The sequence below is a fragment of the Corapipo altera genome, unplaced genomic scaffold (genome assembly GCF_003945725.1).
Source record: "Corapipo altera isolate COAL_440 unplaced genomic scaffold, ASM394572v1 48b, whole genome shotgun sequence".
NCBI classification, from domain to species: domain Eukaryota; kingdom Metazoa; phylum Chordata; class Aves; order Passeriformes; family Pipridae; genus Corapipo; species Corapipo altera.
Genome location: NW_020884884.1, coordinates 4,853,768 through 4,925,856, shown reverse-complemented (window position 1 = coordinate 4,925,856; position 72,089 = coordinate 4,853,768). Strand labels below are relative to the sequence as shown.

The following is a 72,089-nucleotide window of genomic DNA, read 5'->3' as shown; positions in this document are numbered from 1 at the left end:
ATAAAATAAGCTAGCAACATCAGTGGAAAGTCCACAGCTGACAGCACCAATGTAACATGAAGAATTTAAAAAACACCCAAACTTATCAAGACTACAATATCCTCAGCAGTTACAGAAACCTATTGCCAGATAGAAAGGATAAAACTTCTAATAGTGATGCAGAAGAGACAGACATTTTTAGAAATATTTTGATTCCATATTTGGACAGCTGTTCTTATGTCACATGATGATGTTGAACTATTTCCCAGACCCTTGGTAATGAAGCAGGATGTTATACAACATGCACTAAAAAGCAACATTTTAAAATCAGCCAATTCATTTGCCTCACAACTAAGAACTAAGACTGGGAAGACCTGAGAGCTAATCATGTTTATTTTAATAAATTAAGGCATTCCAGGGAAATCCCACTTGACTGGAAAAGCATTCATGTTGTGCCAATAATAACAAAGGCCAGCAGGATGACTAGGAGAGCTAATGGACAGTTAGTCTGACCTTGCTTCCAGGTAATAAAGTTGTTATAAATTTAATAAATAATTAAAGTGAGACAGACATTTGGATGATGAAATCAATTGTATATTTGCAATATATTTGTGGAGAGCAGTGAACTTAATAGTGTGTGATGTTCTTCTTAAGAAAACTAGCACAATACTATCAATAAAACTTATTAAATGAACTGAAAACTGGAAGATCGAACAAAGTAATAATGAATGGAGACTTGCAGCAAACTTTTGGGCTTTCATGATATGAAAATAAACATATACATCCATGAAAAGATTTGTGAGATCAATAAAACTGTGAGGATGAAAGCTAAAGATAGTAATGTAGGACAATTTGAATCACCTAATAAACTCAGCCAGTTCTAATTAAACATGTCTTAATACAGCCAACTGTACGGGGATTAGAACTAAAAGCTCCACTACCAGCCAAGTCTCCTCCCTGGAAAACACGTGGTCTGAAAAGTACCAAGAATTACAGGTGACAAACAGCTGACATTGTAGCAAAAAAACCCCCAAACACCAAAAACACACACCAAAAAGCCGGTCCTAATCTGTTCCTTGTATGTATAGATGGAAAGCAAATCCAGCTTTTTCACTGGTGAAACATGCAGTGAATCACAACACCAAGTTTCACACTTTAGAAAGAATGTTTTCAAAATAGAACTAAAAAAAAAAGGCAAACAAAATTATTTGATGAGGAAAATGCCTTACAGTGACATGTTCGAAGGAAAGACTTACTTTTTAACATTATTAACTACCTTGACTTAATATACAGAAAATACTGGTTCCTAATGGTTATTTAGTGTAAGCACAAAGTTCATGTAGAAACATGGCATATTAAACAACAAGTTATTTATAGCTGAAATTACCATGGGAATTCTCAATGGCATCTTTAGTTCTTAAGGTCTTCAAGTCTGGATACCTTTTTGAGTGTTGTAGCTCGGCATGTATTTGCCTGCTTACTACTGCAGTTGAACATAAAGTACTCTATACAGAGGTAACTGGGTAATAATGACCTATGATACAGTCAGCAAAGTAATTGTTGGACTTAGTAGTTCCTTCTGGCTTTTTTCCCCCCATGTGGATACTGTAAATACATTTTTCTCTCTCTCTCTCTTCTGAAGAAGTGAGCTGACACCACTTCACTAATGCCTAATCCCGTTGACATTAATATGTGATTTATCATTGATTTGCAGAGGCAAGACCTGGAGCAAAGAGTTCATAACCCTATGGAAATAGTTCTAATTTTCCAATTTGGGGGTTCTTACTGCCATTCACAATTTCTTCAGGAGCAACTGCTTGGTTCTCTACATGGTATAACAATAACAGTCAGACCTTCCACTTTTCCACAAATAACCATGTCATAAGCTGCTGCTTCCTTGTTTTATGCATTTACAGATATCAACAAGCCTATATAAAGCCTCTCCATGATTTGTTCATATACAGTAGTCTTCCTTTTGGTATATTTTTAGATCAATTGCACTTAAACAATACTTCCTCAACCTACTGAACTTTGCTCTGGGACAGATGATCAAGGGAAATGCAGATACTGTGCTGTTTAAAGGATGGCAGCCAACATTTTCCACAGCACTTGTTGAAAGGGTAGAGTATTATGAAGGACAAAGAGTTCAGCATGACTCCAAAGTGGTGCAGCACCCATTCATGCTTACAAACTCTGCATCTGTCCTTTGAGCAGTCTCCAAAACAAGGTAAGTAAGAATTTATCAATGTGCAAGAAGGAGAAGCTTACACAACCTTTCATGTAAGATGTACATGTACAAGACAATACATGATCTTTCCGTTTTCTAACAAACGGTGCCACTTTGAAGAAAACAAGAGCTTTAAGCCTCTTTGAAAATAACTGTATCAAAGGGAGAATTGTAATAAATAAGATGACTCATCAAGGAAAAGCTGTGTCTGTGTGTTCCGCTCCTTCTTTACTACACGGTACAATAAAGCTGTAAAACATTTGGAGAGGGAATTTTCCTACTGCTAGGTTGCTGTGTGCCTTCAAGTATATTACCTTAGAATCTCAGGAATGTCAAACCTACTCTTTTCCGAATTTTCCAGTGTAGAGGATATAAGCAGGCCCAACTTCTGGTTACTGACTCCAGTACAAGAAACCTTTCTATCAGATTCTGCCATTCCCCACAGAAAAAGAGGTGTGGGTGGTTAAGTACAGCCCTACCTGCAAGATTATTCATGGTCTAAAAAGCTTGATTGCTAAAGAAGCAGAGTGGGCAAAAGTCACAGAAAAATGTGCAGACATCAGGACTTTTTTATATGGTTAAAGTACAAACTAAATGAGTCCCCATTACAGTACTGGGCACTGTTGCATGAAGATTTCCCTTCACAGGGTGTAAAGTACACCACAAAAAATTTATAGTGGTTTTGAAAAACAATTTTCAGCTGCCTTGTATGCTGTGAAAACTCTCCTGTTCTGATTCTGTTTTGATCCACACAGCTGATGAATGTCTTACTGTGCAGAGCACTGGTATAGGGAGAGGACCTGTTAGCTTGTCCTAATGATTAATACTTTATGTGCAAATTTTGTTTTAAAATGGAGATTAGCTACATAACTAACAATCAGAATATCGAGGAGAAAAGCACTTGGGACAACTGCAGTTTGCAAGGATGATACCTGAGATGAGAATCCACTGTTCAACAGAATTTACACACATGTTGCTACATACTAGTGAGAAAAAACCACAGCAATTGGATCAGGTACAGGACTACATCCCAGCAGGTAAACAAAAACACTTTAAAATGTTGAAAAAAACATTACAATGTTAATTTGTGTGCTTTCTAAGTGGAAATGGTTGAGATATTTGACAAGAAATTGAGATATTTGTTTTTCAACGAAGTCTTAAATTACCAAACCATCTTGACTGGTGAATTTTAAAAGATACTCACAAACTAAATACAGTTATAGAAGGATATACCCTAGATAGGAGACCCCTAAAGAACTAAGACATTACTTCAAATTGTATTAGTGGTTCAAACCAGTTTTCCCTATGACTGAGTACTGGGTTAAATCCCCCCATATCATTTGGGAAGTACCACAGCAGGTAGGAAGTCACACATCTGATTGCATCTTCCAAGAGGGAAAAGAGTGACAGAGGTCATGATAAATATAACTTTGGGCAAGTATTCTACCAATTTTAATTTCTCTCTCAAGACTGAACTAAAGGTGCTATTCTCCACCCACAGATACACAGTTTCTAAGTGCTGATTACACATAGAGACATCTCATAGCAGCTGAATGTCATCCCTTCTATATAACTACCCAGGCAGATTCAGAATGCCTCTGTGGACAACAAAGAAAGCCAAAGTGCAAGCATCAATGCAAAACATAATCAAGTAATGTCTGCTCTGTAGGAACAAGACATTCTCGTAGAACTGATTATACTGCAACTGCTTTTCTGCTGGCAGAACCAGAGATACATGGAGGTGGCATATTCTGCAGCTGGAAATCCAAAGGAGACTACCAAAAATGCATCAGGCAATAAATAACAGTGAGAATGGAGACAAGACACAAATGGGCTTTGAGATGGAGACTGGTACATAACGTGAAATGAGATGGAAAATGATTGATGCAGAGACAGGCAGGACAAGCACATAAACACTACAAGAAAAGGCATGGAAGGCTGAAAAGGGTGGAAGCGTATGGCTACATCATGGGTAACTAAAGCCAGGAAGAGCTGACTCAAACTGGCAAAAAGTAAAAGATATATGTAAAGGTAAAAGAATGGTGATGCACAGGTTGTGTGCTGGTTCAGATTTTACAAGAATCTGAAGCTAAGTAAGTTGAGGCTTATAGTCTGAACTTGATGGAAGGTGAAAAGCTGGTACAGGCAACATTTTTTCAGCTTTTAAACCCGTATTAGGTGAAATTCACTCCATAACAACTGAAATGCAGACCTACTGTGAATGCCTCAAGCCACTACAAATTGTCTTTCAGGACCCTGCAGAGCCCTATCCTGCATGTGGTCTGGCTCTTAAAAGAAATAAATTGAAGAGGGTTGTGTCCTGTAAAGCTGAAGCAACGAACTCAGAAACAAATGTCTGGAAGCCTCTGCCGGAAAAAATGCCCATTTCCCCACTGTTACCTATTCTGACTGCCCCTTCAGAACCTTCACAAATGAGTAGGGCAGTTTTTCCACAGTTGCTCACAAGGAATAGGTCCCATTCCATGTCAGCTTGCTGAAACCCAGCAGCATGGCCTGCATGAGGTAGGCTGACAGAAATCAAGCCTACAGACACAAAGAGACAGGCTGTTGCTATCCAGTAATCTAAAACTATTTGCTGTCCTCCAGCCTCATTTTTCATGTTCTCCCCTGACTCAGGCTACTTTTCAGCCCTGGATCCTAATGAATCTCTATCCATCCCTCTGTGCTGTTCATCTCTACTTAGTCTTCCCTGTCTCTCTTGTCACAGTGCCATGCTTTAAGAAAACTGAAGAATGCGGCTTTTGTGGCAGCACTGAGTGAACACCAATTTTAAGGAGCATATCCCAAATCTCATTAAAAAGAGATAAAGCCATCTGGATCCTAAGACAGTCAGTTTGAAAAAAACCCACAAAACTATTCTGAAACCAATTCGCGAAGAAAAACAGAAAAGAAAACAAGTTTCCTGCCAACAAACGTCATAGCCCTTGCCATCTATTACCACATGAACAAAGCACTAAATGACTGACTCCAATACCATTGCCAATTATTATGACAACATACAGTATAACCATATTATGTTTACAATATAATACATGTGAGTATTCGATAGAGCCTGGCAGGACTTCAGTCACTGCCTCTTTTATGCTTTAAAAATCCATTTTTCAAACTGAGTTTGCTGTATAACTTGTTCCCTAATTACATACTTTACTGTATAGACAACAAGAAAGGATACTGAAAGTGATTTCAGGCAAACATCTGAACATTTAGTGAGATAAACCATTTTTATTCACATGCATTGCACCACTAAGAGCCAACATAATGTCTTTATTCTATAAACGTGCCCCACCTTATTCCCATTGACATCGGTGGCAAGTTTTCCAAAAGTTTCAACTGCAATTGAAACTCAAGAACAAAATGTTCAGGGCCTAGTTTTAAAGAAGTTCCTGCTTCACCTTTTATTTTACAATTTCAAATAACTATAAAGGTAAACAGGATAATTTAAATATCTACTTAATTTGAGAACGACATCAGAAAACAAGTTTACCAAATGATTTAATTTCTATTTGCCAAATCGTGTGCCAAATAGAAGCAGGAGGTTGCCTTGGAAAATATGAACTAAAGATGTGCTCAGGCTCAACTATCGAGTTACTAAGAGACTCCACTGTCGGTCCACATCCAATAACTCAGTCAAATTTCTGAGTTGGCTACCTATTTTGCATATAAATCAGGACAGAAGGCAGAGATAATTAAAATAGCGATGTGCATGCTAGCTTAAGTGCATCATGCCTAAGCAACAGCACACAGATGATTCTCGGGCAAGCCTGAGTTCAGAATTAACATAGTTCACACAGCTCTTCATCTGAGATAGGGAACCTCACTAGATTCAAGTTATCATTACAAATTATTATAATGCACCAGTCTGGGCAACTCTACACTGAAGAGCCAGTTCAGAGACTTCCTCACTCAGGATCAGCTAAGAATAAATTAAATCAATTTAGGATTAAAAGTTTAGCTTTAAAAGCAGTAGTATTATCCACAGCTTGCTTTGCTCTAGATTATCCTGGTCCCTCATTATCAAGACTTAAGCATATTTCTAAAATAACTGAATTATATATATAAAAAAAGTGTCATTGATGACTTGATGTAAGGGGTAAAAAAATGCTTTAGCTGGTTTCATGAGGTAGTGGTTAACAGGTTGTTCTCAACCTGGAGGCTTGTAGCAAGAGGAGTACTACACAGGTCTGTACCAGGACCTGTTCTGTTTTACACCTATCAGTGATCTTGAGAAGGCAATGAAGTGTGTTCTCACCAAGTTCCCAGATGACACCAAACTGGGCAGACCAGTCAAATAAGGCCAAGACCGGGGCCACCAGCCAAAAGAACCTAGATGGGTTAGAGGGTCCCTAGATGGGATATGAAATGATGAAATTTAAAAAGAACAAACGAATGTCTGGAAGTTGTGAAGGATAAACCCCATGCAGGTTTTTTCATACAGGCATTGAGAATACTGCATCAAGAGTACTGCACCCACTTTGGGGCCTCCCAGTATGGGAAAGATATTGATAAACCAGAGTAAGTTCACTGAAGGCCACTAAAATCGCCAGGAAGCTGGAGCAGAGGCTGGGTGAAGACATGCTGAGGGAAGAGGGCTTCTTCAGACTGGCTTTGGGAAGAGCTGGTGGCAGCTTTTCAACACCTGTGAGGAGGTTACCAAGAAGATGAAGCCAGGCTCTTCTCAGCACTGCATGGCCGAAGGATGAGACACAAAATGACAAATTGTAACAAGAAAGGCTGCAACTTGACATGAGAATAAACTTTTTCACCAGCCAAACTTTGGAGCAGGTTGTCCAAAGAAATTACATATGCTTTAACCTTGGCAGTATTCATGGTTATTCATGGTTACATGGGGAGCAGAGTCAGAGCAATTGCAGCAATGCTTTTTTTAAATGTGGAAATCTTGGCTTGGAAATCTTTGTGCTGGCACAGCAGACTGAGTGAAGCTGCTTTGCAAATGCCTGAAGAACGTCTGAAACTTCCTAAGAAACTTCTCTGACCACTGTTGGAGGATCCATTTTCATACTTCAGTATGATTTTTACAATCTAAGATACATATATACACTTAAAGGGAAAATTTTGAATATATGCCCTTGTATTTCTACAGCACTGGTTAAAAAGAAAACAATTCAAACAACTCTAATATCAGGATAGAGAGAAACTGTTAGGGTAATTCCTCAAGTATCTGTCTTGGGACATATTTAATCATTTCCCTCATGACCTTGGCAGAGAAACTAGGTCTGTGACAAGCTGTTAATACAAAGACAGACTGTATTCCACACCAAAGGAGAGCACACAACTGTGCAATAACAGAAACAGAATGAAATTACATAAAGTGCATGGTCATACACACAGGAGTAAGAATTCCTGTGACAAGCTGGAAATTACAAATGAGAAAGAAGAGGGTGTTCTAGTGCATCAGAGGATGACTATGAGCAATCACTATGATGTGGCACACATAACACTAAGATATTCTGTGTGAGATGTCAGGAAAGACAGAGAAGTATTAATGTCAGGATACAAAGTGCTAATCAGAATGAAACATATGACATGCAAGATCTTGTCACTCACACTCAAGAAAAATTAAATCACAATAGAGCAATTACAGAGCAGTTTGACATTAATAAAAATAAGATAAATGCTAAAGATGTAGATAAAACAGGTCATATGAAACAAAAGTCTGATCTAACTAATTAATAAGCTGACAAAATTTACTACTTTGAATATTTCCTTTACAATACCCTTTACATGTAAACAATCACAAATTAAAATGACCAGCATTATGTACTACTTTGTTTCTGTAGACATCAGCTTTGGCATATTTTTCTTCTACATGTCCCTTTTTTTCCCCCTATCTTCTGTTCCAGGACTTTGGATAGCAACAAGTTTGAAATTCATTTCAACATGGATCCTCATGAAGACAGAAAAACTTATATTTTTCTCTAAGAGCTACAGGAAATTTCAGCAGGAATATTGATTACCAAGGAGAAACAAAATGACAGTGTTTTCCTCAAGTCTGTGCAACTATGAATTTGTACTGCTGGAGTCAAGAATCTTATTGCCATTCTTCAGGCAAGATCACTAAAAAACCCATCATTTCCCCCATTAACATCACTGGGTTTGTTTTCAAGGCTGGCAGTAAATGCACAGTATTTTTCAGGTCAGACAATGTTAAGCATTACATGGCAGTTTGCCTGTTCAATTAATCCTCATGTCTCTCCTGGCAGGTAGTTTAGAGACCTGCTTAAGACCATGAAAGTAAATCAACTAGGATAAGAACACAGCAACGTCCATCTTTCAGCTTGTTGTCCATTAGACCATGCTCCTCTTCTAAGAAGGGATCCTGGCAAATTCCAGACTTTATGGGAAAGAGGTTCTATTTAAACATTTAAAACTTTAAAGCACTTACTGGAAAAAGAAAAAAAAAGGAAATGGAAATAGAAAGGATGAGAAATCCAAGTTAATCCAAGAAATGCGATAGCAATTGATCACAGTGCAGTCTGGAAGGAAAATGTAATCAATACAAAGGGAAAGAAATCAAATCAAACAGATACTGCTTCAGTGACTGAAGCAAAGATCCTCAAATTGCAGCTAGGGGTGACTTATTTGTTCTCACCCCTATTGTATGATGAAAACTAGAAAGCTAAACATTAAGAACTGTCATCTAATGACAATATACATCTTTCTTTCTACTGTGTAAAAGTGGCAAAATACAAGTCTGAAGTTGCTATTAGAATTTCTATTCAGTGCTTTAGAAGTGGTTTACTCACCAAACACTGCTTACTCACTGCAAGGGAGCACTTTGGTGCACCTGTGCTCCTGGAAAATGATGTTAGCATGAAAATTTGCTTTGCTTTTAATATATTTTTCTAGTATTGTTATTTTGATGACAACTTGATATTTTTGGTGACAGCTTCAATTTGTTCCACGTAATAGGAATGTAACTTGTTAATGAAAATAATGCTAACATTTACAAAGTTTATGTTGTTACTGACCTAGAAAGAAAGTAGCAGACAGGCAAGTATCCTAAATACTACTCAAACACTATTTTCATCTAGGAAATAAATGATCATGATTTTTTAGAATATTATACCTACGAAGTAACTGGAGCAAGGTCAGTATGGTCCTATATATACACCTAGAGAACAGCAATACTATTTTGCTATGAAAATCAGAATATTTCATTAGCGAATTTGAACTTGAGTTTGGGGCTTTTTTTGGGTTTGCTTTGTTTTTTTAAAAGAAAAGTAGGGAGTTCCCACTCTGCATCTTGGAACACTGAAGTCTCATAATCAAGAGCTCAAAAGACAAGCTCCATTATCCATATTTTACAGTATTTTATTCCATGTGTAGCTACAGTAACTGCCAACACTTTCACACAGCAGAATATTACTCAGATAAAAGTAAGAATGCAAAATCTAGCTCAAAGGTTTTAGTGAGAAGTTCAGAAGAAAAGATTGCTTTTGGGTTTACTCATTCTGCTCTCTAACCCTAAGATTGTTCAGTCTCTCATAGGATTATCTCTGAGGGAAATACTTGAATACCTACCTTCCTGTGTGTGTCCTATACTTGCTTTCTGGAATTAATATAGCTGGTATAATTTTTTTAAAAAGACTCACTATGTTACATCAGCAACTTATCTGGCCCTGAAGGAGAAATGATGGTCCAATTTCTTTCCTTTTCTCATCAGATGGGTTAATATGACATAGGTGGGTACTTGACCCCCTGCTTTTCATGGACAAGTGAGTCATGCCATGGATTAAGAACACACACACATTAATGTACATCTGATCTTTAAACCCCAAGGTCAAATCAAACTCTTTTTTTTTCTTTCAGATATTATTAACTCTGAGAATATGAGACTTTTTGCCTTCCAACTTACGTTTGAGTTTTAATTCTACTTTTAATATAGGAATTCCTTTAGTTCAGTTGTCTTGAGTTTCATTTTTATAAAAAAAGTTTTCTTAACATATTCCCTCAGAATTTAAGCTCTTCTTTCTTCATAAGGTTTAGATGACATTATAAAATGAATACTGTTTCTTTAAAGCTGACACAGTAAGAATGAGCAGGCTATCTTAGATAGCAGGCCATTTCATTTCTCATAAGCATGCTATCATTAGCTACCTTTAGAAGAATGAATGATATTGATTGGTTCAAATCAAACTTGTGACCTGGTGGCAGTATTAGATGTTTTTTACAAAGCATCATCTCCTCATTAATCTTTCATTAGACAGCATGATCCGAGAAGCCAGCAGCAGTCACACCACGCTTACTCTCTCGAGTGATGCCACCACAGAGCACTCCCTTATTGGATCACAGCAATTACTGGCCTTACAACGCAGACTCTGAAAGCCTTATCGAATTTCCTTCTGGAGATGGCAAGCTTACAAAGAGTCATGTGCTGTTTCTTGGGTGAGGACATCACAAAATTACAACAAAATGCAGTAAACTCAAGTCATTTGCAATCAATCATGTGACTCTCGTTTCTGAGACGATACATCTTCATTTACAGCATATGAAGTATTTTACAGAAAGCCCAAATACTTAAAATTAAGGTGCCTTAAAAAGTTCCAGTCAAAGAACAGGTAACTGCTAAATCACATTTCTGCCTGAGAAAAACAAAGCAGAATCTCTGGTATCTGGATTGCTGGCATCTCAGTGCTGTGATTTAAAGGAACTGGGAAACAACTGCAGGCAAAAAGCAGACAGTATGAGAAAGAAGCATCTGTTTCCAAGGACATAAACACTGTTGGAACAGAGCCCAAGAGGGGGAGATTGGTTCTTATTTTCAGCTCAACAGCACATCATAACAAGGCCTGGGGTGGGTGGGGGTGGCAGGGAATTGGAAATTGTGCAACTCTAACAGTACATGATTATTCACATGCAAACATTAAAAAGGTTAAAATTTTAGTGCCTCTGAGTGAAGAAGAGCCCTTAAATACTGCAACTGCCTATACTTCCAGGGATCCTATACTTCCTCAGGTTTACAAGTATAAGGATTGTATCACCAAGCTATTTTTTGCAGCCATATAAAAGTAGCATTACAATCTGAACACAAGACATCTCGTTAACCTCTGCAACCACTAAAATAAAAAGGCCTAGCAAAGAGCAAAATAACTTTCTATTAGAAGATAACTTAAAGATGTATACTGCAGAAATGTTCTTACTCATGCAGTTAAATTATCCTGGATAAATCACAAAGTTTTGGTCAGGGATATGGAAAAGTGACATGCACAGTGCACAAAGACATAATGCAACCACCTCACTATTGGCTCAGGCAAGGTGGAGAACACCTTCTAGTACCACAGATGTTACACCTCCTAGAAACATCATCCATGGCCTCTCCCCCAGCAAGCCCAAGAGTTATCCACCATGACTGTGAAAGGACAGACAGCCTATCTAGAGCATCAAAATTAAGACTGACGTAATTTTTAAGACATTTCCAAGGCAGGTAGATTTAGGTAAAATACAGGACAAATAGGTGTGGCTAATGCTGCAAGTTGTGGGTTCATCTCATTAAGGGTAGCATAAAATGTCAGTGTGATACTTAATACACAAACTACAGTGGTTCAGAGTTTTTGCTCTTAAAAGTTAATTTGAACTTTTGGAAACTGAAATGCCTCCTTTTTTATTATGCTGTTGGCTTGGGCACTTAATTATCTCCCCTTGTGTTCAATGAGAGCAGGGAACAGCTATCATTGTTATATAAAGTCCCTCCACCCAAGCACACATATTTAGAGAAGCAAGATGATACTACCCTAATTCATATGACATATGCCATAACATCTTGCATGATAAAAATCAGTCCCTTGTCTCTTATGCCTGGACTGTGATAACAGTAAACACTGACAACATGAACTGACACAGCTTTAAGAGGCAGATTCACTGTATAGACCTGGACCTGGTATTCATCACAAAAACCACTCTTCAGGTTTCACACTAACCTCAAAATACTTTGCCATGTCATGGTTCCTAAGTGAGGAACACGAACCTTGGAAAGATTTAAACTGTAAGGGGCTGTTTTAGCTCACACACTCCTACTCTCTGTACCCACCTGCCAAATTTTGAGTAAGATACTAGTATTCTTAAAATAAGATGTAAGCTCTGCTGAAAAATTTCTCAAATGCAAACATTCCATTCTGATGCAAAAACTGTGACTGCTAAGAGAGGAGGAAAATATATGAGTACTTTAAAGAGAAAATCAAATAGAACAAGATATGTTTATATATCTTTAGTTGAACATAACGTATTAATTTAAAAAAAATACTGAAATTTAATTATATCCAATAGAAAACAATGCATCTTTCATAGTCCTCCAGTGCATTTACGTTACAGATTTAAACATTTTAACAACAACAGTTGATTACAACAGATACACTCCAAATTCTAAGAACAAAACATTTGTCAACCCTCAGGCAAGATTGTAAACCGACAGATAGAGACTTCTTGGATGACAGCCCTGTATCTTGACAAAATGCAGTAATAACAACATTAATAAGCCTAAAACCCTAATTAATATTCAAACACATGAGTATGAAAAACTTTAACCAGTGCAACTATATTAGAAATTAGCCAGAGCTTACTTCCGCTGTAACTGAAAGGTAAGCATCCACAGGGCAAATGGTAAAAGCTGTGTTACACAACTGTTTTGGTTAGGGAATATATTCCAACTGAAACTGCAGAAATAATTCAGGCAGCTATATAAACATAATTTAAGGATATAGAGGTTAACAACCTTGAAAAGAATCTTTACTGAACCACAAATGGCTTCTTTCCAAGACACCTCTGTATCACAGCTTTCCACTGCACCTTCCTTGAAGAGTGATTTTCAAATACCAAATTTTTAATACCAATTCCTAAAACACAGAAAGTGTCGGTGAATGTTTCTTGTCCAAGTTTTTATTGAAGCTAATCAACCCTAACTCACAAAATGTGATAAAAATCAGAGCACAGTAATCAAAACTCTGTGAGTCGTATCACTTAATCATATCCACCATGAACCTATTTTAAGCATGAGGCTGATGCACTGTTATTTGTCCTTTTTAACTCCTTGAAACACACCCATTAGGGAATCACTGTACTGTTAACTTATTATAACTTTTCCATGAATAGTCTGTATATTACTACCATTCTGTGAAATGTTGAAACAGGAAGGAACTATATAATGCTCTGACTTTTCAACCCCATATAATTAATAAGTCATCCTTAAGAAGTAGAAGATGTGTGAAAGACAAATGGGTTACATTCTAGAAGGACCAAGAAAGGCATAATTTCATTTTCCAACTTACCAAGCCTCACAATTCCTTGCTCAAATTGCTGGAGACTGACAAACTCTAGGTGTCATCATGATCATGGTCATACAAGCTTATTACAATCAAGCCAGGGGCAGCTTACATTTTTCAACAACGCTATTAATTTAACCTAAAAAGTCAGAAGTGGATTAATTCCAGCAATAAAGCACAATGTGACATATGAAACATGTCTGACATAACTGACTTCAAAGTAAATCAGTCCACATAAAGCCATTTGTGCTAGCAGAAAGGACTGAACAGCAGGATGCTGCTTCACAAGGACAAAGCCCTGCAATTTTTTGACTACACTTCAAGTAGCTAGATGGATTTCTTAGCACTTTCCCAATCCAAACAGTTTGTCTAATGGCAGTAGTTCTTTCCACAGTAGAGTGGCAAAATGAAACCCTTATGTATAGGGAGAAATGCGTAAGTTGTCTCCAAGTGTCTCCCTGCAAGATGTTACAAGACATCATATGTGGAATATCTTTCAGTCTGGGACACGTGAAGCAGTGAATGTTGATCTTCAGACCCAGAAGCTTCCTGTGCAAGGAGGCCTTGAAAACAAAGATATAATAGCTGCATTTTTGTAAATGAAATAAATGTGTCTCCATACTTCCCTCAGGCTCTTGCTTGCTTGACTGGAAAACAGAATTTAAACGAAGTAGCTCATCTGCTTTTCCACAAGATGACAAGAATTCTTTTTATTGTAAGAAAACATTTTACATTTGAAAAATCATGTTTTCTGACAACAGAAAGAAATCATACCAGAATCCTCATTTCACCAATCCTAATTCCATCCATTTCAACAACTATTACTTTGCTTGCCTTTCGTTATTCCTTACCCCTAAATCACAAGTCCCTACTTTTCTGTTTTATATGAGGCCTTCTGACTTTCTCTGCTTGACCACCTAGAAATGTTCCAGGAGGCTAAGACACATGAAGTAAAATCAAATAAACTGAACAAAAACTAGATTTTTCATATATAAACACAATCAGTTGAAAATATCAAAATTATACTGAGGGTATTCCTTGAAATTTTGGAATAAATGGTATGGCTTCATTAAAAATTAAGACACCGTAGTCAGAAATGTTAATGTCTTGAGTGTTAGACCGCATTTTGCTCAGTCAGTATCACTGATATCATTCTTTTGAATTAATAAAAACAGCTGAATACATTTTCTGAATTTTGTCAGAGGCCTGGTAGCAAATTCATTGCAAAACAGAAATGTTTTGGAAAGCCTATGTAATGGTATCCTTCCTGATATATACTCAGGGCAGAAAAACAAAAAGTGTGATAAAAAAGCCACTGGATGTGGGCTTAAAGAAAGTCTTGAATCTATGCTTATATAAGGTGACAGATCCTCGCACAAAGGAGACTGCAATTTGTTTCTCATTTGATAGACTGAATTTAATCTCACAACTGTAATATAAAATCTCAACAAGTATTCTAATAAAAGTAATGTATTCGATTCTATGCAGAATTCTTATTTACAAACTTTGATCCTGCCTTCTTCATACGTTTCAGAGAACCCCTGTTCCCATTTTTTTTTTCAGAAAATTCCAAACTCTCGAAGGCTGAAACCAGATACAAAACAGAGAGGGAAAATTAACTTGTCTGAGAGAATGACCATTAACCCACAGTTCTCAGATTAATACAGAAACTGGATTCCTAGAATTATCCAGCCTGGCCACTAGCTTTCTAAATCTTATATAGGTGATGCAATACTCTTAAGTGTTGTTAAGGATTAAATTGTTAAGCACTGACATAGCAGAGCATTTAAGCAAATAAGCCTGATGAAGTAAGCAACTAAATATGAGACGTGACTTCCATGAAGAAAGTCACACTGTGAGAAGCTTAGCAAAGGTTTTCACAGATAACTTTCAAACATATAGGATTATAGGAGGAGGAGTAACCCAGATAAGGCAAAAACATATTTAAACAATTATTAAATTAGGTAAAGCAGGTTATAAAAACCTATTTATTACACCAACCTATGAAAACCTGAAAACATTCCTGTCAAGAGCAGTGGCAACTTTAAATGCTATCAACACAGCAAGGCTTGATTTAAAATACCCACATTTGTGCTGAAGTCAGAGTAACTGAGGATAACGAGACCTGATCAATCCACAGACAGAACATTTTTCCATAGACAACTCAGAGTTGAAAAGAGGAAATCTCTCACCAGTACTAAAGGATGATAAACCAGATGTTTGTAGTGCAGAGACCAACATTCATCTGGAATCTAGACTGTTTAGTTTAGAACACATGGTATAAGAATGATTGGTAGTGAGAGGAAATACTGTGAACAAGTTTACATATATCTCATTCCAAAAGCAGACTTTCTGCTTCATGAAACAAACCTAACTTCAAGTTTAATGCCAAAATCCAATCAAAATAATTCACAACCCTGCCTCTGAATAATTACATTTTTGCTGGTCTTGCCACAAAAGTATGTAATTTCATTAACTGTACTATTTCAACATCAGAAATACGTAGTCTGCATGTTTGTATATGTTAGTTAACACACATTTTCCAGACATCCACATCAGTAATAACAGTAATATCTTTTAAAGAGATTTGCAAGCATGGATGAGCCTTGTTTAACAAAAGATGAAACTAAATATATTCTGTGGGGGTTTGGGATTTTACCAAGAGCTTCTGGCACAGCATAACTCCATTCTATGCTGCCATTCCAGATCACAGATTTAAGAAAAACAAAACATGTTCTCATTTAAGCCTGTGGTATACCATTCCTAACATGGAATTTCTCTGTAAGCAAAATTCTCTTAGGTAGAGCATTATTTACTAATCAAGTGTTTGGTAATGCAATAAGCAATTCCAATATCTCCTATACAGTCAACAGTGCACTTTCCAAGGACCGTAGAATGTATATTCTTCAGAGATTAGGAATTACCTACACAGTGAGTAATCCAAAATCCCAATACTTGTTTTCTTTCCAAACAGCCTTACTGGAACACAAGACTGAAAACTAAATATTTATTGTAAATGACTGTTGTTTTTGTAATATGCTCTGCAATTCTAATAATCAATCATTTGTAAAAAAAGGTTCCATTTGCATGTGAGGCAACATCCACTACAAGGAAATAAATTAATTATCTGTTGTAAGTTTTTAATAACTTCCTTGGAATATTTTTCTTCACGATAGAACTTTCTTGATTAGAAATTCATACAGAAAATACTAAACTTGATAAATTAATTTAATTTACAACTGATAATATTAAATCCATCAGAATAGCAGTACGTTATAGATAAACCCAGCAGTTTTATGTGTATTCATACATATGCATAAAATAAATTACTTGTTACCAAACTGTATGATTGGTGCTCTCTAGAACACCAGCCTGATAAAGAACGTATATGAACATAATGGTTTGTATAGCGAGGTATATTAATACAAAGGTTCATTGAAACATAGCAATTGGAATCTGGAATTTGTATCCAACCTATCTTAAAAACAGACACTGTAGCTACCATACAGAACAGAGTATCTGATCCTATTCTAATAACTGCACTCCCACTGATATCCCCCTCATATGGAGAAGCACATCCATAAGCTCATTAAAACAATGCTTGTTACATTTTATGCATTAAAAACCCCAAATAACTTGTTATGCAAAACGCAGTGAGTATGACATTACCTGGTGAAAAACCCGGCAGATGAGATAAAGTTTTAGATTAGCATAGGCACAGATGATGCATTAGACTGGATGGTTAACCTGAACGGTTCTGTATGTATTTTGAGATATATTTGATTAAGTAACTATGCTTTGCAATTATGAATAATGTATATGGCATTGCACTAAGAAAAAATATTTTAATTCTGAACTGATGTCATCAAATAGAACAGAACTGCCTGATTTCATGTGAAAAATTAACATTATCAGGTAAAAGAGATGGCCATTTCAACAGTTACTGAAAGTGGAAATACAGAACTGTATCAAGCCCTTCCATGAACATTCCTGCTGACCTAGGAAGAAGAGTTATCTATGCAGGATTAATATTTAAATGTAACGTCTGCTCAGCATTCAGAGCAATGAAAGAACAGGCAATGCACATCCAGTACAGGAAACAAACAAGGATCCAGAAATCCTATTTTTTCCAGGGCATAGTTATATTCTGCTTATGCCAACAGAATCCCCCAGTGCATGCAGCCAAGAAGTAAACTCAGATTCATGAAGGTGGCCATAGATACAGATGTGCAGCTGTGAAGGAAAGAGAGAAAGATCACTTTTACATGGGAAACTAATGGAAATTCAGCATACTGGTGGCTCCCACAAAACATTCTCATAAAGCCAAACTACCACACGCATTAAACCATTGTTTTGGTGGTTGTTCACATTGAGTCTTAAGTTGGCTATTCACTAAACACATTGTACCTCAGTCAAGTGATTTTTGAGCATGTAGTTTTATTTAACATAAAACGCTTTCTGAGCCATTGGTAAATACATTTAGATTAAACGATAGACTAGAAAAGTTCAGGTCACTTAGTATTCCAGCAAGTAATTTTTTGCTACTATAAATTGCAGTGTTAGAATTCTTACCTGTTGAGAATAAGTGTATTTAAGAATCTTTATGAATTTAAGTTGAACACTAAAGATTAATTCAATATGGCCATTTTATACTGTTTGCTATTCTATACTGTTTGCTATGTCACTTCCCTACAACAGAAGATCTACAGATCTATACGTGGTTAAATCTGGGTACGTGTAAAAATAGTGCTGTAATTAGAATGTCCAGAATTACCCAGGATGTATGCATCATAAGGTCCTTTTTGAAGTTACTTTAAAACCTCTTGTGTACATCAGCACTTAGAATTTGAAAAGTGTGAAGTCCAACCGACACACTTTTTTTCATGTAAGATGTGTTCATACCAGCATATCATTTTTTTTTTCCATGAGAAAAAACTTTTGTTCTCCTTTAGTCTGAGTGACTTTTATCTTACACCAACAGAAACAATGAAATCAAAGAGAAAGAGAAGGTTCTCCAAGAGTTGTTCTCATAAAGGAAAAAATTATGTTAACTTACAGTAATTATAAATACAGTCATAACACTGGCTGCAGTATAATCTAGACATGCCTATTCTAGCTTTGGAATAATTTTCTGGGATATTTGCAGAGATGTAGGTGGGGCAGCACAATGCTCAGAGATGGTCTAACAAAATGGTCTATTTTTGGCAGTTGGAAGCTCAATGGAATTGAAAGCTTTACAACAGCAATACAATTTGAATCCTTACACAAGATTAGCAGATCAAATATATATCTATGCTTTGTAGTCTTTGATTCAGAGTACATCCTTGGATGATCAGTGCCCTCCCTTCCCTAGGTTTTGCCTTTATGTTTACAGGAATTAATACTTTCGTTCTTCAAAAGGTCCATACAGGAACGAGACTGGAATGTCAGATCAACCATTACTATTTGATCCAAGAGACACTCTCCTGCAGATTCCTTTGAAATTTGATATTAGATTGAGTTTAGCTATAATCTTGGTTCAAGTTGCAAGTTAAATATTGATCTCAATTTAAGTCCTATCTATACATTAAAAAACCCAACAACCCAGCTTGATATGGCACTGGAAAATTAAAGGACAGGTAAAGGTCAATTTACACAACTCACACCACCACATCCTAGTGTGGTTACTTGCTTACAATGCTTATATGCTATTAGCGTTTCACAATTGTTCACAATTACTCTCATGTCTCCAGAATAAACAATCCACTAACAACTCAGACAGTAGCAAAATCCACTGTAATAAAAGAACCCAGGAAGCATGCACCCGAGTTCACCTTGCCACACAGAAGTGAGTGCATTTCTTGAATGGACACATTATCTCAGGCATCACTTTATTTATAGTGTGGTACCTGTTTAGGCTAACGTGAGGACATGAGTCACACAGCAGAAAAAAACCCAACAACAACGACAGGAGTCAAGTTCACAGTGGTTGTTCCTGCCGTGTGGTTTCTCTCAACACCTACAGATTGTCCACACCAACTCAGATTCATTGCTGTTCTACACCAGCAGTGGTGCAACCATGTAAGGGAGGTGGCTTGCGCCTTCCTCAGCGAGGGTCAGGGTCATGTACAACCATCAGCACAACTTAGGGCAGTTCTCCAAATTCCACAATTTGTGCTCCTGATGCAGTCCTTATAAATTATTACAAGAGAGCTGGATACACAAAAGCACCCTGACTACTCCCTCCTCTCAAATGACTTTCATGCTCAGACTGTGTACAGGGGCCAGAAATGCAGAGGCAGGATGCTAGAGAGACTGCAAGGAGAAGAGACAGAGCAACAGTGTACAGAGAAGGAAGAGAACACCTTTCTGCTCTCTTACCCCCTGTGCAGATATCAGGGGAAAAGGCAGACCAAAAAAAGGCTCCTAAATGTAGAATCAATACAAGATCATGCTGACATGCTAGTAAGAAAGAAATAAAATCTGTCTGTTACAGTTATTACCTATTCCTTTTTTTCCCTCAGGTAGGAGGCAAGATTTTATGCAAGAAAAATACCAATACCCAAGAAGATTAAAGAAATTCCATCAGAAAACTTTCCTTCTAAAATCTTAATCTTTGAGTAGAGACAATATTCTAAGATGTGCTTTGTTATCTAATTGCCTCTTAATAAAGAATTAGAGCAACCTTACCGCATAGAACAAAAGACACTCTACAGTCTACTTCAATACATTTATTTTCCTAGGCTTGAAGACAACAACAACATTAACCAGAGAGACAATAAGCATTGCTACTACAGAAAAAGTAGCCCATCCTCCCTAAGAGATGCACATTTATATTTAAAAAGCTATTCAAAGGTTCCTTTATACTTACTTTTATCTGTATATAATTCTCAAAGACAGTAATAATTTCCATTGTGAAGAACATTATAGGGCCAGGGATGTCTACTATGCACACATGTAGAAGGGAAAACTGCTTACTAACCTTTTCATATCTTGTTTTCGGAGTAGATACATCTCTTCCACTCTTGGCTGAGGCATCTACTGAGCATTAGCGATAGATTTTTCTTGGCACCAAGTGGAATGAGTACTTTTTGGTGCTTTTGATCAGAGTAGATACCAATCTGACCTCTTATCCATTCCATCATGTGAAACTACTGATGGATATACATGGTGAAATGGAAAAAAGGGCAGAAGACACCTCAAAGAGCAGGAAATTCTAAAAAAGAAGACTGATACTCTGATCGTGCTTATAATTCTTCTTTATATGACTTTCAAAAGGTACTTCATCGATCCTGAGAATCACAGTCTATTTAGAAGGTATGAACATTACCAAGTCTGCATCAACCCTCAAAGTGACAGTGCTTTGCAACGATACAAAAACATGTGACTTCCCTACTATATCGTGGACGCTATTCATAAATTTTAAGGTGATTTAGGTAATGTAATAGTAAGGTAATATAAAAACCTATGACAAGCTGACACTTTATCTCCTCAGTAAGACAATACTATCCAGCAAATATTTGTTAGAAAGTTTTCGTCTTTTTCCAAAGTTTTATGACATCTACATACAAGAAGCGACAAACATTTTGCCCCTAAACTAAGAAATAACATTGTAGCATGTGTACTTCCCCCAAACTTCACAGCTAAGAAAGGAACACTATTAGTTACTGCTTTACTTTCCTGCAGTTCACTATTTCTAATAAGTTTTGAAAGTATTCTTTGAACAGGCAGTATTTCTTCGCTGCAGTGCTGTAGGGCACTTCTTGATAATCAGGAGGAACTGGGAGAAACCAAATGAGTATTACTTTCAGCAAAAGCTGAGTCATAGCACAAATCGCTATGCAACACCCTGCCCTTTGTGCCCTTCTGCTTACAGGCTGCAGTAACCTTCAGCTGTCTACAAGTTGAAAGTCATGTTCAAAAACCAAACAATGAAATCAGCAACTTTTGTAACATATCACATGAATCTGTGCCCATGACTTTGGGAAAGTTTCAAGTTTAGAAAATGTTGTTCCTACTTAGCCCAATTATGTGACAAGAACTTTTTGTTTACATGGCTTATTTGTAATACTGTGCAGGACTGGGGGTTTCAGCCTGAAGATAAGACTGAGGTAGTACAGGAAACTAACAGTGACAATGGCCACTAATGGGCCTCCATTATGTGTGGGCACACACTTGGAACTGCAGAGAATTAATCAAACACACACTTATTATGTCATACAGTGATCAACTAATCAAAGTCAATGGAGAGACTTGTGCTGCTTTCAGTAGCACCTGGACCAAACAAGCCACGATGCAAAAACAACCCAGCCCCAAGACAACTGATATCAAACCCTTGGGTACCTGCTAAATAAGGATGACTGAAGCTCCCAAACTGACATATTGTCTGCGAATAGTCAGACTTCTGAGCACTCACAAATAGAGTTAACTGCCAGTAAATCTGGCACCTGTTTCAGCTTCATGTTGTTTAGACTTTATATACCCAGACTTTGCAAACAACGCTAGAAACCATTGTCACTGTTGGAGACCTGTTAGCGTATCTGCTAACACCTATGGCCTATTCACCCAACAAACTGATGCTATTCAAAATGCTCTTGCCTTTCTGCAAGGCATTAATATCACCAAGTAGAGGAAAAAAAAGTATGATCAAACCTAAACAAGACTGCTACACAAACACACCTTTTGTGCTGATGAACTGTACACTGACAAAGATACACAAGCACAAAAATGCCAAATACATTTTTGTACTACATTGTACATATCTATAGTTGAGTGTACAGGGTCAAGGTGTTATTACATTTTTGTGGCCAGCTCATATTCTCATCTAATTTATCTAAATAGAACAAGGTAAGCATATCATATAACATGTTTACAAAAGGACAGAGTAAAGAACCAGAACTTCCCAGTTTCATAAATGTTAAAGTTTGTACTATGCAATATGAGCTTGTATATTGTCTCAGCCATAGTTCCAGTATGAACTCAACTAATCACAACAGCACTGTGCCTCAAAGACCCAAACTGGGCACATTGTCATGACACATGGCTACCATGAGCTTATTCAGAACTTTGGTATCTCTCCATGTGCACAATGAGATGGAATAGACATGCACAGTGTATTTCAGAAAAGGACTCATTTGATCTCTGTAAAGTTCTGATTCCAGTGTGCACTCACCTGTACACAGTCAAATATTATGTACAACTCATACCCTGTATTATCAGAACATCAGTTATAAGAAAATGAACTAATACTAAACACCCTAAAATGGAAGCTCTCAGAAAGGGGATACAAGCAGGAAGGACAAACTGTCCTATCTGAAAGTTATGCAATACTTCACTAACACAACTGTCAGAGTAACTTGGAAAACCTCAGGTCACCTCCAGTGTCAGATGTTATAAGGATTCTTGGTAAACCATTAAGCTTTTGAGAAAAGGTATCTGAAGATATCCGAAAAAGGACACTAGTGGCTTTCAGCATGTTCTCTGTATATTGCATCATACAATGAAAATTAAAGGAGACCTGGAGGAAAGGGTAGAAAGTGTTTCTTCTCTCTGACTTCCCTCTTTTAATTTACTACTTTCCACCATAAATTTATAATTCAGTTCTGGGAGACATGCTCTTTTATGAACTTAAGAACTGAGCAAAACCAGGCAAAGACCATGAGAGTCATCTTCCCAACTATATTAACAGCTGTGACTGAATGAATCAAGAGTTAACATTACAACACATTAAAGGGACAGTTTACAGTAATTAGTTGTCCAAATTGTAGGTCTTATTGTTAATATGAGTACCATCATCATAAAAAATTTGTTACAAATACTAGAGACAACAATAAACCATAAACTGTCAAGCCCATCTTTGTGAAACATCAAGTGGGGGGAAAAAAAAGGAAAACCAACTCCAACTAATATCCCTTGCTCCTGTTACTAGAAATACTATAAATCAACAGCTATGGAATTAAAACATTCCAATACCATAGCCTATGGGTGCAGCTAACTCACTCCTGTAGGGAAGGGATTGCATCCCACCTCTGCCTTGGCCCTGTGAAGCACATTCATGAGAGGAAAAGAGACTGTAAGACTGGGGGCATACATTATCTTCACTGTCACACTCAGAGGGTTTACAGGAAGCAAATAAACAGGACATTGAAAGTTTTATAACATGAAAGTATCTCTGAATCAATGCAACTAGGTGTGGAACACACAATACTAACATGGTTTTCAGTCCTACATTCTCTGTTAGACATCAGCTACTCGTTGCCAGCCTCTCGTGTGCTCAGTGAAATCAAGATTTAACCTAGTCTTTAACATGATTGCTGAAAATTATCTTAAAAGAATGCATATTTGTTTTACAGAAACATGATTTATTTTCTTTTATACAGATGGTAATTCTATTTTTTATCTAGATTTTCATTGCTGCACTCAATATTGTACAAGATTGCTATTTGCAACTGGACAAGAATCTGCAAAGTGACACTTAGAATATATATTTCCTCCACACAAAATCAGGAATATTGATTAGAAAAATGTGTCACCTTGTTGTATGGTTCAAATATACTATAAAAATGTACCCAAGAAACATCTGGTTTGTATTCACACCAGTTTGGTTTAAATACATTTGTCAACAGATAATCCTCATATTCCAAGTTGAGTGAAAACAGGCCTTTTCAACAAACTCAGCCTCACGTTAACTCATTCTGAAATAAGTGATAATTTCTACTTTATTTGGTGCATAATATCATCCACTAGTGCTAAAATGCTCAAAGAACTTCAAAATCTTACCTTTAATAATCAATTCTTACCTCATCCTGTTATCACTGATCTCAGTGACACAGGAACATATTCTAAGGGATCATTAAGTAAACAAACATATGCCTTTTCAGATTTGAAATTATATTTTTCAGAGAACAAGCATGAAAATTAATCATAATAACCTTTATTACAGATACACTCTTATTTTCAACAGCTCTGAAAACTGTTTCTTTTCAGTGCAAAATAACTTAGCTTTTAAGCAGAACAGCAATCATGAAAAACAAAACATTACAGCAGTTGTCAAGTAGCAAAAGAATAAAACCTGTCTTTCTTCATCTGCATTCTCAAGCCCTTACAAAGATTGCACTAAAGATGGCATAACTACCCAGAAGGCAGGCAGGATACTACACAGTAATCACAGTTATTAAAAGCAATCTGAATCAGAGAAGTTAAAACAAAATCAGACTTATTTTTAAGTACTCTGTTTCATGTAGCACAGAAGTTAAAAAAAAAAAAAATTTTTTCCAGATTACAAAGGGCTTTTAGGACATATGCTATCATGACAAATTATTGTAATTCATGTTTCTAAAATGCTAACAAACCAACGATAGATTATATGAAAATTAAATAAGTTTTTAGTAGAGTTTTGAATAACATTCAAGCAGTATGCAACTCAATCCCTAAAAAACGTTTCACTGTATATAACACAGATCAAATCTAAAAGCTTAAAAAAACAAATTACAATTAGGCATGTGATAACACTGAAATGTCTTTTGAGAAGTAATTTAGTGATGTTGCTGGGATGATCAAGAAATCAAGCTTTTGTAGGAAATCTCTCAGTTTCAGAAAGTATGCAAAATCACACAAAAGCTATTTAGAAAGCCTTAGAACACCCCGCTTACAGCAACATAAACATAAGAAGTTATCCAAGTTCAAACACAAATCCAAGACCAGAAATATACATTTTACATACCTGGTACTAGGAAGAAGAGCAGCAGACTACAAACAAAATCAGCACATTGAAGTGATCTTAAAAATAGCCAGTCAAATGTAACCAAACAAATTTTAAAATGATCTTCACTTTTAGCATCGTGTAGGTTGTGTTTTTTAGTAGCTAAACCTGTGGCTTTTGGTCACTCATTAATCTATATGAAGAAAGGAAAACAAGAAGGACCAATGTCTTCCACCCAAGAACCTACATACTCTATCACTTCAGTTAGTGAGAATTGTCACTGAACTCAACAGGGACAGGATCATGTCCCAGTTGGAAAACAACTTTATCTGATTTGCATTACTTTTAAATGTGGGGCAGAAAGAAGATACCATCTCAGAATCACTCAATTAAAAAAAAAAAATTGAGATTTAAACATGCAGAAAAATCAACTAAATTAAAGATTAAATTCTAACAAAGCAACAGTCCTTTCCTCCAGTCTAAGCTGTATGGTGTTCACTTTTGATAATGTTTAAATCTATTGCTTTGACACGTGTTCGTGCATTGGTTTTGCTTCTGCTGTGCATTCAACTGAATGAGAAACAGATTTAGGATCTCTGCTAAGCTGTGTTCACTAGATAAATGTTCTGCAGTACACAGTGCCCTGTTGTTTATGGAAGTTTCAAAATGGTAGTCATGATCTATTGAGTCCATTTTCAACCTCTCACATTTTCTAAGGCATTACGAAGCAAAGACAAATTCCAAAGAATGTATGAACCTAAACAGTTATAAAAACAGGAGCCCTTGGGGAAAACAATGAGGTTTTAACTTGTTTTAAACTTCTTTACACAACTGTTCCTGCTTTGCGAAATATATTTCCCATTGTGATATACAGTAAACTACAGCTGTTTCTTTGTGAACTTAATAAAGTTATCCACATTTTTTTAATAACAGTTGAGCACCAGAGTTCCAGACCACTAAATATCCAGTCCTAGATAAAGGCAAGTATCACTCTGGAGCAAACAAAAAAAAAGACCCTGTGGATACAGAGGAAGTGACAAGAAGTTTTTAAAGAAACAAACAGAACAGAAAAAAAGTTTCAAGGAGCCTGAGCTACACCAAGAAGATTTATGTGAAACATTTTGACTTTACAGTCTTGGAAACTTTGATTTGGGGGTGGGGAGTGAGGTGAGTGAGGACAGGAAAGAATGGAGAATGCAGCAATAGGGCTTAATCTATTTCTGAATCTTGTGAATCACATTTTATGTAAAATTTCAAGTTGCACTGTTGGTAAACAGTGGCGGCAACAACAAAAAGTTTGTAACTTCTGTCATTTATTCTGTCATGATAAATGCTACCAGGTAACAATCCTGCACTGACCTTGTGCATGGACTGGGTCAATTGACAAAATGTCAACTGGAAATTAAGAGACTTATTAAGAAGTTTATTGTTAAATAAAAAGCTATGATAGCCTTACTATATGAATTAAACTTTGATTAATTCACAGTAAACCATCAAAAAATTTGTTAGAGCTGAATGCTTTTAACTCTTACAGGGATTTGTGAATAGGAATAAAAAAGGCAACTTTGTGGATAAGTTATTCAAATTTTCAATCATGTAACAAATGTCACAAATGGAATAAACAGATTTGTGAGACTATTAGACTACAGCATAATCTATGAATAGGTATATTATTTCAGCTCATACAGATGCTGCAGAAAGTAAAAGGTCAAAAAAATGGGTAAAGCCTTTAATGCGCAATATCTATTTATCTTAGGTACTGGCACGATAAACAGTCTTAAGGTTATGCTCACCACATTGCTCTGATACACAAAACATACTATCTGTCTTTGTCAGAAAGCATTAAACAACTTACCTAAAACACCCTGTGGTAGACTGCACATATCCTAAGTTTCTTGCTCACATCTTAAATACACTTTTCTACATGAAAAAAGGAATCATCATGATCACTGATAATTCTGCTGTTATCATCCCAGGAATAAGATAAGGCGACCCCTTCATTTCTCAAAAAGCCATGAATTCTTTACTTTGGCATTGCTAGAAAAACAGGAGGCTCCATGAAGAAAACTACAGGATACTGACTTAGTGTCTGCCTGATCAAGAACTGTACACACTGAGGGATTTGTAAACTTTTTTAAAACATTAATGTTCTCATAAACCTTCATCATCCCAACTATGCCCACTTCTACAAAAACTTTCATCATGTCCCTTCTTGAATCCCATCTTCCCTCATTAGATTCACAACCACAGTGTAATAAATTGTAATAAATAGCTTTAAGGGTAACTGCCATTCTCCACCTTGCATAACATAACGATCTAATGAGAAAATGATATTTCAAATACATTTCAAATGCATCATGTTTTCTCCACAACGAAAAAGCCAGACTGCAAGAACTGACTTGACATTCGGCCCTGGTTCATACCAAAAGGAAATCCTCATGATTGTGAAGGAAAGTAGCGTGTTCAAGTCACAGAAGAAACTCCTCTTTACCTTTTTGGAGAGCTCCCACAAATCAGAAGTGTAACATTGCCAAATCTCCTCTATAGCCACAGGAAAGGTGCAATTATAATTTAGCAACAAAACTGCAACTCCTCCAGGCAGAACTAAATCACAAACATCATACTGAGAAACAGAAATCACCCCTCCTTTCTCTCTGCCCTCAGGCTTATAATTAAAGGAAACTCTTTATTTCTATTCCTTGAAAACAAAGAGCCCCGTTGAGTCAGGGAACACATACATCCAACTTCCATCAGAAACTCCTTCTAGTCTGCCCTGAAAATGGTTTCCAGAGATAGAAGGCAATAGAAAATATATGGTGCTTTTTTTTAATCAGATCAATAGATCTAACTTGTTAAATGTACATGGATCTTCATAAGTCTCATAAGAATTAAAACACCTTGATTATGTTAAAAAGCCAGATGTTTTCAGATAAAAGAGAACTTAAAGAACAGCTGTTGATTATTACCTGTGTGAAACCAAAGAGCTGACAGCAAGAATAATGACAAAATTAGGTGTCAAATTTATGTTTCTGTTGAAACCACAGTTTTTAAGTGTTCACCTCAGTTAAAAAAGTTAAGCTCTGGGCTTATGTTTTTGAGGTACTCTATTGGTTTAATTGGAGTGCTTTGTGAAAATATTCTCCAGCTGCTGATAGGCCCATTCCAATGCCTGGTAGCATTTTGGGTTCATCCCATCCACGAGGACACTCAGTATATTGAAAAAAATGTATCACATTATGGGATGGAAATGAGTAGAATCCACAGCTCTGCTGTAGAGGGCATTTATTATGCAAGACTCACACATAGTCTGATACTGCTCAGTACTCATAAACTTCCAGGAAGATTGTTTCTGACAGGGCACCACCTGAAAGCCATGAAGGGCAAATGGAAAATTCCAGGAAAGCTTCACTTCAAGTCACAGGCCTCTTTTTCCAGGATGAGAGGATTATTTAACTATTTTTGCAGGGAAGTTCTAGTATAGGATACATCACCTGCAAAGACGTGCACTCAGTACAGATTTTTTCTTCAAGTTACAGTAAGCTTTGCAATGATATTCTGGTGGCTCATACAAAAGCCTGTTTCCTTGTCAGCATACAGTCATCCAGGTGACTAAATGATGAGGTAAGCCTTGCAAATGCCCCCTTCAGAAGAGATGCAGTGTTATCTCCAGAACTGACAATGTATCCTGGGGCTGCTGTGTTGCACTTCCAGCAATTATATTGGTCCAAGCACCATTTTGTTTAACAGGTATATTCATAGTAGCATGTAATGAGAAAGAGCTTAACGGAAAAGTAGTAGCTATTACATTTCCAAAAGCTAATGAAGTAATCCAGGTTTTTGATAGAGAACAGCTTTATCATCCTGGTTTTAGGAACAGAAAAAATTTGTTGATACAGGTTTCTGGAATTTCATTTTTTTAAAAGCATTTGAAGGAGAAAGGCTTGCATTCCTTGTAAGCTTGCACACTTCTCTCTTCTATTCCTCCAAGACTCAGTCTAATAGGAGACACAGCCACCCTTTACTAATCACATCCCCCTCCCTTGGAATGCTCTGGGACAGTGCTATTTAGTTCAAGTTTGCACTGTACCACACCACCATCACTACACTGCACAACAAAGCCCTTTAAATGGGATAGGCAACCTCTGCAAACATAGGCTGTTTTATCACAAAGAAAGACTGAAAAAGAAGGATTGCCAACATTTCACTGCCTTTTCTAGTGTGTTGCCACACAAAAAGGGCTGAATCTCTACTTCCTTCAATTTTCCAGTCAAGACTTTGGCTAAGCCTATCCAAAACCATTGGGAAATAATCTCAAATTAACTACTTGGTTAAACTGTGGAATGAAAATATTCACATTTGAGATTTAATTCAGGTTAGTATAGATTAGTTCAGATTAGTTTAGTCTAGGTTTGGTCTAACAATTTTACCTTTCACATAAAATGAAAGCTTAAGAGCAAGCGCACGCTGATGCAGACACAGCCACATGGGGACAGAAGTTGGTACGCTCATTTTGCCATCAAGAAATTTCAAGCTACTTCACAGGTGTTTTATAAGGACCTTTATTTGGTGTTTACTGCGTAACTCTTAGTGAATTTTTCTATGTCTTTTACCTGCTCACAGAGACTAATGTAGCAGAAGCTACTTGCTGATGATGTAGTTCCTTGTTTCACATGGCCCACAACATTTTCCTTGTACTCAAACAAGCTGAGAAAATGGCAACTCAAGCTAAAGATCTATTCAAGCTGCCTGGACAGTCTACAGAAAGCAACTGTCACCAACTTTTATGCACAATTTCACACACACACAAAAAGCCACACAGAGAAGGGATCAAAAGGACCCAGCAGCTTTATATTGAAACACACAGAGTTACAGTAACAAGTGTGTAAGCCTCATCTACCAAATACTGTCTGCATATGTGGCCCAATACCCTTTCAGATTATCTGATTCTTAGAAAAAAAGCCACAAGAGACAAGGTCAGTCCTTCACAGAGAGAGTACATGACCAGAAAGGCTACAGAACATCCTCAGGCTGTTCTTGACAGAGACGGCCTTGGTAATTGGAATAGAAATGAAACAGCATCCTTTTAAGATTCTAGATATAAGCTACTGCTGTCATTGCTGTAGTTAAGAGAAGGATCGTAATATCAATGGCATCCTTGACATGACACTTATGTAATAATTGTGGGGAATGTCACATTCCATTGGGCGTAGAAACTATCCCCCCGGGTAACACATTGCTTTTCTCTACTGGGAGAGCACAGTATGGAGCGAGAGCACCAGGCTTTGCTGTTTGCTCTTGCTCTCAGCGTGACACAGAGTTATCCTTTCACACAGCACCCCACAAAGGGGGGCTAAGCATCGCCGCCGGCTCCACTGCTGACGCCAAATATAGGGGAATCCAGGTGTCGCACAAAGAACCCTCCTCTCTTGTTTCGTGACCCATAAATCCACCCGGAGCTGCTGCCCCTTCCATGACTCAGAGGCAGGGCTGTCGGCAGGGCTCCCCGCTCCGGAGGGCGGTCAGGGCTAGACCGGGACGAGGTTCCCCATTCCCGCGCTCCTTCCAGGGGGACGCGGGGACCGAGCCCCGCGCACGTGACGTGACGCGGCACCCGCATGACGTCACCTGCCCCCCGGGAGCGCCCGTAAATGGCCCCGCGGGGCCGCGCAGGCGCGCGCCCGCCGTGACGTCAGGCCCGCCGGGGCCGCGGCCCCGCCCGCCGGTCACAGCGCTCCCCGCGCCCTCACCTTCTATTTTTAATTCTTTCTTTGTCTCCGAGCGCCCGCCCCTTTCGCCGCGGGATGACGGGGCGGCGGGATGACGCCACCCGCTTCCCGGAACGGTGACGCGGCCGCTGGAATGCGCGCGGGGCTGCGCTGCCTTAAAGGGGCAGCGCGGGGCGGCCCCGCCCGGGGGGGGCGGCACTGACGGACGGGCGCAGCTGGGGCGGCCGGGGGGGGGCGCGGGGCCGGGACCTGCCCCGCACAGACCCCGCACAGACCCCGCACAGTCCCCGCACAGACCCGCACAGCCCCGCAGCGCCGTCCTGAATGAAGGGCTGGCGGGGACGGTGACCCCTCGGTGAGAGCTCCCAGTTACCCTGGGTGCAGGTCTGACCCCAAGTCTGGGGTCTTCCCGCCCCGGCTCTCCCGGGCGGTTCAGCCCCGATCGGCCTCGGCTGATGCTGCCGCCCGGGTGGCGTGTTGAGCTCTTTTCTTCATCGCCGCTCACGGTTCTGTGGCTCCGGTTCCCCAGAGCTGTTCCCCGGGGCCTGGGAACTCGGGAGTGTCACGGACACGGGGGAAGGGAAATGCCAGGTCCTGCCCCAGGGCAGCAGCATCGCATGGGCAGAGTCTGTCCGCCTCTGTAGGGCTGACCACAAACGCACATCGTTAATAAAACGATGCTAATTCACAAAGTAATAAGTCCTTGATGTATTCACTATATATTTTTATGTGAAACACAGGAGCAGCAAGTACTACAGTAAAGATTTTCCACCAATACATCAGGCATGAAAATGTTTGACATAAAAAACTACAATTTTAACTCAGCCAAGAGCTGAGAGTTTCGAACTGCAGATGTTGGCCATAGTAGGTTATCTCTGGGTCGGGGATGTGCTCTGAAATAAAGCCCCTCACTCAGTATAAGGTCGAGATGATGCTGTGGCATCATATTTAGATCATGGCTCGTAGGGAAATCTGGAGTGTACTTAGTCACCTATGGCATGACCTTATATTTCCACTCAATTTAGTAACAACAGTTGGTTTCTTATGGGACATGTGAGATTTAATTTATTAACAGTTTCTAGGGTAAGTGGAGAGAAGTCAGAAAAGGCATGAGATGAGAAGACAACAGATGAAAGGGAAATGCTCAGAGAGATGGAGCTCCCAGGGAAATGTAAGTCTTGTCTTCTTCTCAAATAGAACATTAAGGTAAAGGCAGTTACTTATCCACAGAGATTTTTATTACATTGCCCTGAGTGATTTTTTTTTTTCCTGACTTAAATTATCTGGTTATAATTTTCATTTCAGCTTTTGCCTTTTGCTTAGGTTTGAGCCTTTTTCTTAAATAGCGCAGTGGAATCTGTCAGAATACTAAAACTCTTGTGTCCAGAGAACGATGTTTCAGCCATCTAAAAAAACCCCAAAACCTCTGTTTACATTGAGATGGTATATCCTATTCATCAGGCTGGCACGTGGGAATATTGATATATGTTTGAGCATGTAAAATCCTGGTAGGCAAATACCAGAGTAACTTGCCTCTGTGTTTCTGAGAAAAAGTGCTGCAGCTTAGCCCTGAGATGGTCAGTGTATCACAGATGTATGTCCCTGAGTCTTTTAACTCTGGAATGAATTCTGCTCTTGCCATCCCTTCGTCTGCTTCCAGTTAGGACAAGTTATGTTACAGGAACTTTTAGCTTGTTGAAGAGCTTCCGGCTTTTTGTATTATGATCCAAAAGTGAGATGAAAAAGTATCGCTTTTTTTTTTCCTGAATGATCACTTGCATTAGCTGAACCAAGAAAGGTAAAATTAATGAAACATCAGAGGGGCTTAACTCTGAAATATCATCTAATTAAGATGTCAATTTAAATAAATGACTGCCCTTGTAACTAGATAATGAATGTGAAAAGCTGTTTATGTGCAAAACATATCTGTGAAGTTTTCCTGGAAAAGTAATTCTTTAAAAATTCAGTACTTTTCATTCTTGCTCTTATAAATAATCAAGCAGGCTATTCTCTTACCAATTTTATGTTTTAGTGAATCTGAACTTGATTGTCGTGCAGGCTTCCTTATGAATCATTATTATCATAATTTCAAATCACTCATTAAATGAAAGTTGTTTTTTCCCCTAAATCCCCTAACCTACTTCTATCATGCCAACAGGAGCATTCAGAAACTGGCACTAAGGTGCAGCTCCGATACAAGTTTTCTGTTTCCCTGTGACTCATTTGACATTAACATAATTATGCTACAGGAGTCAAAGTGATTTTCCAACTATGAGTAATGCACAGTACTAGACCGAATGTTTACAAGACACCGAGGCATATCAGCTAGCTGAAGTAACCAGCTGCTGATAACAGCTGAAGTAAGTTGGGGAATTAAAAAGTCTTATAATACAATTAGCCTTCTTTGGCACTCGGTGTCATGTACGGCTGGGAGGTAGGTCATGTGCTCTGCGAGGAAGGATCCAGAAGCTGGACTGTGCAGTAATGAGGAGAAAAGACTGAGCCCGTGGGTTGCTCACACGACAAGTCTTCATAGTTTTCTTCCCACTTGCATATTTATGGCAAAGTCATGCTCAAATAGGAGCAGTGATCTTTTCAAGAAGCGGCTGTATTTACCAGAGTTCATTTCAAAACACAAGTGACACACATCCTCTCAGCCAGGAAAACAAGATCAAAATGAAACAACAACAACAAAAAAGTGAGGTCATCTCACAAATGCTTTGAATCACGTATGTATGGGAATAATACAAAAGAAGAAAACCATTAAGGAGAAGGCAAAATTGAGCACTATTACCACAATGAGATATCTTTTCTCTGTAGTTGAAATATCTATGCAGGCTAATGATAAAAGTACAGAGAAGCATTATAACGAATATGTTCTGAATAAATTGCAGAAAAAGTAACCACAAAATGTATAAACTATATTAAAAAGAAAAAAAAATAAAACAAAATCTTAGTGGTCATGACTTTTTTCAAGTGTTCTCTGAAATATTTTAAAATTACTAGCTTCTCAGAATTTTTAAAAATCGTTTGAGAAACAAGTTGGGTTTTTTTCTGACTTTGTTTGTTTGTGTACAAGTAGCTTTTTGAATGAAACTGGGGCACTTTGTATTTATAAGTTTGTCAACTTTGGCTGGATATCCTTCCAATGAGGCCTTATTGAGTAATGTGCTGAGCACCCAGAACACCACTGGTTTCATACCTCCTACGAGGATGCTTAGTTTCTCGTAGGATTAGCTGTGAAGGTAGAAATCTAATTTTGAAATATCAACTCAAACCTACTACAATTTACTAGAGTACTAGAATGGAAAACAACCAGCTAACAACTTCCCTACAAAATACCGCAGTTATACAAGTGGGAAGGGGAGTCAAATGCAGAAAACAGTGCTGATAGCAGAACTGTTAGCAGAAACCATGTATTCCAGGACACATATTCAAAGAATTCAGAAGAAAATTGCATATCACACTGTGTTCTTTATTTCACAAGAAAATCTGCTGAGGCCAGACTTGGCATGCTCAGATTATCGTCACTGACTCTCAGAGCTGGATGAGGACCAGAACTGGTAAAAAAGTTGTTTATGGCTGAGGAAGGCTGGAGGAGGAAAGGTTTGCCACAGTACCTTGCATTGGCAGCACTCCCCATTTGCCAGGAGAGTCAGGGCTTGGAGGTTCTGCAACGGTTTTCCTGCTGCATGACAGTGGGCAAGCTCTAGATCTATTTCCTTCAGTTGTCCACTTCTTACTTGCAAGGGGTGACATGTACCTTTTTGATGGAGATGGCTTTGCATACCAGCTGCTACTAAAATGACCAGCATAAATGTATTTAACTATGTTGATAAAATCAGCCAGCAGAACCCAAACCACACATAAACAGAACAATCCGAGTCCTATTAACAGATATAAATTCCCATTGCAATATTTAGCAGTCTTAAATTTAATCTGATTTGCTATAAGCTCATCCAGGACTGTAGTTTTACAACTACAAATACCCACCTCCGTAGCATGTTGTGCCACTGGATTTACATCTATTTTCACTGCTTTTAATTACCAATATCCCTAAACTACCAAAGCTCAACCCTCAGCTCACACTGCTAAAATGTGTTCCAGTATTACCAGAGCAGGTTCAAGTACTTCAGGTATTATTCCTTAGAGTAACACATAACAGGAGATGTTTGTAAAACAGTTCTGCTCAGCTCCATACCTACCTGGAGTTCCCTAATAACACAGTCTTAAAAGCAGTACCTCTGTAATACTCTGCATTTCCATCTCCAGCTTTCCCAGTTGGCTCCAGGGGAATTTTCTTCTTATAATGATCTTCAGGGCAGCTGCACCCGTGCCCTACCTTTTTTCTTCTTGGAGGTACTACCATTTATTTGTAACATTTATTTAGCATTCTGCAATGACATACAACCTGTGCAAATTCCAAGTATTTAACCTTTGTTCCTTGTCAAAGCTTTGCAAATTAACTTAAAATAGCAGAGTGAAATAGGCACCAAGGGGCGTTTTCTGGAAGTAACTGATAAAATCTTGGAAGTACTGCTTGCCCTTACAGGTTGGCTGGGTTTTGTTGTTGTTAGCTTGTTGTTAAAGCTGAGCTCCCAAACCAAAATCTTCACAGAAAATTATTTAGCATAGAAAATCATTATGTTTTTAGAAAGCATGTAAAAGTAAACAGATTATCAAGATTTAGCTTATTTTCTGAATTAGAGAAAAATTAGCTGATATTCATTTTTTTGAGTTTTCAGGGTATATATATACCTTGTAACAAGGCCCAATGTTCCTGGAATAAAAATAGCTATCATGGTGATAACTGATAATATGTTACTCCGAAGTAGCAGCAGAAAACAGAATTGGAAATACAGACCCATGCCAACAGCGATGAAAAGAACTTCATCCCATTGCTTACCTGGATGAGGCCCCAGTGGCCTTGTCCTCCCATGGTCTGGGTGGAGCAGCAAGGGCTGCTGCTGTATCCCACTGCAGGAGACCACAGAGAACCTCCTCTATAGCTGCCAAGGGATTTGGGAGCATGGATGTTAGTGTCAAACCACTACCACAGTTATAGTGAGCAGACCTGCCAGGAACATGAACTCTGTTAGGAAATACCCAGGGAAACCCATGGATGCTGTTTGGGGTGGCACTGTTTCCCCAGCACGTGCCTGTGAAGGGGTCTGAGTTAGGGTGAAGGCAGAACACGCAGCTTCAGCACGGGGTGACCTGGCCTTTCCCGTCTGTGGGCCAGCAAGAGCAGAGCTGGTCAGGGAGGGCTCCTGGGTTTTCCCCATGGTGCAGTGCAGGGAGGTTAAATGCCTCCATGGAGAGATTTCTTCTGCAGAAATTCCCCGAAGTTAGCAAATTCTGAAGCAGAGACTTTATTCTGCTAAGTAAAGGGAAGCTCTTGCACTGGGGGACAGGCTGCCAGAAATCAGAGTTTTCCAAATTTTTCCTCCCTCAGTAGCCCTCTCTCTAAGGCTTTCTTCTATGAGGTTGTGTGTCAGGTCCCTTACATGACTCAGTACTTTTTAGAAATATTATATGTTGTAATAGATATACTTAGAAATATTAAATATATCAGTATATGTCTCAGTTAAAATATATGTTAGATACAAGTTTATTTTTATAATTTCTTTCATAGAATGACTTCTCTTAGAAAAATGAATCTAATACGGCATTAATTTAATGCTGAAAAACTAGACATTAGTTTTTGTGCTATATTAAAGCCCAGTCCTTCTAACACTTATGCATGTGCTTAGATTTAAACGTATGAGCAGTACTGGACTCATTTGGATTACGTGCACAATTTAAATTAAGCACGTGTGAAAGTGTGAAATGCTTTCAGGTCAGGATTTCCAAATTCTTTAATTTGTTTAGAGTAAAGAAAAAAACCAAACAAACTAGTAACCACTCATTCACATAGTAAAATTGCAGTGGTGTTTGTGATAAGGGACCTCCTGTCATTTGATAGGCAAAGCAGCTTATAAAATAAATTTATACCCATCTTAACAAAATGAAACACTCCAATGCTGTGATTACCTGCCTGAGTGACTGCATTTTCTAGTAGGAAAGATAAATTCTTACTCTAAAACTTTGAGTACCAGCTGGGATGCATATGGTTATTTTAGAATAAGGTGGCATGTTTCAAAGTAGAGACGAACTTTTTTTTAATGTGTACATTTCATTCTTTCTGTCAACATAAGTTCGATGTTTTCAGAAAAATTCAAAACTAAACAGTATTTTACTTTGGGATGGAAATATGCTCTTTGTTTACAAGGTGTAGTGAGCTTTGCTAGATCAGTTATAAAAATGTTCACACGATAGTTCTGTCACATTACAAGTACAAATTAGATGACTATGGAGACGGTGAGACTTTTGCCTGTCTAAACATTTCCCCACTGCTTTCTAAAAGAGAGTTGTCCTGGTCATGGTGCACTTGGATCATCACAGGAGAAAATGAAGTGGTTGCTCACACCTTGTTAATAATTACTGGGTTTAACTGTATAATGAAACTTACTAAAAAGGCTCAGGAGCTAATGGAGTTCCCATAAAACCTCAGCCACCCAAAATTCAGTCACAGCAATGCCTGTGATACCAGGGACTTCTACATCCCCCGGCTTGATTCTCAGCCCCTTTAAGTGGTCCCAAATCAGCCACCAAGGTATGCAGGGAGCAGCTTGGCCTTCCCAGTGGGAGATGGGGGACCTCTTGCCCCTCACTTTGTATGGAGGCACCTCTGTCCTCTAGAGAGACAAAAGGTGCCTCCTTGCCTGTGCTTTGGCCTCTTCTTTTTAGTTTAGAAAGTCATCACTCCTTTCTTGCAAATGCTGGTGGAAGGATAAGATAGTGCTGCTTCCTTTAAGCATTCATCAGGGATATGGAAAAGACAGGTACAGTTCCACCAACTGTCTAACGAAGTTTAATCTCGTATTTCTGTTGACCTGGGGGACTGCATGAGCTATCAGGCTATGAATGGTGAGACAGGCATCCTCCATGCTGCTTGCTGTGGCCATGTAGAAAGTAGAGAGAGTTTGGGAAGAGGCTCTTCTTTCTGATTCTCGCACATAGGGCTGTTGAAGATTTTACACAAGCATTTTTCAAGAGCAGAAATGGAGCCCAGTTGTCAATTCTTTAAGACAAGTGCCCGGAAAGACGCCTAGTCTTTGAGAGAAAGGCACGACTACCCTGCAGACACACACTCCCACTGCATAGGATAGGCACAGTCAGAAAATACATACCTTGGAGGACCTAAGGAAAGATTTAGTATCAAGAACCCACTGGACATAGTCCTGAGGAAAGCCCTTAGCTGGGTAACAGATGTATTTGAGCACCCATGCAGAAATGAAACTTTAAGGTGCATAGGAACGGGAAGGTTGCTCACTACAGCACATACGGGATCTGGATACCAGGGTATTTTATAGCCCTGGGAAAGAGTTTTGTCTAAAGGAGCTTGGGATGTGCTTGCTTTAGCTTGCTACAGCTTGTCCACTCTGAAGCTCCCATTCTAATCCATCACAGGAGAATTTGAAAAGGAGGAGGATCCAAGTGTCCTGTGGCTAATGGTTGAGGTTTTGCATGCCATCTTTCTCCTGAACCACTCTCAAGAGAAGCTCACAGAAGGGATATTTCCAGTGTAAACCAAACAAACTATAAATATTCCAGTATAGGGAAGGGATGAGTACTGGATGAACTTTGCGATATGATCCAAAAATATGTTGCTGACTTCCCACTTGACATGATCTGTTTCCCTATTAAACTGTAATATAATTAGGGTTTGCTCTAACTCTGACACTAGTTTAATGCTTACATCGATGGAAACGTGGCCTCACAGACCACAGTGAGAAAAAGGTGTATACATACAGTCAAAAATAATCCATGCCATAGTAGAAGGAAGGATAGCCAAGAGAGAACACTTACCCCTCCCACCTTGCAAGATATTTAGATGTCTTATCACAAATGTGTAAATGGATGTTAGGACAAAGGTCTTAGAGAACTTGGACTCAAAGCTCAACTCTTTTCATTAGTGCGAATGAAGTGCAGCTGAACTGGAGATGGAGAGCTCACACAGGGAAAGGAGAACTGTGGACAAAATGAACTGGAATTATGAGTTGAGGGCAAAAACTCTTGTAGTAGCCAAAGAGGGGATCTGGAAAATAGGTGATGACTATTCTGGTAGGCAATCATGGTGCTAACAGTCACCATGATGATAATAGTTGGTGACCATTAGCTCATTTCATCTCATCTTCTGTGGCCGCTAAATTTCACCCAATTTAACCCTTCTGTTGAGCTCTGGGAGATAAGCAGCAGGTGCTGTGAGAGACAAGGACAGATCTTGGCTAAGGTAACAGAAGAAGGGTGATCATAACCCCCCAGGTTTTGTAAGCAGTCCATTTAGGACAGGCACATTCAGAAATAAGTAAGATTCAATGAACAGATTATGTTAGGAGACCAAAGGATGCTGAAGGGGGAGAAGCTGCATCAGTGTGCTGGGACCTTCCGAGGAGCAGGGCTGTGGACAGGAATGCTGCTTTTACAAAGCCCCTTGTAAAAATATGTGCAACAGGCATTTCAAAATGAAGGAAAAGGGTAGTGCTAAAACATATATTCCAGTTGGTGATGAAACCTACAAATGCATGGATATTTTAAGGGTTCAGAGATGGAAAAATAAATTTTATATTATACTATGTTATGTTACTATATTATACTATAATGTTATATTAAATAAAAATTATACTGACCTGTAATAATTGTAAACCAAACATCACACAACTTGAGTACATGTTGCTCTGTAAAGAAAAGAGTGTGTAAGCACTCACATCCTAACACATGGCTGATTTACAGCCTGACTTCAAGAGATGGCACAGATCAGTATGGAAATTGTTAAGAAGATTTTGGAGCCTAAATATCCACAAAGCACAAATCACCTGTAAAAAAAGACCTGGTGAATTTAAATGTTGCCTGCTAGGTTACATGTTCTCTCTGCTTCATAGTATATTTTGATGACAAAATAAATCATCAGCAAAAAGTATCAAGCTAAACCATTCCAAGTCAAATCTTCAGGTGATGAAATTAAAGCAGTTATGCCAATTTATATGTGTGGGGAATTCATGGCTTATTTTGAGTACTCTATCATATCTGTACTTTCTGCTTCAGCCACGGAGCTGATGATTTATCTGACTGGTTAAAGTGGAGTAGCATATAAATGGTACTAACAGATACAGGCTCCCTAAAGCCAGGAAACATTACACTGAGTCTAATTTATGGTTTCCAAACAAGTCGTAGGGCTGATCCTGCAATCCCAACTTAAGAAAAACTCCCTGTGAAATGCTGGGCACAGCTGTAAATTCAAAATGGAGTGCCAGGCTGTGCTGGTGGCTGCCTGATACCTCCCTGCACCACAGTATGGGTGTCATTTGGAAGTAGATTTAAATAAACATTTCACATTTTTTTCTGATACAATGTGGAATATTTTGACTTATGCAAGGGGAAAAAAACTTCTGCACCAACAAGGAAACTACCTTCCTCTCCAGAACATGACACACATCTATCTCTTCAAAATGCGATGGCACAGTGTGTTTTACTATGATCAGCTTTGATTTATGGGAAATAAAACCTGGATAAATTTAAATACTATTGAATTACACTTTCCCCTTGTGGGAAATAATTCAGAATCTACCAAAATTCTAAAGCTTTGGGTTTGTTTTTTTTTAGAAAAATAACAGTAATTACTCTTCTTCAAAAGTCTGTGATGAATTAATTGATCAGCCCATACATTTAAGAAAACTGCCAAAATAAGGTCCCTGACAAAAGATGACAATATTATACCTTGCGAGGTGTTCTCATCCCAAATAAAGAAATATAATTCCACAGGTATAAGTTATAATATGAGTTATAGAGGTTGTGTGAAATCTTCATTAATAGCAAGTCTTAAGTTAGGCAAGGCTTTTGGACAGGGACTGTTTAGCCATATATTTAATTGCTGTGCTGAATCTGTGCTTGTATTTGACAGTTGACATATTGTCATCGTTTTTAGAGCTCAATATAAAACTCTCGCATATAATAAAAACACATCCAGAATCCTTACTGGGGCTGCTAAATACTACTGCAACACACATGTTGAATAGTAAGAATAGATAATAATGCATCAAGAGAGCATCCAGTAACAAAAGGCCCTTTAGAGTACTAATTAAAATTAGACATAAAAGTAAAATACGGCAGGCTTATCCATTATTTCCATTTGGAAATCTCAGCTACTTCACCTTAGAAGGTAAAATACTATTATCCATTTCAGCTGACTGGGAAACAGAACAAAAGGAAGATCATCAGATTATCCAAAATCACAAAGATGGTGAATAAGGAGCCCTCTCATTTCCCAACTCCCGTTTCAATGAACAGTGCTATCCTCATCTGTCTCATTAATAATTATTTCCAGTTCAGAAGAACTAAAGCCCAGCTCTACAGAAGGAGGCTGGGCATGGCGAAAATAAATTCCCCATCTCTCCCACCTACCATCTAACCTGCAATGTGGAGTTGAACGTCGCTGTGATTGGGACATTCATGGCCCCAAACTTCCCTTCTAAACTTGGACTAGGGGTTGACCTGAGTCTTTTAATAAAACTCCATCAGTGAGAACACTTAGTCTGGAGGGAAGGGTTCTCATCTCCGGCTGGATGGGGTGAAACTCATGCCTTCTCTTTCTGAGGAGAAATGATCTAATCACAAACTGATCATCTGTGCTGTTTGAGGAATCTTACTCTAGATGTCTCCCACTCAAGCTGTCCTATCCTGAAGTGACGAGCTGATTAGACAGTAAACCAGATGGTGCCTGACTTTACAGCCCTGTGGTGAGGACATGCCCTGGACAAGGGCCGTCCTGCAGTCTGCTTTTCTCTCTCTGTAACCATTTTGCTTTGAGGAGTCACTGCACAGAAGATGGACTCTACCCCACCATGGGTATTGTTCTCCACTGGACTGGTATCACTTTGGAACCCCAGGTGGGTCTAGTGACACTCTGTACCTGCTCTCGTTGCTGAGGTGTCCTCATCAGCAGCCTCACATGCCCACAGAGCAATAAGGATTTGGACTCAGGGAGTGCTTTTATGGCTGCAATTTTAAAACCACGCGCAACTCTATTGGTTTCCTTTATTTACACTCTGTTCTCATTATCTGGGCAAGTTACTGTACAGTTAAAGCCAAAAAAATAAACCAAGAAAGATAAGAAGCTGAAAGTTATGATCATTCATGTGCTCCTTTCATGGCAAGGCACATGTGAAGTAGGTGAGAGGACAAATAATAAGCACAACGAAAGCTGCAGTGGCAGCCTTGGTTTTAAATTTTCCGTAGATTGCAAATCTGTGCCATACATTGTTTTTATTTGAAATAGTATTTATGTAGAAATCAATGCTTAATTATGAGAAATGTAGTTTGTAATTATTATGGCAAGTTGTTATTTACATATTTACCAGAAAGATGAGGAGACCTGTTTAAAGTATCCTTAATGTTATTAAATTTCAGAATATTCTTTATATATGCACAGTTCCAAGGGCAATCAGGAGGAACAACTAGTTTTTGTAGGGGGTTTGTGTGTGTGTGTGTGTATGTATTTGTGTATAGAGGCACGGTTAATTCCATAATGTATCCAAAATTTGTGTAACTTAGCACAGTAAAAATAGATATATTCTCTCACTCACTTCCTCTCATCCTCAGTGTTCACCTGGAAGACTATAAGAATACAAAACATAATTACATTAGTCCACCCAAGGGAAGCAGACACCTTCAGCAAATAATTTCTAACATTTCTTTCAAGTTATTTCAAGAGGAGAGTTTTGTACAATGAGAACCAGTGTGACTAAATGCTGATTTTTCATAGACCCTGAGGGCTAAATTTATCTCTCGTTGAAGTCAATGGGAATCTTTCCATTGACGTAAATAACAGTTGGATCAGGTCTTAGTGGTTTCATCGGTGATAATTTTTTTACATGTAAAAACATTGATGAAGTTCAGAATGAACCTGTAACTGATCTCAAACAAAATCTGGTATGTTTTCACAAGGTAGAAAGAATGGGAAGAGGGAGATGAAGGGGAGGATCTGTGAAGACGGAGTTTTTCTTGCCGTTAAATGGATAGGACAGTAAACACACCATGAAGGAGATATAACTTACACTTGCCTGAGGGAAATTAATATATCTGGTCTATCATTTTGCTTGTTCAGTGGAACCAGTGGGTTTATTTATGCAGTCTAGTTTAAGATGTGATTCTTCTGTATGTGGGATCTCTTTTCCTTTTTGTTTATTATCTGGATGTATCCAAAGAGATCAGAAATTTTAATTGCAGGTTATTGTGCTTGGCCAACTTCTATGCTGGTGTGCAAAGTCCATCTGATAAAAAAACCTTCAAAGGCTTCAGCAAAAGGGAACTAAAGATACAGTTGACTAGACCAGTGTCAGGACTGTCTCTAAGCTAGAGAGACGGGATGTTTGTGTAACTTGCCCCTCCACCCCGTGCTCCCAAAGCCCTGTGTATAATAATGACTGACAACCTTGTGGTTCACTAATTTAGTAAAGCTCTGCTAAAATTCATGGTAATTTTGGGCACTGGAATCTGGTCCTGAAATGTACATCTTGTTGCATCCAGAGGTAATTTTGTTATCAGCCCCTCCATCTTAATAAGGGAGAAGCAAAAAGTAAAATGACAGGAAGCAAAAGAGAAAATTAAAATGACTCATTTAAGCTTAGGAAGCTTCTGGGCAGGAGCAGAAGGACCAATGGGAGAAAAATTGCTGGAAAAAAAAGGAACAGAAAGGGGGATGATGAAATCCAGGGATACGGGGAGGGAAAAGAGAGAAGTGAGAAGAGAAGAAACAGGGAAGTGGCAAAATAAAACGAGAAGCTGCTGTTTTAAGGAAACGGGAAAGGTGGCTATTACTGAAACAAAGCAAAAGACAGGACAGAATGGGATTTTAAATGGAGAGAATAAATGAATGGATTTAGAGGGATTGTGATGGGAAAGGGCACTAAGAAAAGAAAAGTAAGCTGAGGAGAGAAAAGCAAGAAATAAATTAATTTCGTCTTCAATGTTAAAGAATAAAAGAAGTTAAAATAGAGCACTTATTTTCCTCCACAAGACGTATAATTGTCTGCTTGAGTGGTATTAAATGTAGGACAGTAGCAGGGTTTGCCATACAGTCTCTGTGAGAGTCTATCCTCTAACCTGTGGGTTTTTTTAACTCCCTTCCGTTTTTGGACCTTTTAATTTCATAGAGATCCAACCCTTCCAGAGTGAATTTTATCCTCACTACTGTAGGTTTGGTGGTTTTTAATTCACTTTTTGGGGAAACATTTGGAAGTAGCCCACAGATGCCCAAGGGGTCCCTAGACAGCATCTGGAAAGACCTTGAATGGGTGGAGATGGCTGATGCTACTTCTACTGCAGATTGCTCCCGTGGTTCAGGAAGCAGCAACCTACACCTTGGAAAAACTAGTCCCAGGTTTCAACTCTGGTGTTAGTCCAGTCAGATGAGAAAATGATCTCAAAATTAGTTCATGTTTTGGGGAACGGGGGAGTCTTACCACATAGATTCAGACCTGAATGTACCACATAGCAAAATTCATGATGAAGGTTAAGTCCCATCATAAAAACAGAGAATAATTTTTTAGGCAGAATCAGAAAACCTGATTCTGGGCTAATTTTACCACATGATTACTCTGAATTCAGGCAACCTCTTTCTCTTACATGTGCTGTGCAGGGAAAAATTTGACCTGTCAGGGTTACAGTAATTTCAAAACTTAACACAATTAAAACCACAAAACACACATAGAGACAGGTTTTACTCAGGTTATCACTAGAAATTTCATTTATTTGTGTCTCATTATATTTTCACTAGACCAAATAGGTTTAATGGAACTGCATGACCATAAACCAATATAGGATCTGGATGGGACATGGGAGTTTTAATTGTGTTACTCTGACTGATATCCTGCAGTGGCATAAATGTTAAGACAGGCGAAAGCTACTGCTGTAAGGATGGGAGTCTGTTCCTCTGTATAACGATGTCTATAGCTCTGTTTAGCAAGGAGATAGCCATGTTTTAGTTTTAATCAAATATCTACTGTGTATGAAGTAGTGTCAAGGGATATGGAGGCAGGATTTGGCCAGAAAAAGGTAAAGGAAAGAATTGTTCCCTCTACGCTGGAGAGTCCTGGAGGGCTGCAGGGACCACACCATGAGGTGGTATTCAGTCTAATTTCTCTGAAGAGGGAGAAGAACTCAATACATGTCAGTCTGGGTGATGAGGTGCTGTACCTGGCTTAAGGGAAAACAGAAATTATGCACATGAATGTTACCTCTGTTAAAAGAGTGCTGTTTCAGGGGAGCTGTTCCCTGCAGTTTATGACAAAAGAGAAAAATGAATTGGAAAAGGACTGATAAATGTTCAGAGGGAGGCAAATGAAAGATATTTTATGAGATGGAAAACTAAATTGGCAAGAACATCAGAGCATCTGGTGGCTGTACTAGGTTTTACTTTAACTTCCTAATAGTCTTAATTATTAATTAATTTTTTTTTTTTAACTGGAGTGTGATCCTGTGTCTTTCCTGAGATCAATCTAGCTTTGGTTTTAAAAGGGAGCAGAATAAAACCTGTATGACACAATGGAACTGGGTTTATTTTTCATTGTGGTTTCGTTTTCTTTTTTTCACTGAAGAATTTCAAGCCAGGACATGTTTCAGTGGCCTAATCTTAAATGCACACGGGAACAGTTTCTATGTTTGCTTTGCAGGGAGGAGCTGGCTTACTTCAAGAGAAGTTCAAGAATGAACACAACTGGTTTGCTGTCAGTTTTTAGTACTGGCTGCAGCTCATGGGCAATAATGGCACCAGCAGTGGTGAAGCAGCATTGTATAGCAAACAAGTAGACCTCAGTGACCCTCAGCAACAGGATAACAACACTTGGATTTCCAAGGTACTTCTACCCACACAGAAGGAGGGAATTGCTTTTTTTTCCCTTCTTCATTATTCTGCAACATTACTCTGCTTATCTTGAAATACTTTAAATAAATACCCACTTCTGACACAGCTAGCTAAATAAGGACAGACAGTTGCTAAATCTCTGTCATAATTACAGCAGGCACCTGTTCATGGCCACTAAAACCGATGTTGCTAACACGTTTCCACAATAACTTCATGCTCAAAATTTTCCAAACAACTATCTTTTGGGAAGAAATTTTCCACATTTGGCCTCTGCTTGAGAGGAAATATTTTTTTCTTCGAGGCTTGAGAAAAATGATGCCAGCTGTTCTTGAGCACAGCATGAATTATAAAGTTATGCCCCTGAAGTAAAAAACTTCCCAGGCTGGACCAAGCTGAAATATAAAGCTTGCTCTAGACCCTTCTGAAGAGCAAACTTTTTGCTTAGTGTTATACTAGATGTTGATTTACCTAGATTAATAAAGATAAGGCAACAAATATGTTTTGAAATAGCTGAGAATGATTTATCTACAGGTGAGTGAAAAAGAAAAGCTTGCAGCTCAAACGAGCTGTAAATGGAGAGCTGCCAGGTGGGTCAGAGGAGTTCACTCCTGCCCTCACCAAGTGCACTTCATTGTTTGAGGAGAACAGGGTGCGACTGCACCTTCCACAGGAGGGAAGCCAACGTCACTACTTCAGACTCCTTCCCCTCTCCACCAGATTATTTTTTTTCAAAAGCAGGCAGTTAAATATAAAATAGGAGTGTTAAATTTGCAAAGTTGAGCATGCTGGCACTGGGGCATTTAAAAAGCTAAGTTTACTACTCCTGTCTGTGTGACCAATATATACCTGTATATGTATATACATATACATCTAGGCAATCAAATGGACAGAGAGACTTTGAAACTCGTATTAGAACTTTATATCCTTGACAAAATGCTCGAAGTAATCAAAATGTCCCAGAATATACCACTTGAATCATATTACCTATTATGAAAACTGATACACTGAACATTATAAAATTAATTAACAGGTTGGAGCACTTAATTGGGATATACATTTTAGATATGAAGGTATACATTTTATATTGGTTTAGTTAGAATATCCTTAAGCATGGAATACCCTGGTTTTTCCATGCCAAGTACAGAGACTTGAAGACTGTCTTAATAACAAGTTTGTATGTATTATATATGGAATATTATTGTACTGGATAACACTGTACGTCTGTCTTTGGAAGTTTTCTGTCTCTCCTGGATAAATGGTTTGGGGTTTTTTTGACACATTTTCTAGCACTTTGGGGGCTGTTAAAAGGCAATTTCTGTCTTTTAACAAACCAGGGGAAAAAAAAAGAAGAACTAAACAAAACCCCCTTCACCACAGTCACAACCATATTTCTTTCTCTTCTATAGCAACTCCTTGTTTTTTCATGAAATCGTAAGGAAATCGTGTGCTCTGTGTTTTAAGAAAAGTTTAAAAAAACCCCAACAAAACAAACAAAACCCCCAAAGCATTATTTTAAGCTTTCTATAATTTCATTAAACGGGTCTTTCCTCCTCACGGTAAAAAGCCTTCTTCTTCATATGAAATGAACTTCTAGCTGTCATGTCAAGTAGCACGGAGCGCGGGGGGAGGGAGGATTGCAAGAACGGACGGGGTGTTAAGCAGTTTTTTCCTGTAGAAAACGATCACAGTTTTCAGTCCTTTCGAAAACTACACAGTCACCCCTTCTTTTTTCTTTTCCTTTTCCTTTATTTTTTTCTTTTTTCTTTTTTTTTTTTTTTCCGTGACAAAGACTTTGATTTATTCTCAGAGACAAAACGGCCCCGAGAAAGAAACTCCCGGAGCCTTAATTAAAAAAAGAAAGAAAGAAAGAAAAATAAATAGAAAAAGAAAAAAAAAAAAGGAGGGGGGTGGGCATGGAGAAGGGAAGGAGAATAGGGTCTGTCCGGGTGCCGATGATCTCCCTGGGAGAGCCGCGATGCCGCCCGGCACGGCTCAGCGCGGCTGTCCCGCTCCGTGCCGTGCCGAGTCGTGCCGGCGGGGAAGCCTTGCATCACCGCCACGGGCTCCGCTTCCCTCCTCCCTCTCTTTCGGAGAGGCTATTAATAGCATGACATCAGCCAGGGACTCGCCGCCAGAGTAAATACCAGCGCTGCCCGCTCGGCTATATAAGGGGGGTGATGCAACCGAGGCGAGCGGCAGAGGAGCGGGGAGCGGAGCGAGCGGCTCTCCCGGAGGAGGCGGCGGAGAAGCGGGGACAGCCGCCGGGACGGCAGCGCGGCGGGGCGAGCGCGGAGCCTCTTCCCTCCGGCCGGGAAAGCGGCAGCAGCGGGAGGAAGGTAGGTAGAAGCGCGAAGGGAGTCGCCGAGACCCCCCGTGCCGGCGGGACGAGGGGCTGAGCTCCGTGGGAGCTTGTGCCGCCGCGGAGAGATGCCCGCCGGGGGTTCCGCGGGCCGCCGCCGGGAAAAGTTTCGCCGCCCCCGGCGAAGTCGGGCGCGGCGGTGCCGCCGCCCGCCGAGATCCCTGGGAAAGCCCTTGGCCCCGCCGAACCTCCCCCGGAGCCCCTCGCCCGCCCGCCGGTGGCGGCTCGCTCCTGGCGCCCACATCTGGGGGAACCCCCTGCCCGGGCTGCCGCCAGATGTGAGCACCGGGAGGAGCCCGCCGAGCCCCGGCTCATCCCGGGCCGGCAGCGCCTCTCGGCACCGCGCGGTGGCGGCCTCGGCGGAGGGACGGCGCGGGCCCCGGGACCGGGATCGGGACGGGGATCGCCGGGATGCCGGAGCGCGGCGGGGGCGGCAGCCGTCGGTGGCACCGCGGGGACCGCGGGCACCGGGGCTGGGAAGCTGCCCCGGGACGGCCAAGGCGATGAGAAACCCCGCACTGCCGCGCGTAGGTTTATCTATGATATTCACATAAACCGAGGGGGAACTCCATCTGCGAGCCGGGCATATTCACTTTCCTTTCTGTCCCGGTCTTGACATGAAGTAGATCAGTTGCTAAACTGTTGCTTAACCAAATCAGGCGTGACACAACAGCAAACTTGTTTCAGAGAAGGAGTTTCCTCTTGGAAATCAATTTTCTTCCTAATAACAGCATTTGAGAAGCTGGAAGGCAGCAGAAAATGGTTCGAGAGTGATGTGGGATGTCAGAAAGCTTAAGGTCAACTAGCGTGCACAGAGGTTGTGAACTGTAATTGCTCTTAATGCTGTTTAAGATTAACCTCAGTGGTTATCAGGGTTTATTGCATCAGCACCAGAGGAAAAGGAATTCACATGAAGAAATAAAACCAAGAGGCACAGCCAACCATCTGCAGTTAAGCAAAGAAAGGACTGAAAGTAGTCACTTTTATTATTATTATTAAACAAGAATACCCTTAAATAGTAGAAATGCACAGCTAGGAAGTATGTGTCAATTTAAAAATATTGGCAGATGAGATGCAAAAGCTCACTGTGGATGGAAAGAATCATCAGCAGAAGAACAAACAAGTAGCAAAGGGAGAATGAATTAATAAAGTTGCTTGAGTCCACCTGAATTGGGAGGGTACTATGCATAGAAAAACTGTTCTCTTTGGAGAATTCCAAAACTGAGGATAAAGTAATGAAGCATTAACTCACCCTGGGAACAAGTTGTACTCTTACAGTGCAGGTCTGCACTGCACAGTAATGTTCAGCACCTTCAATGTCAGTAACTTCAGGAGTACTGAAAGCAGCCTGGAGCACAAGTCCATGTGCATGGTCTAACAAAGTAAACACAGATTGTATCAGAAAGGCCATGATATAATCACATTTTAAGGCTTGATATTGTTATTCCTACTGGTTCCCCAGCCCTTACAAATCCAGAGAAAATGAGATAGTGCTCCTGGTGGCTTATAGACAGAGGTACAATTTGTACTAAAATCGAGAAAAGGAAGGACAACCTGTTGCATTCTTTACAATAGTCAAATCTAATTTTTCTTCTTCTAAAACATTCCTAAAAGCAGATTGGTTCCTCAGAATCTGGAAAACATCTACCTTGTTGTTATGAAAAGGGAATCTATTCAGTTTACTGAAGAGTTTTTACAGAAGGCTGACTACTTCTGTTGTTTGTGTCGTGGTGGCTCCTAACAATCCCAGTGGTAGACTGGAAGCCTACCCTACCAAGTCCTGCCCTAAGGAAGAGCCCCAGGAAAGAAAACCAGTAGCAAACAGCTCTGCAAAATGGGACTCAGCTCACAGCAGAAATCCTTTCACAAGCCTCAGCCCCCTGGTAGGCCTTCCCTTCCCTAAAGTCTGAGCAATTGGAGGTACCTTTCAGGATGTTTGGGAGGTCAGTGAGCTGTTTGGGCAGCAGAGCAGCAAGTTTCTACAGTAAAGGACATTTTCTCCTGCTCTGGGCACCCTACCACCCCTCTTTTTCACACTAGCAACTGATAGATGAGAGGGCCTGAAGCCATTATAGCAGGGTTTTGTTGGTGCTCAGGATACGCTTAGCACTAACTAGTAGAAATCCACAATTAACACAATTTCTCAGGCACAAACATTCTTGGTTTCCTCTGGTGCTGCTGCTGACCTTAATTAAAAGTTCACCTAAACTGTAAAATAATTGAATAAAACACCAGAGCTCAAAAATTATTCACTCAACTAATTATTTTGTAGGCTGGAGAAACAGTTTTACTGTTAATTTAAGACTCCTGGTTAGATTAAATTATATATAATTAACTTTGTTGAATGAAGCCATCATCAGCATTCAAGGAGACAGATTCAGTGAAAATAGCTGAAATTTCTCCTAGCAGTGAGGGGTTCAGTGTCATCCAGAATTAGCCTGTTTAAATTAGCTGAATGGTTGAATGTTGGTAAATGGTAAATAATACTGGGAGGACTTCAGCTGGAAATTATAGGGCCATTTCTGACTTGTTGGAAAAGCGCAACTGCTAGCCTTCTGAGATTATAGGATTAAATTGTATCACTACTTTAAATGTGACTCATGAGCAGGGGCTTTCTGAAGAGAATTACATAAATTTCCCAAGGTCTTTCTGAATAACAAATTTTTCCAAATAATTTCCCCATCTTTAATAACTGTGGGTGAAATCCTGGCTCCATTGAGGTCAACAGAAAAAGTCCTCTTGATTGCAGTGGAGTCAGGATTTCACCCCCAGACTCTGGGAAATGCTCAGATCTTTTGTGGTGACTGGGTGAGGAAGAAGTGAGGAAGATTGCAGCTGAACATGGTATTTTCTACCAACAGGCAATTCACTGTCCTCAGATTTTTATATTTACCTCACTTAGCGATGAACCAGATTCTATTCTCATTTGCACCAGTGTGGATTTACAGTGTATTTTTAGATATCTCTGGGCAAAATCTATCTTCTTCACATGACCCCAAACATTTCTTGCTGTGTTGCTGAAGTAACATATGGGGAACTGTGCAATTCTGGGTTGACCACGTGGAAATTTAGCTTACCCACAGTGCTACCCCAAGGCAACTATTTGCTTACCTAAACTAAGTTAATTATAATTGACTTTGCTATAATTATTATAGTTCTAGACCAGAGTAGATAACACATATTGTAATTATCCATACAGCTATTAAAAACAAAAAAACCAAACCCCAACCAAAACCTACACACCAAAGAAAGCTTGAAAACCAACACAGTAAAATCCAATTTAACACAAGTAGCTTTATGAACAAGGAAAGTATTAAAATCTGTTTTCCTATGGATTTGCAGCTTTTATCCATTGAACCACCCATGAAAGGTGCTCAGTTTTCTTCCAGATCTCTTATCTCACCTCTACTGGGTGAGAGATGGATTGTGACATGCAGAGATGTATGCATCAGCTAGCCCACTGTGTTTGAATGACTGACTGCAGAGTTTTGTCTCTTTCCCCCTCAGTGGGGTCACCAATTTTCACAAAGCACGTAGGGGACCTCTCTCCCTCCAAAACTGGCTAAAAAATAAGAGTGACTAAAAAGAGAAAAGTAGAGAGCACTGTTGGGTAAGTTTGTTTCTTAAGAAACCTACTAGAGTTGAGGTTTACATTTGCATAATTCCCCTGAAGTCTCTTCAATCACACTGTTTTATATCAGCAAAAGATTCGGCCATAAATATTTAAGAATTTCAAGACTCCCATAGAGGGCACATGAGGACAGTTTCGAATTTTACAAGAGCAAAGGAATGAAACAAACGGCTTCACATTTTTCATGAGTCAATCCCTCCAACTCGGTCTGTGCTTTGGAGCTCCAGAGCATGTATAGACTCTTACTTCTGTGCCAGCTCTTATCATTAACCATTTTTCAGGAGTTTAGGGCCATATCTACAACTGTATGTAAGACTTAAGTGTGACGATTTTGTGACAGATCCTATCGTGATTAGCAGACTTCAGCTCCTAGTAGAACTCGTTGAGCTTTACCTAAATGTAGTCAAGATAAAGGTGTGCTCTGTCCATTTGAAGCTGGAATTTGTGGTGGTATAGCTCTGAGGATGAAGATACTCTTACTTTCTGTCTGTGCCTTAAATAATAATAATACTTTTTTGCTTTCTGATTTTTGTTCTTATTTTCTTTCTCTTTCTATTCACTCTATTATCATTTGCCACACATTACCAATTTAAAACTTAACAGTATACATACTTACACAGTTTTTTGAATATTAAGTTTCAGAAAGACCTAGAAATTGTGTCTCGTGCTAGTGTTGTTCTTACTTTTAAATACTAACTTTGAGTTAACTTGAAGTTTTCACTAGTGACCAAATGCTTAACTGCTTGTCTCTAGTGAGAGATTGGGGTACATGGGGAAGGGGGACTGAAGCAATGTAAGAACTACAGTATTATTCACAGTATGAAATTTACCTCTAAGAAATATTTACCTTTCTGAAGTTGTTAAAAGACTATTATTATTATCTCTTTTTATCTTTCAGCAAAATGATGGTCCAACACTCAGGCCAGGTATCTGCATTAGAAGTCAGCGCCTCCGCAATTGTTCCCACTTTGTCCCCTGCAGGGTCACTGGGGTTTGATGATTTCACAAATTTAACCCCACTGGTGAAAGAGGAACTGAGGTTTGCCATTCAGAATAAGCGTCAGTTCCACAGGATGTCTTCTTCATTGGACACGGTGACGGTTTCTGAAAGGCCAGTTGAAACAGCAATGATGAAAACAGAGGTATGGCTCTTTAAATAGAATTCCAGTGTGAATGATTAATTCTCTAGTGAAGTTTCATCACAAGACCAGTAACTATAGACAACCCTCTCTGCCATACTTGATTCTTTCAAGCATGCTGCTTGGCTTTCTGTTAAATGCTTTTGGGAAAACCTTTGATATTTCGCATAGCTGGATATTTAATTTTTTATTATCATCTAAGGACAGTGTTTTACAATTATTAGAACAAGCGCTAATCTGGTTTCCCTGCCTACTTGTGGCTGAACTTGGAATAAGTCACTGCTGAAGTTCTATTTCACTAAAGACAGTCCAGCAGGACCCACAGGGACTAGACTAAGTGGGACTAGCTGTGCTATGTCCAAACTGGGTTTTTACTTTAAGATAATACTCCCACTGAAAAACATTTCTCTTTAGAAGTGGATAAGTAGCTTAAGTTAGAGAAACAGCTCCACCTTGGTCTGAGCCTCCCCAGGAAACAAAACAAAGCTTGAAGAAGTGTGTTAATATCTCCTTCTCAGTGCTGCCTTTAGTTTCACTCACTCTCGCTGCCTCATTCATGACACATCCTCCACTCTGCTCCTCATGCTCCTTGCTCCTTTTCCTCTCCTGGAGGTGTGGGAGTCAGTCTGGGGAGACATTCAATGAGGGTTTTTTGAGTACTTTTGGTTTAAAATGAGCCATCACATGGATTACATACATCCAAACTCCAGCCAGGTTTTAACTGACAATTCTAATGAGGTTACTACCCTTATACTGTATGGCAAACAAGGTCACAATCACACTGTTATGTAACTCTTAATGTAAACACTGACAACACTATCCATGTTGATTTTAAAATTGCAGAAGCTGTAGAAATAGAGGTGTCATATTTACAACATCTGATGGATTGTGTGTATCCATTTTTGCTGGACAGTTTTCTCCTGAAGAGGATGAAAGAAAGAAGAGAAGAAGGGAAAGGAACAAAATTGCTGCAGCAAAGTGCCGAAACAAAAAGAAGGAAAAAACAGAATGTTTGCAAAAAGTAAGTGACTGGCTAGAATTTTTCTTAATCTGTCATCCTACCAGGATCCAAACAGGTAGCATGGAGTTCTCTCATAGTAAGAAATACAGAAAGATGTCACCCAAAACTCTTCAAACCCTTCAAAACATTGGTTATAAAAAATGAACATGCTATATATTAAAACAAAACCTGGTTAAAACTGGAAAAAAAAGTGAAAGCATGGTAGGAGTGAAAAGAGTTTACTGTTTCAGTGACTGATCTTGTCAATGGGAATAACATTAATTTGAATGTGTACACTAAACACAAAAAGAAGTAAAATCTCATTTCATAAAATATTCGCTATGGACAGCCTGCAAACACCACCAAGTAATTTCGGACTTACTTATGAAATGAGTGATATGGTAGCTGACTCCTGAGTTCTCTATCCCAGGACCCCAGTTTTGTCTTCACCTCCTGTGCAGTGATATACGACTTTATTATAGCAACATTGAACTGTACCTGGATATAGAGGCCTCTATATTCCTATATCTAGAGCTAGGGAAAAAAAGCTATGTTCTTACTTGCTTAGCTCACCATGGTTTTACAGATATGCAACAAGATGTTCAAGGGAATTAAGAAGCAGCATAGATAATTTTGGGTCAATTTTTGACCCAAAAAGCTCAGAATAATTTTGCAGAAGATAGCGATAATGCTTAAGGTATCTGTCCCTGTAAGTGAACAGAAGTCTGAATTTGGCTTTCCAACTTCCATTACACTTTTCTAAAGGCCAAAGAAGGTAACTGCCAAATTTAGACTGTTACTGACTGGAGAATGTATAGTTTCATCATTACAGCACACTAAGAACATGAGATTTCTTTCTCTGCTAGCCATATGTTTTGCCACCAATAAAAGACCACAACTACTAGCTAAATATTGCAACTAACTATTTGAACTACTCAGTATAATAGTTGTGTGTGTCCTTTGTGACTAGGAATCAGAAAAACTGGAAACTATCAATGCGGAATTAAAAGCCCAGATCGAAGAGCTGAAGAATGAGAAGCAGCATTTGATATACATGCTAAATCTTCACAGGCCTACTTGTATAGTTCGTGCACAAAACGGAAGGACACCTGAAGATGAAAGAAATCTTTTTATTCAACAGATCAAAGAAGGCACATTACAAGGTTAAGTGATATGGCAAACATGGAAATATTTATAGTGTTTTTAACAACTACCAGAATCCATGGAGGATCTGACATAATGTGTAGGATTCTATTAGTCAAGAGCCTTTAGGAAGGGCAGGTTGCTTTCTTAAGTGGAAAGAATCATTTTGGCTTGACAGCAATTCTTCCCCTTGGAAGATCTGGTCTCAATCAAATTGAAGAGCCTTCTGCCTCAAATATAGGTTTTTGCACCTGTCATACTCGCTATTCCTAGGAGCTACAGACAACAGCTTCAGAAGTTTTAGCTCTCTGCTAGTATACAGTATCTGCACTCACGACGTTTGTGCTAGAACACTATGACTTCCAGTGATGCACATGGTACAGACAGCTGTGCTGGATGGACACTACTTTTCCTTGTTGCTGATAGGGAAAGAAGACTGAGTATTTTTGAAGTTTCCAGGAGGATGGTTTCTGGCAGAATGTACTGATGCATAATGTTGCATTTTAACCTAACATACACACACACACACACACAAAACCCCTTTAGTTCCAAGTAAGCTTTGTCAGTTTTCTCACAACACTTGTGTGGGTTTTTTCTATGACTCATCTCAGTGACTGAAATTGAAGAGCCTTGTAGGTGTGACAAAGAAATGTTTCTTGCAAAACATCTATGTGGCCTAGCCTGTATTTTATGAGTTATCACCTCACCTACTATCCTTTGGGGACTACAATTTTTCTTTGATGGCTAAAGAGCAGCTTGTACTATCATTTAGTGACTTGGTGAATTGAACCCACTGGAAAGAGGAAACTAACTATCGAGGAGTGTTGATAGAGGTTTTGCTGAAATGAAGAACTGCAGGACTGAATCCCAGGCTCGTGAACCTTGAAAAGGTTTTTTTTTAAAGAAATTTATTTAGAATCTAATCCTACAAGCCTTAATTCATACTATTAACCCTCATTCACAGAAGAGGTTCCATGGATTTCAGAGCTCATGCAGATAGCTCTTACAGGCATAAGAGCTTGTCAAAGCTTTTTCCATCCTGGCCAAGATTACTTCCTTTTGCCAGGTGATTCAGAGGGAAAAATTATGATTGCAGCTACTTTTATTTTACATTTGAGTGGCAACTACAGTCAATCAAAAATGTTACTTAGAATCTAAAGGAGGCAGGAGTTTTGATGTAGTGAATAATTGTTTTTATTTTTTATTAAATACTAACCTTGGATGTTTTTGAACTGGTAGAAGAGCTGCTGGACAAAACAGTTGGAGTTATGAGTGTTTAAATTCTGATGTTTCTGTGAAATTCTCAGATTGTTTATTTCTATAAAATATATCCTTACAACTTTTTGTAAAAGAAAATATTATCCTTATTTATCACTAATATCATAATGAGTAGAGTTAATAAATACTGTGAGCAAGAGAAAACTGAAAACACAAGTGTTGTGCTGTCTTTTTACCTTTGGTGTTTAATATTATATATTCCTAAACTTCATCGGTTGTATTTGAGACACTGCTACTTAGAACACTTATCCTTCATCTTTTTTGAAGATGAGGCACTGAGTATCTTGAATGATTGGGTGCAGATGTTATACCTTCCAAAATTCTGTATCTCCATCAGTGATGTCTAACCATTCGATGTCACAACTTAAACAAAGCAGAATACAAACGGAGCTTACTGTACATAATATTTTACACCAGTTATGCAGTGTTGAAATTGTGTGTTTGTTCTAAAGGCTAAACTTAAAGATACCTCAGCCATAAGCTTCTTACGCTGCAAATTTCTCATGAGTCTATCACATATTGTACCTGATCCTTATATGATCATTATATTCTGCAACAGAACTTCTTAGTACGTGTTCCTAAGATCTGGATATATTGTAATGTCCTATATCACATTTTAAAGATATGTACTTCATGTATCTGAAAAGTGAATGTATTACAAAGATGACATACTAGGTCCAATTCTGTCCTAAGAATCCATTATCTTTCTGTGTACTGGAAGGAGGTTCCATTGACTTCCATTGACAAGTGAGAATTTTATTCACATCCTGTAGGCAGAGTTTGGAAACTGTGTGGCAACTTCTCTGGCTTAAAGGGTGAGTTCTATGTGTAATTGGGCCAGCTGTTTATCAGACAACAGGTGTACATGAAGTGTGTTACAATAAACTTGTCAAACAATGTTCATTGTTATTTGACTTCTGTAATGTGGAAATACAAACCCAAGGCATCATCCCGGTATCGTACACCTTGGCTTTGTCTTTGTGCATCAAATACCAGCAGACGAAATTTATGAAGTGTTACCACAGAGACTAGAAAACAGCGACAGAATTCACGTGTCTCCCTTAGGGAATTTGTATGGTTGCTTTTAACCATATCACTGGTGACGCAGGCGTCACGCTTTTGTTGCTTGATCTTATTTACTCGGCATGCCAAATGTTCATATGGTACCACTACTATTGTCAGAAGATAATCTATTTTTATTTCTTTATATGTGCAGTCATAGCTGCTTTGTATTTGCTTTTGTATGTGTGTGTGTGTCTGTGTGTGTGCGCGTGCTCCTGCACGCTACTCTGGAAATGATGGTATTCAAGGACACTTGACTGTGCCCAGGAAAAGAGTGTTTGAAGAGCTAGACAGGAATGGTATGTTGCATGAGTTTTCTTAAGAGTGTACCTTATTCAGGAGAACCCTTAAAATGCATTAAAAGCAGTTTGTTTTCTATTCTTAAGTTTGTTTTGATACTTTAATAAAAAAGAGTTAATATATATTTATTCATGTGTCATTTAATTCATTCTAAGTTTCAAGGTCCAGGAGCAACTTCATTTTCTTAAAACAACACCAAGATATTAAAAAGCAAGCACATTTTATATGTTTGCAACAATAAGTGTTTTGTAAAGTGAAACTGGTACTGTTTGCTGCTTTTCAAGGTATAAACAAAATTTTGTTATTACAAGGCTGATCATGAATTCCAGGCTAATTCCTTATTTGTGGCCTAGGGCTTAGATTAAAGGACTGGAAATAAGAACTCCTAAACCTTTCCTAACCTTGCAACCAACCAGATGATAGTCATTTCAACTTTCTGATTACCTAATGAGTTTAATGCTTTTGCTGCTTTGAAGCTTTAATATTTATAGATTGCTTTCTCTGGTTACATGGAAGATACTAAAGTAGTACGGCATGATTAGGGCTTTGTTGTTTTTCCTCTGTGTTGGTGTGTGTGGGGAGAAACATGAGGAAAGATGAACAAAATGTTCTCTCCTGCTTTTCCAAAACTAAGTATCTACACACCCAGACAGAAGTCCCTGTGTTTTGACAGCCGGTGATGTGGACAAAAACTTTTGGCTTCAGTCTGTTGCAAGCAGTTATAACTTGTAATACAGAGGCCAGGAGCTCCAGGGACCAGGAAATCCATTGCACTATTGCAAAATCCAGCTAAAAATATCATCTGGAGGGAAGATCTAGGCTACTATCAGTTTGGCAATGTTCAGTGCTTACTTTCCTTATTGGTACATCCGTTTACAGATGTGCAGTCCTCATACGTATATTCACCTTTTCATTCATTCTCCTAAGGCTGCTATCAAATTTTGCTTTTGAATACTCAGTTCACTTCTAAATTAGTAAATTTAAAAATCTTCTCCTGGCCTGTTTTAGAAAACCTCATCAACAAAATTAGGGCTATGAATTCCTGAACTGATATATTATAAAATTTTCCTTGAATAGTATGAGTTGAAACCATGGAATCACCATTGATCTCTATGACATATTCCTAATAACATAATTGGTATTCCTTGAGCAAAGTAATACGTCATGTCTTCTCCTTAGGTCTTGTTGTAGATGGTAAATCTGTGTGTGTACAGGCCCATGAGGATCTTGGGGCATGCTGGACTTTACCCTGTACCTTGATAAGAAGCACCTTCTACTCTTTTTCCAGCTTTTTCCCTGAGGTGAATGAATAAATAGCAGTATTGAAGATTGGTAGAGACAATGATTTATACTAAGCTGAAAATGTTTAATGAAACTGAATGGCAACAAACTTAATTTACAATAACTTTTCTACCTGAGACCATTAGAATTTGAAGTTGTTGATTAAAGGGATAGTTTTAAAAATCACTGGTTCCTGGTTTTGCAAAAGAAACTGGGTGATTTATGGGTAATGAAAAGAGTACAACTGTTTGCTAGTAGCAATAGAGTTTTGAAAACAAAATCTAACTCATGTTAAAAAATTCTCAAATCCAGAATGATGACTGTGTCTCACATCCATTTTTCTTGGTGGTTTTGGTTTCCCTGCCTCCTCCCCCTCAGCGGAGTACTGGTCTGGGTACAAGTCTCATTCACCCTGGCCATTGCCAAATTTCAATGTTTGCCCAGTGCCCCCAGCTGGAGACCCTGAGAATCACCCCGGGATTAAAATGTGTGATAATATTAATTTACCTAATTACTTAGTAACATTCTTCATCAGTTTGTAATGACACCAGTATAGTATTTTCATTTCTATAATAGATGCCATTCTTTTTTAAGTGTAGTTAAGATACTGAGTGACAATATTTTTTAAAAATCCTGTTATTTAAAATTCATTTCCTTAATGGACACTCTGAGTCAGAACCCCTGGTTCTAGAGATAAAAATAGTTATTTGCTAATTTTCAGTGCTATTAGGTCTTCAAAACCATTACAATTTAAAAGCGAATACACTGGAATCTATTCTTGAGACAGCAGTAGTTCTGCCTGCATATCTTTACTACTGCTAACAGTGACGCATGAAACAAACAAAAAAACCCCAACCTAATGATTTTATGACCCCAAACTAAGTGTACAAGAGCTGACACTCAGAAAAAGATTACTAGACTTCTGAAATGAACAAACAGAAAATGTAAATAATCTGAGAGTTGAAGCTGGAATAACTTTCTTCTCCTTCTTTTTTTGAGAATTTAGTATCATCGTATTTCTGGACTCTGTCAAAATAATTTGTGCACCACCGTGCCCACTTAGTAGGAATGCCCACACAGCAAATAGCAGTGTGGAATAGCAGTATTTTTATATAAGCTAGCTTGGTAGTGGGAACATCCCAGCGATGACAGCAAGAATCTCGGCACAGGCTAATTGATGCCACTGAGAGGACAAACTCTCCGTGCAGCCAGAGGACAGGCTGCTACTGGCATCTGAGGTAGCTCCTTTAAAGCCAACTTGGGTATCGTGCAGTTCCTCAGGTTAGGACATGTCACGTAGCTGCCTGCATTCCCTACTAAACAGCCCCACCAGTTCACACCAAAGGTCCACCCAGCCCAGTTTTCTTTCTACACCAGTGATCAAAAGCAGCTGTCCAAGGAAGAATAAAACAGGGCAAGTACGCTTCCCTGGGTGCTTTCCCACACTCCAACTATTTTCAGCTAGTGAGTCACACAAGCTTACCACGAATCTTTTAGGTAGTACCCTTCCATAAATCTTTCTGTCAAGTATTTGACCAGTTTCTCATCCACAGTACCAGCATCTGCAGTAACTTTTGGTGGCAAGTTCCTTAGGACCGTCATCATTTAGAAGAAGAAAACCATTCCTTTTTTTTTTTTTTTTTTTTACTCTATTCCCTTTTACTCGATTTGACAGGTCCTCATTCCTGAATTGGAAGAGTGAACACTTACCCAACCTCTCTGTGCCACATGATTTTATACTTTGCTGTATTGTTTCTTTTTCAGGAGAAAGAGCCCCACCATATCCAGCCATCTTTTTTTTTTTTTTTTGGTAGCCATTTTACATCCTTAATTATTCCTGTGAACTTTTTCTGTGAAAATTGTGACTTATTAAGTAGTTTAAGATAAAGTGACCGCAAGTAGACATAGTATTCAAAGTGAGTTATAGGCACGTATTAATACAGGGGCATCTTGATGTTCCCTGTCCCTTTCCCAATAACTCCAGCACTTAGGTTTGCTCTTTGGTGACTGCCAAGCATGAAGCCTGACAGAATGTCACTGTCTGCTGTAATCCCAAAATCTCCTTCCTGAGTAGCAATGGTAAACTAGAGCCCAACATTTTATATATGATGCCAGGATTGATATGCACTACCTTGTGTTTACTTGCATTGAATTTTATCTGCCATTTTACTTTCCAAACTTTAAATATAGATATTTATAAATACATGTAAATATACTCTTCCTGCCAATCTTCTGAAACTGCCTTTCTCCTGCCTATCCTTAGTAATTTTGTACCATCATCAACATTCTTGCTGCACTACTCGCCTTCTTACCAGATCATTTATGAAGATGTTGAGCTGTGCAGGTCCCAGTAAATGTTCCCATGGAATTCCAGTGAATGACCTACACCTGCTAGGAGAGTTCATCACTTACTCCTACTCTCTTTTCTACCCAAGTCTTTATACATGTATATGCCTTTTCCCTATTCATAGCTATTCAGTTTCTTTAAAAAAAATTTGGTGAGGGAATTTGCTGAAATCCCTTTGAGATGTCATAAAATGCATCTACTGAATCTCCCTGATCCATGTTTCTGCCAACTCTTTCCAAGAATGCCAGATGTGTCTAAAAGCCTGAATTTAATTTTACAAAATCCATTCTAACTCCCTTTAGGTAAACCGTATTTATCTAGGTACCTATTCATTCATGGCTCCTTTATTTTAACTACCATTTATTGACCTGTTCAGATTACAGGCCTATAGTTCCTTGGATTCTCCTGAAACATTTCATAAAGGTTGGTGACACATTTACCACACTCCAGCCCTCAGATACCAAGAAAGATTCAGTCAGAGTGACAGTTTTTTTGTTTGAACCTTTTGGTGAAAACTCAATTGGTTAGTGCTGATTCTTCTCTAAACAGTCTCTACAGTTTCAGACAGAACCTCTGCTTGTTTACTTCCCTTTGTCCTGTCCTGAAGAGCGTTCTGACTGAGGAATGACATCTATTTTTTCAGCTTTTCAGGTCTCCGAGTGTTCCCTTTGTACCCTGATCATCAGTTGTCACTCAATTTTCTAACAGATTAATTATTACTAATACATCTGAAGCATTATTTAGTATTTATTTCAGTTTCTTTAGCCACTATTCCCTCTGCTTGCCTCTGACAGGCTTCTGCCCTCGGTGCCATCTCCTGAATGGTATCTCCTCCTACAAGAGGATCTTCATCATCCTCAATCATTTTTGGAACTTTTAGAGTCTGTCAACTACTCCAATATTTTCTGTGGCATCAGAGTCATTATGTGGGAACACATCTAATTACCAGATTTTAATTCCTGCCATGCTGTGTGACTTACACCCAGAAACTACCCTATGCCTCAATTCCTCCATCTAAAAGACAGAGTTTAACAACCGATACCATTCTTTCTGCCATACTTTCATCACTTGCTTATGTGCACTGAGTCTTTTGAGCAAGTCTTGTGAAGATTCACAAACTGCTGAGTCACTAGAAAGCTACTGAAGAGAAGGGTAGATTTTCGTGCTATGCGATTGCCACTTACAGCTGAGTAAAATCATCCAAAAGACCAGTAATAAATGGTACTTCACTCAAACCCAGGATTACATTCAGTATTTTGGGATCTTTGTGGTTAGTTTTCGGGTGGTTGGGGTTTTTCTTAATGATTTGTTTGTTTGTTCGTTTGAGTTTGGGGTGGTTTTGTTTTGTTTATCTGTTTTACATCTTTTACCTTTGACAGCAATAGGGACATCATGAGTGTAGACAATCTATGAATTAAATACACATTAAAAGGTAAAAAAATCCTCTGAATAAAACAAATACAACTTCAGTTACCTGGCTTGTGGTAGGGTTACAGGCTATTTTCAAACCTGATTGGAAAACATAGATTTGACCAATTTACTTGACTCCAAAGGATTTATTTTACATGCAGAATTATGCACATGTGGAACTAAAATGGTTCAGTCAGAGTTTTCCCTGAGACCCAGAACACACTTTTCTGTTACAGAAGAGCATGCATGCCTTGGATGCCATCATCCAAACCACTACTGCAGTCATAATTCTCTATCTATTGACTATTGCTTGGTTAAGAGTTGAAATCAGAACAAGATAAATGGGGAAAATGTAAGTATACAATAGTCCTTCCACCAAATTAAATGCAACTACCTTTCACTGGCTAAGAACAGGGATCCTTTCTCACCTGGTTTGGATAAGCACACTCCTCTGACACTGGCATGGTGAGAACTCTTCCTCTTGTTTTAGTCTACTACAGCCATTGAAACTGAATCACGTAGTGCCTGTAACTCCCACATCTGTAGGTAGTCCCTGTGGTTTTATCACACATTCTCCAAGTCCTAAATCTGAAATACATGTGATGGTGTGAGGTCCTCCTTCCTCATGACTGTAGGAGAAGCCTTAGAAATACTTCTTGTGTATAGTAAGTTCAGAAACCAAGAGAAAATAAATTAAATTTGATTTCTATTCACATTTCATATTTAGAAACAAATGTTTTGCTTTGTTTTTTGTACATGTGAGAGTCTTTTTTAAACAGGATTTTTGAATGTCTGGGGTTGGCCATACCACATTTCCCTGTTGGCAGTGAAACTATCCATGGGCAGAGGAAAGGGTAACTAAGAAACCAGTTACCAGTGCTAATTCTGAAGGGTTTCATAATAAAGATAAAAATCCTTAAAATTAATAACAAGAGAAAGGAAAGAATAATTTTTAAAAAAAATTACCCACGTTTCAAGTAATATCATGCCCCTCTGCACCTAGAAAAAGCAACGTAAAGAACTCTGTGTTAGGTTTATCTGTTGTTGCTTTTATCTGAGTTTCTTCAACACATTTTTGACCCTCCTACCTTCTGTGCACTAACACTTCCTATCTTTCTAGAACTCGATACTCAAATGAAGAGAATGTTACAAAACTGGTTTATAGCACGCAGCAAAATAGTTCCCTTAAAGAGAAAGGAAACTATTCTACAGAAAGCTAAAGTAAATATTAAATTGCACAAATAGTTACTCAAAAGGAGGAAATGCTACCAAAACCTGGCCATGCAAACCCAATACACTTTCCATGGACAGCAATAAGCACACCAGAGAAGAAGGACATAGGACACAGACCATAGACAGAGGGTCATTTTCCGTCTCTTTCTAAAAATATAGTACCACCATTAAAAGACATTTTGTGGTTGGTGGTTTTTTTTTCAGGCACTTTAGGATTCGTTTAATTCTCTCATGATCCGAATTGCTTGCACAGTGCCTCACCAGCATTCGTGATTGTTGGAACAGTTGTGTTACAATTTTGTAAGGCACAGAAAAGATCATTCTGGACACTCCTAGCTCAGAAACAGCAATGCAAATATTATATCCTGGAAACTGGTTTCCCTCTGAAAGCTGACCTGTCACAAGCAAAAGCAGAAAAAACCAAATTCTTTCATAAATGACCCCTTCACTCTGAATATTCATGGACACTGAATGCACTATAAGATCCTATTCTCTTTACCAAGCCTCTAGTTCTGCCACTCACAGACATTTAATCAGTGTCCTAGCTGCTGAGATCCTATCCAGTTATGTCTGGCATTCTGGACTGCTCCTTAAGTAGTAAAGCATTAGCATATTACTCCTGTGCTTCAAATGAAAGAAGGATATGAATGCAAGGGCTGGACAAGATATCCTTCCAAAAAAACCCCTGATAATGTTGATAAAGAACCCTGAGTTTTAAAGAGGGACTTTGAGATTCACAGCCCACACTCTACCATGTGCCATCTACATAGTCATTGTGGAAAAACCATCTGAGTGTGAATTTATTAAACAAGTCTTCTAAATAAACACACAGCTCCTATGGCATAGCTCCACACCCCTATCTGGATGTGTTCAAGGCCAGGTTGGCTGAGGCCTTCATCAACCTGATCTAGTGGAAGGCGTCCCAGCCCATGGTGGGGGGTCAGAATGAGATGGTCTTTAAGGTCTGTTCCAACCCAAACCATTATATAGTTCCATGAAATGTTTCTGTTCTTAGAATGAATGCCACATTAGATTCTAATGGTCAGACAGGCAGGCAGATTCCCACTCAGAGTAGTGGGAGCTATGAGCTCTAGAGCTATGAGTCTGTGCAACTCCGCAGAATGAAAATGTAAGTGGTGAATCCTGATGTTTGTGCATGGGCAGCTGAACAGAAATTTAGGGTTAGGCAGCAAAGAGTTGGAATTATGGCTTAAATCCTTTTGGGGATTTAAGTGCCACTAAGGTGCTTTAGTGCTTGGAATAAAATTCAAGCACTAAGGAGTATTTCTAAGTATGGATAAGCATATGCATTAGTAAGGGAACAGAAGTTAATGCCCAGTTTCCTTTAAAATGAATTCTGTCTAAAATACTCAGTTAATGTTTTTAGGTCACCCTAGTAACATGATCAACATTAACATAGTAGCATCTTATATGGAAAGACAGATCACTCCAACCTCATGAAAAGGTAATTCTACTTCTATGACTCATGGTAATAAATCCACACTTGTGGAGTGAAATGGACAGTCACCAACCATCCTGAGCTCCCAATGATGTCAGGTTAGCTGGCTATTCAGTATATGTAAATTTGGAAAAAACAAACCCTGAACCCACAGTACATGTCATACTTAAATTTATAATCCCCAAAAGTTCAGCCTGTTCTGAGCAATTAACACAAAATTACTGCCAGAGCTGTGATCTATTAGAATAAATAACCCTTTAAAAAGATACAGATGTTAAATGTGTGTGCGCCTTGGAGAGTCATGTTAAACATTTAAAAATAACCTCAGTGATTATTGGTGCATTTAGATTTTATAAGATCTAGGACTGGCAGAAGACTCTGTGGTTCTTGTTCTGTACCATACCACATGTGTGATCTGGATTAAATTTCAGAGGGAGGTCTCTTTTTGTCCCTTCCAGACTTTTACTTAGTAAGAGTGCAGCGAGCTAAATTCAGAAGCAGGGTAGGCATATGCATTTCCAAAAACTGTGTGAGTCAAATTTAGCAGTGGTATAAACTATAATGCTGGTGTCCAAGAGAAGTAAATTATTGACTTAGTGGTTATTCTTCAGAGCATGTAAGATGAGAATTGACTTACAGATGATATAAACTGTTCACAGATAGGTGATGAGCAGAGTGACCTGCTCAAAATTAACATGTACAGGTTTATAAAATGAATACATTTATTATCAGTATTACCTGTATACTTATACCTTACGGCAAAAAGCAACAATATCAATGGCAGTAGCAGATTCAGTAACCAGCATTGTGACAGTGGGTTTTAAGTTTTCCTTTCAAGCTCTCGATTATATGCATCTACCCTCTTCACCAGGTAAACTACAGTTTGAAGCTAAAAAGCAAATTCTGTCTCATCCCAACAGTGTCACAAAAACTGTTCTGGCAGAGAAAGCTGAAGGTCAAGAGGGAAATAAAGCATTTCTCTTGCATTGTCTTTCTAAATAAGCAGAACTTGCAAGTGTTACAGTAAAGGGTAAGAGAAGTGAGAAAACTAGAGTTTCCCCTCGCTGGCTCTTTTTCAGTCCTAGCCCCTTCGTATCCATCCCTCCTACTCTGGGTCCCAGCCTCCCTACTCAAAACACAAATCACCAACGCATCTATCAAACAGTTCTCTTTCCTGCAGCTCCCAAGACTCACAACTCAACTCAGTGTGTAACTAGTTCCTTCAAACTCAGCCACATTTACCACCAGCCTGTGGTGACATGGATAACTAACAAGAGTTTAAGATTTAATAGTTCTCCCCAAATATGTAGGTTATCTTCCCTCATTTCTTCCTTCAACGCATATCCAGTACACTTGTTTTGCATGCTTGATGACTGCTGAATTAGCTCCAGTTACTGCATTTTATGATATCCTCCTGTTTTAGGAATAATTTACACACAATAAGAAACTTACATCACGATGTAAGTCATTGTTAAACTTGCCTCAGTCTGCATTGTCATAAACGCTGCTTAGAAACCACAGATAAATTTGTGGCTTTCTTATGCCACCAAACAGCAGACAAATACAAAGTAATGGACCATTCTTTGAAGTGCTAAAATATTGTCTAGAAAAAAACAGACATGGTACAAAGAATTGTTTCAATTCCTGATTTATGAGTGGGGGCAAGGGAGGTTTGATCACAAGGTAGTTTTCCCATTTTAAAGGGGTAGGGATCCCAGCCCATGAAGCTTGCTGGGAGATTTATAGTATTCCACAAATTCTCATTCAGTGAAACATTTCATTACTAAGAGTGAAAACTCTTATGTTTTTAAATAGAACAAAAATCCCTTAGGGAAAAAAAAAAAGTAATGAGCAGAAGAGTCTCTTCTAAACTTTTGGCACTAAAAACGCTATTGCTGTTGTTTTACAACACCAGTTTTAGCCATCAGGAAACTCTAACTGCTACGTAACTGTTCCCACTGGACAGGAGCAAACAAACACTTGTAATGTAAGGCTCTGCAAGGAGCAAGCAGCCCATTGAGATTGAGTTCAGCTTTTTAAGCCTTGGACCAGACAGAAAGCTTCTGTTACCTCATCTTTCATCAATCTGTTAAGAAACAAACCAGAGCAAAGTTATGCCCTTCAGTCTTTCAAACAAATTCTGACCAATCTGTTCTTTAATTGGAGCATCCATGGTTTCATTCATCTCCCAGAGGAAGGTGCAATTTTCTTGCTAATATATTTCAGAAACTTTCTCTTGACTGTAAGTTTTTAGATGGTTACACAGAGCTAGAGAGCCAAAATCATAGATTTTGATCAGTGAACAGTTGGTTCACAGAATCATAGAATGGTTTGGGCAGGAAGGGACCTTAAAGACCATCTAGTTCCAACCCCCATGCCCTGGGCAGGGACACCTTCCACTAGACCAGGTTGCTCAAAGCCCCATCCAACCTGGCCTTGAACACTTCCAGGGATGGGCTATTGACCACTTCTCTGGGCAGTCTGTTCCAGTGTTTCACTGCCCTCATGCTAAAGAATTTCTTCCAAATATCTCATCTAATCCCATCTTCTTTCATAGAATCATCAGGGTCATAAGAGACCTTCAAGATCATCCGGTCCAACCGTCCACCCAGCACTACCACTCTAACTCTTAAACCACTAAACCATAGCACCTAGTCCCACACCCAGATGCCTCTTGAACACCTCCAAGGATGGTGACTTCACTACCTCCCTGGGCAACCTATTCCAATGCTCGACCACTCTAACAGTGAAATTTTTTTCTTAATATCTAATCTGAATCTTCCCTGTCTTAGTTTAAGGACCTTTCGTCTTGTACTCTCACTGCAGGCACAGCAGAAGAGAACAGCCCCCACCTCACCACTACCTCCTTTCAGGTAGTTGTAGGGAGTGATGAGGTTTCCCCCTGAGCCTCCTCTTCTGTAGGCTAAACAAACCTAGTTCCCTCAGCCATTCCTCATAAGACACGTTTTCTAGACCCTTCATGGGCCTTGTTGCCCTTCTCTGTACACACTCCAGCACTCCAATGTCCTTTTTAAAGTGAATAGCCCAAAACTGAACACAGTACTTGAGATGAAAGCCCCTTGTCCTATCATTACCTGTCCCTGTACAAAAGTCCTTCTCAAGCTCTCTGGTAGCCCCCTTTAGATACTGGAATGTGCAATGAGGTTTCCCCACAGCCTTCTCTTCTCCAGGCTGAACAACCCCAACTCTCTCAGCCTGTCTTCATAGGAGAGTTGCTCAAGTCGTCTGACCATCTTTGTGACCTCCTCTGGACTCACTCCAACAGGTCCATATCCTTCTTGTGCTGGGTACTCCAGAGCTGAATGTAGAACTCCAGGTGAGGTCTCAAAAGAGCAGAGTACAAGGGGACAATCACCTTCCTAGAGCCACTGGCCATGCTGCTTTTGATGCAACCCAATACACAGTTGGCTTCCTGGGCTGCAAGAGCACACTGCTGGATTGTACTGGCTTTTTGTCCACCAACACCCCCAAGTCCTTCTCCTCAGGGCTGCTCGCTCTCCATTCATACTCCCCAGCCTGTATTTGTGTTTGGGATTGCCCTGACCCAGGGGCAGGACCTTGCACTTGGCCTTGTTGAACTAACTCCCTGAGGTTTGCATGAGCCCACCTGTCAAGGTCCCTCTGGAAGGCATCCCTTCCCTCCAGCCTTTTGACTGCACCACACAACTTGGTGTCACCAGCAAACCTGCTGAGGGTGCAACCAATCCCACTGTCCATGTCAATGACAAAGGTGTTAAGCAGAGTCAGTCCCAATACTGGTCCCTGAGGAATGCCACTCATCTCCGCTTGGACACCAAGCCATTGACAGCAACTGTTTGAGTGCAGCTCTCCAGGCAATTCCTTTTCCACTGAGTGGTTCATTCACCAAAGCCATATCTCTCAAATTTAGTGGAAAGGATGTCATGCAGGACAGCATCAAATACCTTACACAAGTCCAGGTAGATGACATAGTTGCTCTTTTCTTGTCCATCATCACTGTAACCCTGTCGTAGAAGGCCACCAGATTTGCCAGGTGCAATTTACCCTTGGTGAAGCCATGTTGGCTGTTGCAAATCACCTTAATTTCCACGTGCTTCAGCACAATTTCCAGGGAGATCTGCTCCTCTGTGTTAGGAACTGAGATCACAATAACCAGCCTGTAGTTCCCTGGATCTTTCCTTTTCTACCTTCTTTTAAATGGGGTTATATTTCCCCTTTTCCACTCAGTGGGAATTTCACTGGACTGCCATGACTTCTCAAGTATAAGCCACTTCCTTCACCAGTTCCTTTAGGATTTGCAGATGCACCTCATCAGGTCTCATGAACTTGTGCACATTCAGGTTCCTTAGATGGTCTTGAACCTGATCTTCTCCTACAACGAGCAGTTCTTCGTTCTCCAAGTGCCTAAAAATCTGGATTCATTTTCCATAAAAACCTCAGAGGCAGACATTTCTTCATAAAAAGAGGCAAGAGGATTCTCTTTGACTCTACTGTCATGAATCTTCATTTACTTAATAGAGCAAAACATAGAACATTATTTTACCAGAGTAAAAAACAAGACAAATGATTGCAAACATCCCCTGCAGAGACATACCAGAAATATTTATTAGATGGAATGATTCTAGAAACTGAAATTTGGCTCTGGAGTTCATATCCTACAGTCCTGAGCTGGTAAAAATGGGAAATTGTGCCAAAAAGCTGTGAGACTATTTAAGGTAGAAGAAAATATATTCATCTGCGTTTTAAATAGGAACAGACATAAAGAGCAACATAATCTACAGACAAAAGTATGAGAGAAAAATATAAAAAGAGAAAAATTATTTCATGCCCGCTCAGAAATTAATATTCCCAGAAGATGTTTCTGAGAGATTTCCTTGAAGTACCATCACTTCTGATAAATCACAGGTCATAGTCTGTGGATGAAGACGGTTTCTTGCATCTCTTCTGGCTTTAAGGAAAACAGTCACCATCTACAGGAATAAAAATAATGACAGTATTAAGGACTGTGGACAATTAGAGGGAAAGAACAAAACCTGGAATAATTTCTTTTCATGGGCAACATGAGTTATGAAGATTTCTGCCCCCAGTAAGACAGACTTCATCACGAATGAAACTGATGCCTAATTTCAAGAGATTAAAAAAAAGGCAAAATTCAGTGCTTGCAACCTAGTCTTCTACTAGTCCTCTAACAGGTGATTTGGTTCTTGTACATAATTTGATTGCTCTAACCCAGAAATGCCCAGTTCATATGGAGACCTTTTAACTCATACGTATGCATAGCACTTCCACTGCTTCAACACAAACTGTGAGCATGCTATGAGTAGCACAACACTGAATCATAAAGCTGTGGGCTATTTCATTTCTAGTAAAGATAGTGAGAAAAAAGATAGAGCCCAAACGTAGGGTTTCTATTCACAGTCTCCTTCTACGAAATGTGGTATTTCCAGTATGTGTTTCTCAATCAAACCATTGCCAGATCAGCTCGTGTGAACAGCTCAAAGACAGTAACCAGACACTTGCTGTCTGCATAGTAGGCAACACCAAGCAGAAGCGAAACAAGCTTTCAAATGCACTTTACTCACAGCATCTCCATCCTTCTCCCCCACTGACTAAAGATAGGACAGCACATTAACACTTAATATCCAAGTGTAACTAGCCTTTCTGTTTCCTCTCCCATCCTCCAAACAACGAGCATGATTCTTTGAAACATTACGTGTTTTGCTTCCTAGATAACTCAGCACTGTGTCAGCAAATGCCAAGCACAAGTGCTGGCGCCAAAAAGATGCAGTTATTATGCATGGCTTGTGAGAGACCCTTACATATTTCTGGCGTTAAAATATAAGTCTGTCTTGCATCATCTGAATGTGATTCTAGTATTTTAGTTAATTTGAAACAGCATTGCATGTAGTACGCCATAAGGAGTTTGGTTCTTTAATGATGAGCCAACATTAAGCAGATACTCAGTCTAGCCACACCAAGGCTGCTGGAATTTCTATTGGAATGAGGATTATTCTCTTTTAACAGTGCTGGTTTTGGCTGCTTGCAGCAGGCTAGGCAGAATCATCAGAAACAGATCATTAAAGCTCGACACGTTCCCAAAAGTCAGAGAGTTGGGTAGGCTGGAAAGTGGTTTATACATTTTCTATTTTTATCCAATATAAAAATTTGGTTACTATGGCCCAAATCCCACAGCAGGTTGCCTTACAGCAGCCCAGGGACATGCCGATCCCCCTCATTGGTAGGGGGACCCTCCACTGGCAGGTCAGGAAGGGTTGGCCTGCAGGGCTGGAGCCTGGCCTGAGCTGTCCCTCAGTGCTTCACCAGGAAGAGGGGCCTGGATCATAGAGTCATAGAATCGCTTAGGCTGGAATGGACCTTAAAGTTCCAACTCCCCTGCTCTGGACAGGGACACCTCTCACTAGACCAGGTTGCTCCAAGCCCCATCCAACCTGGCCTTGAACACTTCCAGTGATGGGGCATCCACAGCTCTGGGCAACCTGTTCCAGTGCCTCACCACCCTCATAGTAAAGAACTTCCTCCTAAAATCTAAACTAAAACTACTCTCTTACTCTGAAT

The 72,089-nt window shown here is 39.2% G+C and overlaps 1 protein-coding gene across 2 annotated transcripts; it reads left to right on the top strand.

Moving 5' to 3' along the window:
• Positions 1 to 45,702: 45,702 nt before the first annotated feature.
• On the top strand, positions 45,703 to 56,567 carry ATF3 (activating transcription factor 3). Of its 2 annotated transcripts, none has more exons than XM_027641593.1 (4): positions 45,703 to 45,863; positions 52,760 to 53,003; positions 53,914 to 54,021; positions 54,971 to 56,567. In XM_027641593.1, the coding sequence occupies exons 2-4, from the start codon at positions 52,764 to 52,766 to the stop codon at positions 55,166 to 55,168; spliced, it is 546 nt and encodes a 181-aa protein (XP_027497394.1). In that variant the 5' UTR covers positions 45,703 to 45,863; positions 52,760 to 52,763; the 3' UTR covers positions 55,169 to 56,567. The 2 variants fall into 2 exon arrangements, with proteins under 2 accessions (XP_027497394.1, XP_027497393.1); XM_027641592.1 differs by lacking the exon at positions 45,703 to 45,863 and adding an exon at positions 48,060 to 48,207.
• Positions 56,568 to 72,089: the final 15,522 nt, after the last annotated feature.

What these genes read in the sequence shown, in the direction of transcription:
- ATF3 (XM_027641593.1), top strand. Translation starts at nt 52,764, where the DNA reads ATGATGGTCCAACACTCAGGCCAGGTATCTGCATTAGAAGTCAGCGCC. An exon ending in CAGCAATGATGAAAACAGAG is followed by an intron (nt 53,004 to 53,913) that starts GTATGGCTCTTT and finishes TTTGCTGGACAG; the next exon opens with TTTTCTCCTGAAGAGGATGA. An exon ending in AAACAGAATGTTTGCAAAAA is followed by an intron (nt 54,022 to 54,970) that starts GTAAGTGACTGG and finishes CTTTGTGACTAG; the next exon opens with GAATCAGAAAAACTGGAAAC.